This window comes from Eublepharis macularius, chromosome 7 (assembly GCF_028583425.1).
Source record: "Eublepharis macularius isolate TG4126 chromosome 7, MPM_Emac_v1.0, whole genome shotgun sequence".
NCBI lineage: Eukaryota > Metazoa > Chordata > Lepidosauria > Squamata > Eublepharidae > Eublepharis > Eublepharis macularius.
Window position 1 is genome coordinate 25,837,341 of NC_072796.1, and position 72,089 is coordinate 25,909,429.

Here is a 72,089-nt window from a genome sequence, read left to right on the forward strand (position 1 = left end):
CAAATGAATAGATTCAGGACTGACAAAAGGAAACCTTGATGAGGATGCAGTGATGGCCACAAGCACAGATGACTCTAAAAGGAGATTATACAGATTCATGGAGGAGAGATGCAACAGTGGGTATTAGCCATGGGGACTAAAGAGAACCTTCTCATTCAAAGACAGTAAACATTTAAAAATCAGTGCTAGGAGGCAACAGAGAGTAGAAATGGGCAAGGGCCACAAAAAAAACGAACCATGAGGCTCGTGGTTCGTGAGTTTTCATGAACCAGGAACCAGGAACTGGCACGAACTGGGGCAAGTTTACGAACCAGTGCGTGGTTCGTGGTTTGTGGTTCATGGGGTTTAAATGCCCCTTTCTGGCCACTTAGCAGCAGCAGGGAAAGGGGCATTTGACAGTTTAAAGGGCCCTTTCTTGCCTTGCAAGTGGCAGGTCCCTTTAAACTATCAGCTGGCAGGCGGCAGTGGGGGGATCCTCCTGCAAGTGGCAGGGCCCTTTAAACTGCCCAGCCTGGTTCATGCGGTTTTTTTGGGTCGTAATTCAATTTGTCGCCTCTCTAACAGAAAGCCAGTTTGGTGTAGTGGTTAAGAGTGGCAGGACTCTAATATGGAGAACAAGGTTTGATTCCCCACTCCTCTGCTTGAAGCCAGCTGGGTGACCTTTGGTCATTCACAGCTCTGTCAGAGCTCTCTGAGGGCCAAGCTACACATGACGAATGACACTTGAACAGCAAGTGTATTTCTCCCTGTTCACTTGCCCTCCACTCAATCCACTTGCCGTTCAAGTGAACAGCAAGTGTATTTCTCCCTGTTCACTTGCCCTCCACTCAATCCACTTGCCGTTCAAGTGTCATTCATCATGTGTAGCTTGGCCCTCAGTCCCACCTACCTCACAAAGTGATTATTGTTGTGGGGATAATAATAACACTTTGTAAACTGCTCTGAGTGGGTGTTACATTGTCCTGAAGGGTGGTATATAAATTGAATGTTATCATTACTGTAATTAACATCACAGAAGGCCTCGGCCCCTATGCCGTTTGTAGGCACTCCTGGGCAACTGGTGGTCTTGTGTGAAAGAGGTTGCTGGACTAGATGGACCACTGATTTAATCCAGCATGCTCTCTTATCTTAGCTGAGGAGAAAACAGGTACTTCCAGTGCCATCCTAAAGCAAAGTTACATTCTTCAAAAACTACTGAATTGGATAGACTTCTCTGCTTAGGATTGCACTGTTAGTGAGCTTCGAGCTGAGATAAGATTTTATTGGGAAGCATTTGGGCTCACGTCGTTAGGATCTCAAAGGGGCATTCCTTGTTGTACACAGTTGAACGAGTATGCTGGATTCCACAGCTACCATTTTATGCATTACCTTTGGGGAGTGTGCTTTGTGACACTTTCAAATGGCTTTGGCTCCACAAATGAAATTATACACACACATAACCATAACGACTGCCATGCTGACAAGGGGGACTGGAGCTGCGCAAATAAAACAGAGTTCCATAAACAGAGGAAAATGGAACCATTTGCCTAGCATTAAAAAAATGCAAATGCCACAATTGTTGGAAAAAGTGGAAACTGGGCTATATGGTATAAGTGGTTGCACTCCCGTGCTCTCGTTTCAACTATTTGCATGCAAAAGTAATAGCACATTAGCATAACTGCTTGTAACTGCCGCAGCAATGTCAACCCCTGACTCTGCACATTTCCATTTCCAGACATTACAAAATTAACATTATGGAAAGACTCTGGTGGGAAAGAGAGGTTAGGAAAATGGAAACGGAATATGCCGGTGTAGGATTCCTTATCACATCAGGGCTGATCTTTGGATTCTGAATGGCTTTGAAGAGTGTATTTTAGCCACCTGCCACTTTTTAACTCCTTTATGTTTATAAGTTGCCAAAATGTCTTTCTTCTTTATAGTGGTAAAAGATACAGTAAGCATCTTGCAGCCTCATTAGGATGAAGTGTGGTGTAATGGGATGTGACTGGGTTCTGAGAGACCCAGGTTCAAACCCTGACTCTGCCATGGAAGTTCACTGGTTGACCTTGGGCCAGTCACATACTCTCAGCACAACCTACTTCGCAGGGTTGTTGTGCGGATAAAATGGTGAAGATAAAGATGGGATATAAATGAAGCAAACAAGTAAATAAACAAATAAATGGAAGCGGAGCTTATAAATTGCTCCCATAACCATTTCACTACCATTCACCTTTTCTGTGTAGTTACTGATGGTGATGATGATAATAACAACAACATTTGATTTATATACCACCCTTCAGGAGAACTTAACACCCACTCAGAGTGGTTTACAAAGTGTGTTATTATTATATCCACAACAACAATCACCCTGTGAGGTGGGTGGGGCTGAGAGCGCTCTGGAAGACCTGTGACTGACCCAAAGTCACCAAGCTTGATTCAAGTGGAGGAGTGAAATGTCAATGGGACTTCCTTCCATGTACATGTGATTACTGATCATTCAACTGACAACCAAGTTGTTTTTTGGAAGAGTATGAAGCAATGGAGATTCTGGGAAATATTCACCATGGAATCCCCCTCTTGGAAAATTGACATAGCACTCCATCCTATGCTCCCTGGTTGATCTTGAACCTAATCAGCATAACCCAACTCACACAGGTGTGACATGAAAATGGGGAGAAGGAATCCTATATTTCTAGAAAGAAAATGCATAACAGATTATTTTCCTGATGGCTTCACATAATTTTTATCTGTTTTTGAATCCATAGAAAATATGGATATTTTCATATATATATGAGCTCTATGGATTCAAAAACAGATAAAAATCATGTGAAGCCATCAGGGAAATAATCTGTTATGCATTTTCTTTCTAGAGGTGATGAGCACGTTAACACATGCTAATGTGATGTAGTGGATAGCGTGTCAGAATAAGATCAGAGAGACCTAGGTTCTAATCCCCACTCTGCCATGGAAAGCTTGCTGGGTGACCTTCAGCCAGTCACACACTCAAAGCCTAACCTAATTCACAGGGCTGTTGTGAGGATAAAATGGAGAAGGGGAGATCATTGTAAGTCACTTTGGGTCCCCATTTTCATTTGGAGATAAGTGAAATAAATAAATTGAAGTTAATAAACAAAGTTGAGATGCGGCACTTGGAACCACAACTATGGGCCAAGCTACAAGTGACGAATGACACTTGAACAGCAAGTGTATTTCTCCCTGTTCACTTGCCCTCCACTCAGTCCAATTGCCATTCAAGTGTTATTCGTCATGTGTAGCTTGGCCCTATATCATATTATCTAACTGTATCCATTACTTCCTGGAGGAAGTACATCAGATAGCAGCACCTGGAACCTCAATAATGCCAAATTAAATGTTACTAGAGTTGCTGTCTGATTTCTTTTAAAAGGCCTACTGTTCTTATAGCTGCTTGCTCTAGAGAAATCAGCTATTATTTATTTATTTATTTTAGTCCACTTTTCTCCCTGAGACTCAAGGTGAATGACACAGGATGAGTCAATAACAAAGATATTTCAATAACGATGTAATGGGTATATACAGGCAAATCTGTGAAGATTTTAAAAAAACAGCAGGAATTCAATACAGAGTTGAAGGAATGCTGAAAGATCATAAGCAGTTCTGAAACTAACATATTAAACAACATAAGTACTACCCAGTAGGATCATACTTATAAATGCCAAAAAATTAACAAGTTATAAATCTGAGCTCCCCTTTGAGTGTGAGGCTTAAACAAATAGCCCTTCTGGCCTAGCATAAAAAGGTTTTTTTTATTATTATTGAATTCAAATCACCTGATATTGTTAGATGACCAAGTGGCTGTTAAAGGTACAGGACCAGAGGTTAGTTGAAAAAATTGGCTTTTTTAGATGTTATTCGTTCACTGGTGTCAATTCGGCTATTCCATGCGTAGGTGTTTGCAGCACGGATGCTTGGGAGGATAAGAATAAAGGGAGGGAAATACAGCTTTTGAGTGATTGTTTGAGAGGCTCACAGTGCCAGTCTAAGCAAAGTCACAGGCTTCTAAGTACATTGACTTCAACACAAGTGCACTGTCATACATCTATTTTACCATTTGCAAAGCACATCCAGTGTCCCAAATGAATCTACCTGCTGCAAGAAATATTAAAAAGATAATGGGTTGGATCCAAACTCTTTTCTGCTGGTGAAAAAGAGGTGGTTCCCTTTGACTATGAAAAAGCTATGCTTTTTTTTTTTTGGAAAACCTTTATTGTTGCTTTTTAAAAGTCCCTATTACAGAGATTGCAATAGAGAATTCAATTTACAAAAATAGCAATTCAATATAGGAATCAAATATAACAGTGTGCAAGAAGAGATTAAAACTGAATATAGAATATATTACAATAACATCAAAAGAGTTTAGCTTACCATTCATATGTAAAATTCCAACATATTTCAGAAGGAGGTGAGTGCCTGGGGGACGTAGGAGGGTGGTAGGATACCATGTTTACTGGGGTAAGTCAGCAGCAGAAACCAGATTTGTGTGAATTTGTCTTGGGAATCTTCAGTATCGAATTGTTTTAGACAGTGTGATATTTTCTCGTAAATGAAAAACTGCCATAGTTTTTTATGCTATGCTTGAATGATGGGAGAGCAGTTGTCTTTCCATTTGGCTGCAATAGCCATTTTTGCTGCTTCTACTAGAATGTAGCAATAAACAACAATCATGAAATCCTGATGAAATAAAGACTTAGAAAAATTACAAAACTATTTTTGCTGTTATTTTCTAATTCCAATTGCCCTTTAACACATCATCAATACACACATACATATACATATACCTAAAGTGCTAGTGCAAAGTCATGATGGTATCACCTATGAACAATTATTATTTCTGAAGTCCATCAGTATTCTTGGAATTTTCTCATGAAGTTCATATGGTCAGAATTCAAGTATAGGTCCAGTTGGATAAGACCATCTAACGGGCCGACCGGTTCATTTGGGGGAGGGTCCCGTTTCTGAGTCTTTTTCAAAAATGGTTATCACACTGACATAATTCTCAGTATTCAGAGCAGCACCCGAAGTTGAGCAACATCTCCCACCACCCCCACCACCCCCAACTGCTCTGATGAGTAGAGATGGGCAGGATCCAAAATAAATTAATGATCCAGCTGATTGTGGATTGGTGCCGGTGACGATCCCCAATAGATGATCCACACCGATCATCTCCCGTTCCCGATCCGTGGATCATGGATCGTGGAGGCCAAAGCAGGGCATGCTGCTATTCCCAGCTATGTGGGAAGGTGGGTGTTGGCGGCCGCCGCCAGGCCCGGCGGGCACGGGGAGATGGTGATGAGCTGCCTCCTCTCAGGGGGCGGGGGGTCTGGCCTGTGTTTGGCCACCAGAGCTGCCTATCAGGGTTTGCAGGGATGAGATTGGAGTGCCCATGGCTACAGAACACCCCCTTCCCCCTCCCTCCACTGGCTGTCTTCTCCCAACTGGTGACTACTTTGCTGCTCCGTGGTTGGAAGGAAGCCCTGCTGATCAAGGAAAGCTGGGCTTCCATTCGGGTTTCCAGGGCAACAGAAGGAGGTCAAACACAGCTCAAGCATTCCCCTGGCTCCGTTGCCAGGGGAATAGATTGCTGGTGCCTGAGTGTCTGGCTTCCCGATCCGAGCACGATCGCCCCGATACAGCCATGATCCGGGCCCCTCCTGACTGCTGCATCGTTGGCCATGGACGAGCATGATCTGCCGATTCACGATCGCGCGATCGCCATTATCGTGGGTTTTTTTCCGATCGCAATGCGGATCGTGCCCATTTCTATTCGTGATTCATGATTTGTAGAATGTGATGAAACACAAAATGCTCATTTTGTTTTTTCCCATCCCCCCCGCTCCACTCGCTGGATTGTTGGCCATGGCTGAGCACGATCCGCTGGGTCGTGCTCGGCAGATCGATCGTAATGCTGATTTCGATCGTAATGCAGATCGTGCCCATCTCTACTGATGAGCATGGGAGGCAGATGAGAGATGTTTACAAGAGTTGGCTGGCTATAAGGGAGAAAATGGCATGCCTATTCAGCAGAAACTACAATTCAAGTTTTGTAATTACATGAATAACAGTGCAACCCTGAGCAGAATTACACCCTTCTAAGTCCATTGAAGCCAGAGGGTATAATTCTGCATATGATTGCACTGCTAGCTACAGAAATCCTCAGGCTCACACATTCCCCCTTTTCTTTCCTTTCCTTTCCATCTTCACACAGCACATGGAACTCCCAATCTACCATGTTGTGAAGATCTGATCAGTGTTTTTGCCTTCTCAGAGTCTGCAGGAGAAAAAGTAAAACCTCTGGCAAGACACTAGAGTCGAGAACATAGACCTTTTCCTGCCAGGCTTAAGAACTTTTCCTGCTCACTCTACCTCAGTGGGATCAGGCACAGACAGCTTTCTTTCTGACCCACCAGCCCCAGATATTACTTTTTATCTCCCAGGTTCTATCAACTGAACCATTGACTCTGAACCCCAGGAGATGTGAAATCATGGCACGCATGGGGGGGGGGGGAAGTAGCTGTATAAGTGAAAGAAAATATAGTTTCAACAAATAGCAAAACAAGGGAAAACTGAGAGATTCTGAAACATGGAATTGCTCTCTGTAGCCTAAAATAAACTTTATTCTCAGCAGACAACAGTTTCCTGCAGTTGTAACCAGACAACTCAAAATGTGTGCTTATGCAAAAGCCTGAAAAACTCCTAGACAATGTGTGCCCTTCCCCCACTCCCTTTTGCAAGCAGAAGCAAACACGAAGAGTGAAATGATTACCAGGACATCTGCTGAACTTGTTTACAAGAACTCTCAGCCCTGATAGACAGTTTGTGCTCAAGCCCAAACCCATCACAACTTCCAAAAGATGCTATTAAAGACTATAGAGTTCAGCACTGTCACTTTAAAGTCCCGACACTATTATTAAAGTCAGTGAACTGATAGCAAACTAAGTCATACTGAGAATCTTCCAGGGAGATGCAGGAAATTTCCTATTCAAAACATGCCACTCAGATGGGCAAATAAACCTCACCATCCCTCTTAATTTTAGCTGATTTCTCTGCTGTTGCAAATCTTTTTTTAAAAAAAATATATTAAGCCTGAAAGCAATTCCGTATTCTAATAGTAATGTTTTGGCCTAATAAAACTAGCTTACTCTTTATTAATCGCTGGGAGTCAAAGATATCCTTTTATTAACCTTGACTAATATATTAATATATAGAACATTTGCTGAAAAAATATGATTGTTTTTACTCAACAAAACTTTGTAATACCTTCCTTAAGATCAACCCAAATATTACAAAGTGTGTATCACAAAACACTGCCCCTATTTTTTGAGATCTCTGGAATTCCCATACTGGATTTTTTGTACAAAAAAAAGGTGGGGGGAAATCAGCTGGTTCAGTTCATGGTAGCAAAGACCCAAACCTGCAGCTTTATTGGTAAAAAGGAATCCAGGAAGCACTGCAGGTCAAATGGGAGTATAATAGTGTTGGGAGCAGGACATGTTTTCAAGTTGCTACAATGACTACTGAAACATCGAAAGAAGAAACATAGCCCCTTTGTGAATACAAAAGGCAGGAGTCCATCAAATGTCTTTCCAATTTACATATATTCTAAAACATTTACATACTTTAAACAGTTCATTTATATACATTGTTCAGTAAGACCCAAAATTTTGTTTTGACAAGGTGGTAAAAGGCTCTAGGATTTTGGAGTGGCCTGTAATGAGTCCCTAGCATGATATAATCTGGCATGATAGAATGGCATGATAGAGTTTGACAATGACGACAACGACAATGACAACGACAATGACATTCAATTTATATAACTCCCTTCAGGGCAACTTAACATCTAATCACAGCAGTTTACAAAGTGTGTTATTATTATCATCACAACAATCACTCTGTGAGGTGGGTGGGACGAAGAGAGCTCTGAAAGAGCTGTGACTGACCCAAGGTTACTGAGCTGGCTTCTAGCCGAGGAGTGGGGAATCCAACCCAGTTCTCCAGATTAGAGTCCTGCTGCTCTTAACCACTACACCAAACTGGCTCTCTGAAGCTAAGCAGAGTTGGTACTTGGATGAGAGACCACCATGGAAGACTGAGATTACTCTGCTTCTCACTTGCTTTGGAAGCCCCTTATTGGGGTTGCTGTAAGTCGTTGTTACTTGATGGCCTGTATATACTTATTAATATGCTCACCAAATCACACACCTGATTTTTTGAAAAAAGAAGTCTCTTTCCAGCTTTCTAGCTTAGCTTTACCATTCTTAACATCCTATGTCAGAAAAAGCATAATCTCTGAGCAGCAATGGTTTGGAAGTTTTCTTCCACTTTCTGGACTTCTTCAATATCTATTGAATGCATTTTTGGCCTACCCTTCCTCCAAGGTGCTCCAAGAACCTTTCCACAACAACCCTGTGAGGTAGGTTAAACTGAGAGACAGATTAGGTTGAATCCAACTAGCTTATCCAGTGGTGAAAAAGGAGAGGACAACCCTCTTTGGTGACCAATGAGGCTATGTCGGGGATCGTCAGGGCCAGCGCCACTGTTGAGGCGGTGAGGTGGGGGCCGTGGGAACCACAGGGCCGGAGGGGGCACCAGAAGGGGTGCCGGGGGCGGAGGCGAGCGTCCTGCACCACCGCCGGCCAGCCCCAGACCGCTGCCGCCACCTGCCCCCAGGCAGGCGCAGCAGCCATGAGCCAGGGATGACAGGGAGCCGGGGTGGCATGCAGCGCGCGGGTGGCTTCCTCGCTCCATCCCAGCCGCCTGCCGGTGCCACTGCATACCAGAGCTGAGGATCATGGAACGTAAAAGGATGAAATGTATGTGCACTACGAGATGTAGTAAAGAGGGGCATTCGGTGAGATTGAATGAAAAGCTGTCTGGAATCTGGATCCAATCCATTGAATGGCCCAAGGCCACCCAGTGAACTGCATAGCAGAATAGATAAAGATCAGTGAGTGATGCTGGGCCAGTCACTTCCTTGCACAAGTGGATGTAATGAAATAAAGGGGAGATGTAGGAGCTCCATGCAGGAAGAGCAGTACAGATAGAATAAATCACAATAATCAGCATTCAGAAAGTTGTAAATAATGAATGTACAATCCTCAACAAGTTACACTCTTTTAAATCAGTTGAAGTAAGCAGGCCTAGAAGTCTGTAACTCTGTTTAGGATTGCATTGTAAGGCTGCAGTCCTATTGTTCCACACAATCATCTTCATTAAATCTACTTCCACACTATGCACATTTACTTGGGGATATGCCTATCTGAACGTAGTAGAATTTATTTCTGAACAAACATATTTTGTTCAGGCACCTGCATAAATACTAATATTGCTTCCTGGATTGTCATGCAAAGCAACAGAAGAAGCCCTGCTGGGGCCATTGTTGATGCTGTGTTAGGAAAGCTTGTTGTACAGTTCAACAGAAACGGGTATAAAATGGCTTCTTCCTATGCTAAAGTGATATAATAGACAGTCAGACTAGAATCTGGGAGATGTAGGTTTGAATCCCCACTTTGTCATGGAAGGTTGCTGGGTGACCTTGGGCCAGTTACACCCTCTCAGCATAACCTACCTCACAGGGGTGCTGAGAGGATAGAAAAGGAGGAGAGGAGAATTATATAAACTGCTTTGGGTCCTCATTGGGGAGAAAGATGAAGTCTAAATGAACGAATGAACGGATGGACGGACTGACTGACTGAAATAAATATCCCGCAAAAACATCTTCAAAAGCCCAGTCACACGGAAGAAACCTAAACTGAAGCTTCTTCCACTGGCAGAATCAGTCGTCCTGGAATTTGGAGCAGTATACTTGTAGAAGGAAGACATAGAGCGGAACTACAAGTGACAAAAGGCACAGGTTGGACACTTGTCAGCTTCCCTCAAGTTTTGATGGGAAATGTAGGCAGCTTGGCGGAATGTTGGACAAGTGACAGTTGAAAAGTCTATAGGCCAGCAGCCAGAGAGCCAAGCTGCAAGACTAGGATGCCTACATTTTCCATCAAAACTTGAGGGAAGCTGACAAGTGTCCAACCTGTGCCTTTTGTCACTTGTAGTTCTGCTCATAGACTGGGTGCTTTTGTCAGGGCCTGGAAGGCTCATTTGTTTTATTCATGGTGTAGGAATTAATGGAAGAGGGCACCCTGTTGTAACAATTCATGGTTTAGAAAACATGGCCGGTTAACAATGTGTCCAAGTGCCATGTGGACTTCAGATGATAATCTGTATAATTGCTCAGGTTTTCATGGAGACCACAACTTTTATGTGGTGTAGCTGCAAAACAAAAAAAAGGGGGGGAGGAGGGAAATCTTTATAATATTCCAGCCCACAATTACAACTGAAATAAGTATTCTGATTTCCACAATAGTAACCAATGTAATGACTCAGTCACAGGAAAGGCAATTTGGAATATCTGAGTATATCATTACCTGAAACAGCATAGTTACAGCAGTGCACATACATATGAATACAGATATTTAAAACCAAAAAAGATATCTATGAGACAATTATGAGGCCCTTATTATTTTGCAATTGGTCTGAAAATGAAAATCTAAAGATATTCGACTATGAAGGGAAAATTTAGGAATTAATCAGCTAATGTGTTCAAATAATATTATGAAAGGAAGAGCGTATGTGTTGATTTTTTCTTTCTTTCAGGAATTCCATGGGGACATTTTCTGTTAGAGAACAAATTAGGAGAATATGATTTGTAATTACCAACATTTTCAGATATATCCAATATGCTATCTTGAAATGAGTTGAGAATGTATAAGAGAGAAATTTTAGTGTATAAGAAGTGGCCATAAAGAGTTGTGGGCAAAGGGAAATCCCGTATCTCCCCCTTTTCAGTGCCGCCTTTGATTTCTCCCCTGATGTGTCTCTGACTCCAGCTTCCCGTCACCTCCTCTGGCTTCTACTCTTCACCTGTATGGCTTGCCTCACTTCTTCACCATACCAGATCCTCTTCCCATCTCTGCTGTGGTTTCTGCACCACCTCTTGCCCACCTTCTCATCTCACCCTCTCAGCATGGTGGACAAAGGGAAGCTGGGAGGTGGGAAGAGGCAAGCTGGATCGAGCTTCCTCTTCCTGACTGTCCCCACTATATTTTTGTGTACAATTTGAGTTATCATGGCAATGCCAGATGCCCCCAAAGTGTGTGTAGAGTATGTGATTATATCACTATTGATAATGGGTGTGTATTGTAGCTTAGCGTAAGTTTTAAGAAGATTTATATGCAAACCTGGCTTTGCAGAATCCTGTGTCTCCTCTTCTTCCCCAGTAGTAGCAGCTAGAGCTGTAAGCAGTCAGCCCAGCCTCTGCCATCTTTAATAGCCATTTAATATGGCTACCTGTGATATAACATCATAAGACCCCTGGATTAAAATGATAGTTTGGCCTGCAAACAGGGGAATTCCACCTAGCAGTTGCTGAGTCCTGCCCGGGAGACCCAGGCATGAATGGAATGCCACATATAATTGCAGAGAGACTAGTGGTGATTAGATTTGCAGTCTCCTCAGCTCCTAAAAGAATCCAGTGCAACAAAGGTCTCGCAGTGTCTTCCCACTTAACACATTCCTTCCTCTTCTTCCATGATGAGATCTCTTGTCCATGATTGAGGAGAAAATCAACTGGCATTCATAAGTATTTATAATTCGTTCCTGGGAAGGTGCATTCCCCAACTAAATTCATCAACTTAGCTCCAGTGGATTTCATTAACAAACTGCCCCTTTGTGTAGTACCAGAACAATTTTTACATTCTCTTCTACATGCCCCGGCAGCTACCAATCAAAGTAATCAAACTTTTTGTTACTCCCAGGAACTCACCATTGGAGTCTTTGTTCTAACAGCGAGGTGGGCTATCCCACCTCAGGGCACATTTTACCCTCTAAGAGTAGTGCCTTGGCCCCATCCAAATCGTGCACACTTAGCAGATCTGAAGTGCTGCTTCTTTGAGGTTGCCCTAAGCCTCTTGCTCTCTTGACCAAGGATGCAGGACATTTGAAACTACCCTCTTCCTCCTTGGACTACTCTTCAGGATAGGTAGATATACTTTCCCCCTCCCTCACTCTATTCCAACTTCTGACTAGCTTCCTAGGACTCTGTGTGTATGTAATCATTTTTACTATTTACTCTTGTATGTGTGTGTGCATTTTCCTTTGTAAATAAAAGATGGCTCTTTGAAACTTAAAGCACCAGCCTCGTCTGCTATCTGGGAAGGCACTTTGTAAAAATTGGTGGAAAAGATCCCATACTTATCGCCCCTCACATAGCTGCTAATTACCCCCACAATTCTCTTATCGCAAGAAGACCAATTCAGGTAACAGAGCAGCAAGGAAAAAGAAAACTTCCTTCCCTCACTCACTTCTCAGTTCTTTTATGTGTTTTGTGAGCCTTGTCACTGGGGGAGTGGAGAGGGGTGGACCAGAAAAAGCTGAGGGTTCCCACCCCACTGAGAGCATAAATGGAGAGGAGAGCAGGGAAGATGGCAACACTACACCTCTTTAAACTACATTAGGTGTGTGGGGTAGCTGAGATCTCCTGCCACCAGCAGACCTTGCCCACTGGTACTCCAACAACCAGCAGAAGAAAGGATTTTTTTTTTAAAAAAAGCTGTCAGTGACAGTGTGATATTACTTCCAGATGACTGTCTTGGGCAGGATTCCCTGTGTAGGAATCATCAAAATGGTAGAACCATGAAGTTTCTGACAATTCCTAGAGAGGACTGAATCCAACCCCACATCCTCAACCCTCCTTGGCAAACCTAGGTGAAAATAAGCTGGAATAGGCCTGTATGGAGTCCCGGCAAGAAAGTGGCCAAAGTGGCATCTTCTCCTTTAAGCCTGCTCCCCAAGAGAGACAGAACCAGTAAGAAATGTAAGGTCCTTTCACCCCTGCCCAGCAAGTGTACATACACATGCTGAAACAACCTCCTACTAAATGTGAAGGATTTTACAAAGGATTTTTTTTTAAAACCCTTTTTATGCCCAAGCCAAAAGAAATAACCTCTTCAGCTGAGTTCCTTACAATGAAAATTTCGTGTCGACATTAAGTGCTGGAAGGTGTTAAAATAATGCTCCAAAAAGTGCCCCCTCCACGTATGTATCAGGAGGCATCGGAGACACTAAGTTCAGATGTAAATGTAAACCTCGAAGGTCAGGGACATTTCGAATGATTCATATGCTCATGAAATCACACATTAATTCTCTTTCTCCCTGTAAGTCCAAACTTATCATGACTCCAGAATGATTTCGTGGTATTAGCTATGCCCTAGGAATTGCTCATATTACACTCTTTCCCCTTTCATTTTTCTTCCTATCTGCCCTGCTTGGAGGAGATATGTAAAGCAATGATGAGCGCTGAATAGCTCCCTTCAGATCTTATTGTAATGGCACTTGGTCAGGGATATTACCCAGGATGTCTAACTTTACCTTGAATTTCTCTTGTGTCAGCAGAAGTTAGACTACCCTTTTCCATTCATATTCTAAATGGCTACTTTTTTATTTTATTCTAAATGAAACAGAATGGCTATGTGAGGAAAATTCAAAATGCTTGAGGAAACATGGTGCAGCGAGCTAAATTTTTGCCGGTATTATGTGGTAGGGTAAAGACACGCAAGTGGGTAAAAGGGAAATTTCAGGAGAAAGGAGGAAAGATTCAGCAAGATCTGAAGACCTGTCCTAAATTGTGAAAAAGCAGTATATTATATTTTAAAAATGTGTTGTAACAATTCTTTGGTTTCTTTTCTGCCGAGAACAAATTTATCTGACTTATACTCGGAATGATTCCCCATTTTTAGACTGAAAAAATAAGGATGCCATCCCACCAGCTTCCCTTTTAAAAAAGACCATTAAACCTATGGCATCACTTCTGGGAAAGCCTGGAAGTGACATCATGCCTCTCTAGGAACAACTGTAAACTCTATAGTTTTTACCAATAAGTTATTGTTAATTCTTAGTGAGGTGTGATATCACTTCTGGGTTTTTCTTGGAAGTAACATCTTGCCATTGGGGATGGCCACACTCCATGTCCTTGCCCCCCAGAATCTCCTGCTGGTTGCTGTATAATCAGCTGTATAACAGTCCTGAGAAGTACATTATGGTGACAGTGTGTGTGCGCAAGACCATACAGTGAGGTTCATGACAGTGTGGAGATTTGTACTTGGGTCTCTCTCTCAGATCTTAGGCTAACCACTGGCTCACAAGACTTATGAGCAAGCAAAAAGAATTTCCTAAGATACGCAGATGTCTTTTATTACAAAGGGATGTGTGTCATTGGCATGCATACATGGGACATACATACCAAGCCATGTGGGCATTTCTTTCCAGTTGTTCAGTGGTGGTGAATTTGTGTGAATGCTGCAATTGCATGAAAATATCCAATCATATAGGGCTTTGCCATCTATCTGCTACTCTGCTTTGAGGAAGAGTGCTATGTGAGTAGAGCAGACCAACATGGTTGACTAGGACTGCCAGATCCCCCGGTGGAGTTGGGGATTCCTCGTTTCCAGCCTCTGCCCCCCTCTGCAATTCACCTGGCCAGTAGGAGGAAAAAGAAGGGGAACAAGCCTCCTGAGTTCCTGTTCCCCTTCCAGCATGGCACATCAATGTCACTCCCAGGAATGACATCCTCGAGCCACTCTGGATGTGAAACAAGGTGAGTGCCAGGTTCCTCCCCACCTACTGAAAGGGTAAGGGTACCTAGAAACCCACCTTTTCTAGGATAACCTCAGAGCGAAATTTCTCTTTTGCACAAAGATACCAATCTGCAGGTGAAGCCTGGAGATCTCCCAGAATTACAACCTGTATCCATATCAAAGAGATCAGTTCCTCTGGAAAAAAACTGGCAGCACTGCAGTATGGACTCTATGGGCCAAGCTACACATGACGAATGACACTTGAATGGCAAGTGGATTGAGTGGAGGGCAAGTGAACAGGGAGAAATACACTTGCCATTCAAGTGTCATTCGTCATGTGTAGCTTGGCCCTATGTCATTATACCCCATTAAGCTTCCTTCCCTCCCCAGCTCCTCTACCAAATCTTCAGGATTTCCCAGTCTGAAGTTCACAACCTTATGTGCATTTGTGTTAAGGATCCCAGGTGCAGGAACAGGCCTCCCAGACACGCTTCCAGGATGGCACGACAACATCACTCCCTGTGGATGATGTCACTGCGCTACCCCGTTAGCACTCCTGCACTTCACAGCCGGCTGATTTGAGCACCAAATGGGCTCAATTGGGTCTGTTTGGGGCCCAAATCAGCTTGCTGCATGAGTGCCCCTACACCTGCACAACAACAGCTCTTCCCAGAGGACTCCCAGGCTGGCACAGAGGTGAATGCCAGGTCCTCCCCTCCCACCAGGAGGGTGAGGGGACCTGGCAACCCTAATGTGTGTTGGCCAGTATCAAGAATGTACATGATTTGTAGCGGGAACATCATGTTCTGTTTCTTATCTCAGTTTAGTAAGCAAAATGAGACCTTGTCAGCTCAAGTCCAAGACTCAACATCAGTCATAAAAAAAATGGTAAAGTATAATATTGGCTCTGGTTTCAGTGATGCTAATGAAATATTCCTCCTCTGAATTGCTCCCTGAATGTCCAAGTTAGAGATTGCCTGGGGTTGTTTCTAAATTAAAACCAATGTGATATGCTATTTGCTGTGGCTCAAGAACCAGCTCCCAACCACTCACCTATTGACTGTTCTCCTACTTAAGGTAGTACACTTGCCTCAACCAGAGTCCATGCTTTTCCTTTTGTGGCTCCCACTTTGTTGAATATACTTCCTTGAGGAGGCAAGCAAGTGTTTTTTAAAAAAAATGCAGGCAGTGCTGCAAGGTCATTTTTTTCCGAGGCTTTTAAGGGGGCATAGATAGCAGATATTTTGGGGGGAGGGTTGGGGGGCATTGTCTTTTAATTTGTGATGTTGTTAAAATTGAGGCACACTGAGCCACAAGGAAAGGTAGATGGTGAAAAAATAAAATATACTTTATCTCTGAAATGACATTAAAAGACAATACCATGGTAGAAGGTACATGGTCTGGGCCTGTTCTTCCGTGTACATTCTGGCCCCAGAATACTGTGTGTACATACATAGACCATATGCTTGAGCGTTGTACACAGTTTGAAGAAGGAACCAGTTTTCTCTTTAAATTTTGTCACTGGGATATGCGTGCTGCTTTCAAAAAATTAGTAGAGTTTAGATTTAAGACTAAAATATTCCATGTGGGATTGTGTAGTAGTCTGAGGAGCTGTTTTTAGATTTTGAATATATTGCTTCACTCCAGAACTCCCTTGGTTCTCACCCCAGTATATTCTTCCCTTTTTCACTTTTACACAGATCTCCGAACTATGAATTTCATTTTGCATAAGTTAGGAAAGAATAGATTTAGTTTCCTTATAAAACTGTAATGCAGAAATATACACCTGTGATTGTTGTCATGTTTAAGTTGTTAGTCAGCCTCCGAAGACAAATTACTTTCCAGAGCACTTTCTGGAATAACAGATACTGAAGGCTGCTCATTGTATTTCTTCTTTAGTGTTGAGAAGAACAAAACAGCACAACTTAGCTGGGAGGAGGGGAGTACAGGCGGGATGGTTTGATATAGCTGGATCTCTTCAGCTCTTCGAAGCTAAGCAGGGTCACTCACTACTACTTATATTGGCAACTACAAAGAAAGAGTAGGAATGTAGGAGGGAGGGAGTAGGAGGGAGGGAGGAAGGAAGGAAGGAAAATCTCTGGGAATTTCCATGTTTTCAAGTTTTTAGTACAGATGTCATTTTTTTGAGATTCTGGTCTCAAAGCTTACTCTTCATTTCGTGCGGCTGAATGAAGGTTATACAAAAAGTTCTAGGTATTTATTTGCAGGGTGCAAGTCATCCATCAGGTACTACTCACATAGTGGCTAAAACTCCTTCATGTCATATGCTTTCAATCACTGCGACTGCACAGCAGCTGTCAAATACTGGTTGCTAAAAGTAAGCATTTTACAGTACCTGACAGTTGCTATGCTGTTGCAGCACGGCTAACAGGTCCAAGCTCTTCAGATGTGAAATGCTAATGCTGAATACTAATCACCAAATATTCAGACCATAAGCATATACGCCATCTAAGCACTCAGAAGGGAAATTTTTAGTACAGACTGAAACAAAATTAGTTCTGTAACTTAGGAATTGATACATAAATATTTTTGTCCTCAATTTATGGTCCTGGTGGACCGCCAGTGTTCCCAAAGGTGGGCCATGTAACGCAACACTAGGTCCTGCGAAGCAGGCCAGGATGCCCCGCCCCCAACCCCTCTGGCAAAGGACAGGAATCTGGACGCTGCTGCGGTGTAAGCACGGAGGGTGGATGGTGCCACCAAGCCCAGTACTCCCTGCATTATGAGTTCTCGCAAATCCTCCATAGCTCTTTCGGGAATGGGTTGGGTGTGTGGTGAGCCTCCGGTGCCAGAGCGAAGAATCTCTCCATTTGGAAGTGAGATAAGGCGTCTGCCAGGCCGTTATCCACCCCCGCTATGTGCCGGGCTGAGAAGGTGATGTTAGAGACAAGACAGCATAACACGAAACGGGGGACAAGGCGCATGACCCGCTCAGAGTGAGAGGACTGCGTTTGTCCCGCAGAAACTCCCCCTAGATGAACACCGCCACTAGAATTGGGAACAACTCCAGGAAAGTAAGGTCCCTGAGGATCCCCAACCCAGCCCAGGAGGGGGTCCAGCACCAGGGGGATCCCCAGCTCTGCTGCCAGTGCTGAGCACACCAGCGACCCTGGAAGTAGACCCTGAACCCCAGGCTGCCAGCAGTGTCCAAGTGGACTTGCAGATCCGACCCCAAATCCAGAGGGTCCTGCCAAAGAGACACTCCATTGAACTTGTCCAGGAAGCTGAGCCACACCTGCAAATCAGCCTGGAGGCCCATGGTGAGGCGGATGTGATGGTGAGGGGCAGTGACTCCCTGGCAGGCCTGGGCTAGCCGAGCACAAAAAGCCCGCCCGGGGGAAACCACCCTGCAAGCGAAATTGAGGTGGCCCACGATGGTCTGCAACTCCCTCAGGGTACATTTTTTTCAGGGCAGGACTCCATAAATAAGATTCCGTAGGCGGCACAGCTTGTCTGCGGGTAGCCAGGACACCCCTGCCACTGAGTCCAACTCAATGCCTAAGAAAGTGAGGTGAGAAGTCGGGCCCTCAGTCTTATCCTGAGCCAGGGGGATCCCCAGCTCCGCTGCCAAGGCCTGAAAGGTGCTAAGCCGGACTGCGCAACAATCACTGTTGGGCGGGGCCATGATAAAATATCTTCCAAATAATGACTGACAAATGGGGCCCCCATGCGGTCTGTCCGGGGTCTGAGTCCCAGCCCCCAGACTTGCCAGGAGGGAGCAGTGGGAGGCAACCGGGAGGCAGCAGCCCTACCATCCCAGCCAGCAACCAGGTCCAGAACCTGCCCACTCCAGGGGGAAGGGGCGAAAGGCCAAAGCCTCAGAGGGCTGGAGGGAGCAGGGCGAGACCAGCCAGTCCCACCCTCGAGGGGGCTAAGCAGGCCAGAGGAAAAGGGCCAACGCAGGGGGAATAGGGACCCAGCAGCAGCCCAAACAGAGCCCTTACCAGCCCAGGAGGAGAAGCAGCAACTACAGCCCAGAGCCACACCCCGGCTAGAGGACAGGCTCAGGAGTTGCTAGGAGCCAAGCCCCTCCAGGTGGAGCTGCCACAGGCATTCTGGGGGAGGAGATGGTAGCCCCTCCCAGCATCAATGAGCAGGCAGCCTAGAAGCTGGCCAGGGCAATTCCTCGCGAGCAAGGCCAGGGAAGCTCAGCAGCACAGAAGCCGGCTGGGGTAGCTCCTCGCGAGCAAGGCCAGGCATGCTCAGCAGCACAGAAGCTGGCTGGGGCAGCTCTTCGCGAGCAAGGCCAGGCAAGCTCAGTGTCAGACTATGGCATTCCAGACACGAGAGTCTGCCTTACTCCCTTCTGCAAGAAGACAAGGTCTTTTGATTTCAAAAGGTTTTATTTTGAAAGACAGCATTCAGGCCTAGATGTCCATATTCCAGGATTTGAAACCCTGGCTGAACAAGGCATTGTTAGAATGAGATACAAAACAGAAGTTGTTACATTTCACACTCTCAGAGCCCAGCCTCACCCCAGAGTTCACATAGCAGGAGAGTTCTCTGTGGAAACACTAGTCAAGGTCAACTCAGCTTGAAGAAAAGATAAGACAGTGTCTTCTCCCATGGAAACGGCTCCTCGCAGGTGGTGGGGCCTAGAGAGAAAAGAAGACTAAACAACTAAAGAATTAAACATGGTGTTACTCAGGTTGCTTCCTTTCAGGCAACATACAAACAGACTCTGACATTCTGCCTCCCTTAAGACCCCTCTCCCCCCGGTTTGTTGGGATATTGTTGATGGAAACGTTTGATCAGATGGGGAGCTTTGACATGAATTGACTCCACCCATTCTCTATACCCCTCCTCAAAGTCTTTCCAATGGATTAAATAGTAAAGTTTATGGCATCTGATTTTAGAGTGCAGAATTTCTTCAACTTCGTAATGTACTTGGTCATCAATCATGGTGGGAATAGGGGTTGCTGGTGATGGATGCCATTTGTCTGGCACAGGAGCTTTTTTTAACAAACTGATATGAAATGTAGGGTGGACATGGCGTAGATTCTTTGGAAGAATAATTTCTGCAGTCACGCGATTTATTATTTTCTTGTCAGGAAAAGGACCTAAATATTTTAAAGCCAGCTTTTTGCTGGTTTGTTCCAATTTGAGGTTTTTTGTAGAGATATACACTTTATCTCCTGGTTGCAATTCCCATTGTGCCGCATGGTGGCGATCGGCATATTTTTTGTAGTCTGCTTTGGCTTTGGTTAAAGCTGTTTGGATAGCCGCCCACTGTTCTGTGATGTTAGTCCACCATTGGTGCAGATCTCCAGCGGGTTGTTTTTTCATTGGCATTTCAAAGGGGAATGCTTGTCCATCGTAGCCATGTATGATTTTAAAGGAGGTTTCACCTGTTGAACTGTGGACTGCGTTGTTATAAGCGAATTCAGTGAAATGAAGAAGCTGCACCCAGTTGTCTTGCTGGAAGTTAATGTAGCAACGTAGGAACTGTTCTAAGACTTGATTTGTTTTTTCCGACTGTCCATCAGGTTGTGGATGGAAGGTGGAGCTGATCCCTTGCTCTATTCCTGTTAATTGGAGAAGCTCCTGCCAAAAGTTAGCAACGAATTGTCCTCTGCGATCCTATATCACCTTAGAGGGAAAAGAATGCAGCTTCACCTTAGAGGGAATGCAGAATGCAGCTTCACAATATGTTTCATAAATAATTCAGATAGTTTTTTGGCCGTGGGTATAGTTGTACACGGAATAAAGTGTGCTTGTTTAGAAAACAAATCCACAACTACCAGAATACAGGAGCAGTCTCTGGAGGGAGGTAAATTGGCGGCAGTGACAAGCCCTGACATGGTCCTTGGCCACCCTGAAAGGTGCTAAAGGTTTTGAAGGCTGCACAAGCGGCAGAACAGCCCATGGGCATGGCCTTGTCAATGTACCAGTGATCCTGAAACTTAAATCCCAACAGGCAATGATCCAGCGGGTGGACAGGCAGCAACCGGAAGGCCGAATGAACGTCACACTTAGCCATGAGAGCACCCTGCCCGCAGGACCTGACCAGGTGCATGGCATGATCAAATGAGGCATACCGGACTGAACACAACTCAGGAGGGATGGACTCATTAACTGAGGAACCTTTAGGGTATGGAACCAACCAACAATACAAGGAAGAGTGCTACAATTGGGACACAATGTAAATATTATTGGATTCAACAAAAAACAGTGTGAGAAAGTCACAACACCCACCATCAAAAGGGTATAATGCAACGTATATCAATAAATATCACTGTTTAAGGAAAAGTCATAAATACAATAGTGAAGACATTAGGCAAACTCCATCTAGGGAGAGGAGCTATACAACAGCTTATCTGAGAAGAAAAGGGGAAAGTCCCATTAATTCTTCTGCAGGTGTAAAAGAATCGTTGCGAAGCTTTGGGCTGCTGGTGAGTCAGCTCAATTTTCGTTGAAGATAACCGACGGAGGAAAATGCCACAAACACCGGAGGAGGGTGGAAGGCAAGGCTGATAGAGAGGCAACGAGCCAAGCTAGCCTTATCTCTCTTCACTCGTTTCAGATAATATTATCTTTCATCAGGCCATAGTCTAATATTGCTCACAGTCAAAAGCCAAAAAATTTGCTCACAGTCAAAAGCCAAAACATTCAGAGGTCCGGTTTTCCGCGGTGGTATTTCAGTTCAAGGGTATGACAGGCGGTGAATCAGCCGATATTCCCCAGGGGTTTTCTTAGGGACAACCCCCAGGGGGGACACCCTAAGGTTGGGAAGGGGTGGGCTCGTGAAGGGGCCTGCCACCCGCCCAGCCACCACCTCCTTTGCTATTTTTGCCACCACCACTCCGGGCAATTCCCTTGCAGATTTCAGGTTCCCCGAATTGGTTGCTATGCGAGGACCCGTGGATGGAATGCAGAAACCATAGGCAAAACCCTCCTGCAAGTATCTGGCTCCCTCCCTATTTGGGTAGTGTGATAGAAGTGGGAGAAGGGCCTGAAGCCTAACCGGGGTGTGAGCAAGACCCAGAGCCCCTTGGGTAGGACTAGTTGCTGGTGTTAGTGGGCTGGGCAGAGGAGAGGGCTGGTCCTCCCTCCTTATGGGCAGCATTATTGGAGGACCGGCCCCCTCAAAAGGGATGTGGCACCGCCAAGCCACGGGGGCAGGATGGGTGGGAGTGGGGCCCCCCACAACTGTCGCAATTATGTTCAAAGTGGGATTTCGACTGCTGGCACCTGCCCTGATTGTATTCCCAGCACAAACTCCGTGAGCGGTCCCGGCGTGGCAGCCAGCAACCCCCCCCCCCGCGAGGCATCACCCTTGCTCTTCATGTGCAGCCCCACCAGCCAAAGCCATAGCTTTTGGCTGATGAGGTCCCACCGAGCCCTGGGGTTATGGGAGGCCCTCTTACGGAAGGCCTCATCATAATCCAAGGTCGCGGTGTCGCCTGCAAGCGCCCGCGCACGGAGCACATTCCCCAAGTGATTGGTGAGGTGCCAGCCCCGCTCACGATAGGCAGCCTGAATGACCCCCATATACATCGTAAACCCTTCCAGCCAGTTGGCAAAACTGCGTTCAACAACCTCTTTCTTGCCCCCTCGTTTCTCCTGCCTGGCTGGAGGGGCGCACCTCCCATCCTCTGACTCTGGCCTGAGCAGTGAAAGGATATCCACGTAGTATCCATCCAGGATATGCTCCCTGACCTTGTGAGACAGGTGGATCCCGGGGGGATCCTCATCATCCGTGAAGGGGGCTGCCAGTGGGGGGGCCTCCCCCGTGCCCCACACCTCTGGCCCTAGCCCTCCTATGCTGTGCCCATCCCGGGAGACCCAGGATCCTGGCTGCTACCTCCCAATAGTCTTCCCCAGAGGACCCATCCTCCTAAGAGGAGGACTCACCTGAGGTCCCATCACTGTCTGTGTCCACATGATGGTGCTGCCACTCCCCCTTTCTGTGCGCAGTCTTTCTTCTCTTGCTCTTCCTTCAGTACTCCCTGCTGCTTGACTCATCTGAACTGGATGGGGAACGAGCCCCCCGGCGCTTGGCTGACGCTTTAACCTTCCCTCTTGGCTTCCGCTGGGGGACCTTGCTAGGCTCTGGGGACGGTTGGGCTGCCCTAGGCCTGGAGTTCCCCAAGTGCTCCACATGAGCTGTCAGGAGCTCCAGGGCCCGAGAGATGTCCTGCAATGTGCTGGGGTTAGGATCCCCTGAGGCATGCCCCCTGCTCTCCTCTGAAGACCCCCCAGCCTTACGCCCCTTTAACCTCTGCAGGTTCGAATTCCCTGAAGGCTGCCCTGCGTTTGTGCCTGCAGAGCCCCATGTCTTCCCCCCTTTTTCCCTGCCTTTGTGGGTGCAAGCTGGCTTAAGCCCTGTCCCTGCCTTGCCCCTTTGCTGGGCAACTGTGCTAGGGACTTCGCCTGCCCTCACAGGCCTTTTGGAAGAGGGGGCAGACTGGGATGCCGGAGCCCTGCCCCCAGCCAACTGTGCCCCCAAGGGACTCTCCGTTCCGGCCGCACTGCTCCCCTTCCCCCGGGGGGGGGCTTCCTGGCAGGCCCCCGAGAAAGCCTGTCCCCCCCAGCAGGACCCCCAGCTGCCCGATGGCCCACTTGGTGCTCCGCCTGACTGGAGCCATCAGCCTCGTGGCCCCTCTTGCTCGCCCTGCTATCCTGCCCATTAAGGGTGGGTACAGCCTCGGCCAATCTGCTCCTTTCCCCTCCGCTGCTCACTCCACTTAGTGCCTGGAGCACGGGCTCAGCTCAAGCCACGTACTTCCAGGGTCTTCAGGTGCCCCCCGCTGCGTCCTTCTTCTGCCGGGCTTGTTGGCCGTGCCTTTCGGAAGCTGCACATCAGCACGAGGGGCTCAGCTCAAACCCCTCTCGGCAGCCCGTTCAGCAATGCCTCTGCCCGGTCTTCCGTCGTCCTTCTTCATTCTTCGGTCTTCTCTCCCTCCGCTGTGCTCTGCTCTGTCTGCCCGACAGAGCCAGAATGAGCAGAGGCGGCTCCAACAGCCGACTAAATACCCGGCTGCTGGACCAGAGGGAAGACTGAGGCTTTTAGGTCCGCCACAGGCCCTGCCCCCTTACAGCTCCATCCCCAGGCCGTCCGTGATTGGCCAGCCCGGGGTTTGAACTGATTGGCCACGGGGACATGCCAGGCGAGCCTGCGGACATGGCCACCGCCGTTCTCTGCTCCCTCTCCCCCGCCAGCGGCAACGGAGCCCCCAGGTGAGTCTGGGGTCCTCATTTCCTACCATACCTCCCCTTTATTTACATAACAAATTATGCTTACTATATTTGCATTACCTAATGGCTAGGAAAGACACTGAAATTTCTTTTTTTTTAACAGCTAGAAAATGTATATTACTGGTATAGAGTGTTCTTCAGTATTTTCAAGCAGAGTCAAACGGTTTATTTATTTATTTATTTATTTTATTAAATTTATACCCCATCCTCCCTGCGAATGAGCTCAGGGTGGCTAACAGCATACATTATACAATTAAAACCATATACAAATCTAAAAAACCATTAAAAGAATACAAATAAACTGGCATCATGATCAATTCAGGCTACAATAAATATCTTTAAAAACCATGTACCTAGCTGTGGCACAATGAAACATTCAGACAATAATGTCAGCAGCACAGCAATTTAATGTAACTTTTTAGAGGTGGGTTCTTCTGAGACTCTAGTTTGTATGTCTGAGTTAATGTTTTCCCAGACCACCCACTAGTAACAGAAACAAATCAGAAGCAAGGAAAAATACCATGAAAAATGGCTGCTTTGTGCAATAGTACCATGGAAGCTGAAACCCAAGTGTGGGTGTGCACCTGAAAATCAATGTCTCTGACCTGTATTTATAGTACTTGTAGGATGTAGTTGCTACCAGGTATCTTGCATAGCCTGCTTCTGAGGTGACCTAATTTTGAGAGTGTTGTTCTTTATCGAGTACAATGATCAACTAACTTCTGGGTGACCAGTCATTCTACGCAGTCAGTGATTTCAGCAAAAGGAGCCTTGTGACAGTGTGACAATTTCAGAATCACCTTAAAAAGATATAGCAATATGGCCATGTCAGCTCCTGTAAATGTTTACAGCAATAGCTTCTTCACCTCACAAAATCCATTTGTAACTATCGTATTAGCAGATTTTTATAGTGAAGATCTAGCTCCCAACTAACATATATCAGGTGTGTACCAGTAGTATCTTCCTAGTACAGTGTTCAAAACAGTTTGTGTTTTCTTCTTCTTACAGGTGAGGCAAGCTATAAAAATATAAAGTGCCTTAATAAATTTTCTATATTATGTTATTTTCAGAAATACTTGCAAGTAAATAAATAACCCTCACCAAGGTATGCATATTAGGTGTCCATGCAGTCAATTATACAGTGTGTTTCCCACCATTCTCAGTGTATGTGTGTGTGTGATTAGGGTTGCCACTTGCCAGCCTCCAGTTGGTAGTTGGAGATCTCCTGGAATTACAACTGATCTCCAGGCAACAGAGACTGAGGGCCAAGCTACAAGTGACGAATGACACTTGAACGGCAAGTGGATTGAGTGGAGGGCAAGTGAACAGGGAGAAATACACTTGCTGTTCAAGTGTCATTCGTCACTTGTAGCTTGGCCCTCATTCCCCTGGTGAAAATGGCTGCTCTGAAGGATTAATTCTATGCCATTATACCCCACTGAGGTTCCTCCCATCCCCAAACCCCGCCCTCTCCAGACTCCACCTCCCAAATCTCCAGGAATTTCCCAGTTTGGATCTGGCAACCTGTGTGTGTATGAAGTGCTATCAAATTGCAGCCAATGTATGGCAACCCCATTGTGCCTTTTAACCAGACCCATTTTTACTCAACCTTATTCAAGACAAGATTTTGTAAAAACCAGAAAGTGTTAAACATGTTCTCTGAAAATAAGCAAAAGATTAACCCTGAGATTACCACAGACACATACAAGAAAAAAGAGTCACACTCTTATAAATCTATTGACTTTCAGGGGACTTAGAAGGGTGTAACTCTGCTTAGTATCATACTGCTAGTGAGTAGAAGATGGCTGCTCTGTGTTTTCTCTCTGGCTACTTCTTATCTAGCATAGCCTCTAGACATATGGTCTTCTACCCATGGATGAGGGCCATGACATGCCTCACAGAACATCATCAGATGCTTCTAACACTGTTATGGGGAAGGGTATTTCTTTTTTCCCAAAATTCACTGTATTAGACATTTATTTATTTATTTATTTTATTCTATTTATACCCCGCCCTCCCCACAAATGGGCTCAGGGTGGGTAACAACATTAAAAATACATTAAAATCACAAAAACATAAAATCAACAATATTTTTTTTAAAAAATCATTAAAATAGTCCAGGGGCAGGCTATTTAGACAAATATTGGGAGTCTGTATACGGGCATAGCAGATGGCTGAGGGCAGCCCCAGAAGAAGTGGTGGTCTTAGATGGAAGGAGGACACCCACTGGCACTCAGTCGAAGGCCCGGTGGAACATTTCCATTTTACAGGCCCTGTGAAACTGTAACAGGTCCCACAGGGCACAGATCTCCAGCGGGAGAGCATTCCACCAGGCCGGGGCCAGGGCAGAAAAATCCCTGGCCCTGGTTGAGGCCAGATGGATGTTCTTTGGGCCGGGGACCACCAGGTCCCTGGCTTGTCTGCAGAACGCAACACCCTGCAGGGGACGTAATGGAAGAGGCGGTCCCGCAGGTATGCAGGTCCCAGTCCGTGAAGGATTTTAAACACCAAGGTTAACACCTTGAACCAGATCTGGAACTCCACTGGGAGCCAGTGCAGCTGGCACAGCACAGGATGAATGTGCGCTTGGATTGGCGTTCTGGTAAGGATGCATGCTGCTGCATTCTGGACCAGCTGTAACTTCCAGGTCAGGCCCAAGGGCAGCCCAGCATAGAGTGAGTTGCAGTAGTCTAGCCTGGAGGTGACCGTTGCATGGATTACTGTGGCCAGGTCCCGGGGTGAACGATAGGGCGCCAGTTGCCTGGCCTGTCGAAGATGAAAAAAGGCAGAGCTGGCAATGCTCATGACCTGGGCCTCCATTGGAAGTGTGGCATCCAAAGTCACACTCAGGCTCCTCACTGTCGGCGAAGGTTTCAATTGTACCCCGTCGAGGGCTGGGAGCCGGGTCCCCAGCTCAATTGCCCCACAACCCAGACACAGAACCTCCATCTTCAGGGGATTCATTTTCTGGCAACTCTGATGTAACCATACCGTCACAGCCTCAAGACCCTTGGCCAAGGAATGCAGAGCGAGATTAGACTGGCCATCCATCAGCAGATACAGCTGAGTGTCATCTGCATATTTGTGACAACCCAGCCCAACCTGGTTAGCCCAAAGCTGCGGGCTAACCGGGCAAGGGGGCACATATAGATGTTAAATAGCATCGGGGAAAGAATCACCCCCTGAGGGATGCTGCATACCAAAGAATGGCGAGCAGACATCTGTTCCCCGAGTGCCACCCTCTGTCCCCGATTGCAAAGGAAGGAGTTCAGCCATTGCAGGGCTGTTCCACAAATCCCCACATCGGCAAGGCAGTGAGTCAGAAGATTATGATCAACCATGTCGAACACTGCTGTAAGATCTAAAAGTATCAGCAGTGCCAACCCGCCCTGGTCCAGGTGTTGCCGTAGATCATCTGTGAGGGTGACCAGAGCTGTCTCTGTACCATGGCCAGGCCTGAAGCCGGACTGGAATGGATCCAGGACATAACCATTGATCTCTCTCCTTCTCTTTCAAAAGAAGAATTTCTCTTTTATGTCTTTTTCTATGCACCCTTTGTAACTTCAGCCCTCGCAGGGTTTTTTTGATGTTACACACCTCAGTATGGTGTTCTAGGAAAAGGATAAGAAGGTTTGAGAAGACACCACCTGCCTCCGAGAATCCACACAATGAAATTCTGAAAGTTTGCAAAACCTCCCTTTCTGCCCCTCCTCTCTTACTCTTCTGTGTTCAGATTTATGCTTGTTTCCAAATTTCTGCAACTCATAAACTATTGTATTTGTTCATTGAACATCCTAGCTGTTGATCGTATCGAATTTTTATTATTTATTAGATTTGTAATCCGCTCTCCCCACTAAGCAGTCTCAGAGCAGCTAACATACATAAAATCAATTCAATATATAAATATCTACAGTTCAAATAGCCTTATATAAAACAGCATCTAAGACTGGTACCAGAAATGGATCAATGGATTGAAGGTTTTTTGGACTTAGATGAGGGACTAATGATTGGTAATGAATTTTTGGGTTTTGGTTAAGCACGAATAAAGCCTTATTTCCCCAACACCCCCCCCCCCAAATGTGTATTTGTGTGGATCTGCCCAATGCTTGCCTTGATGCCTTTCCCAAAACATTCTTCGGGGTCCATAAATGTTTAAGCCCATTGTTGTGTGCGTGCACTCAAACTTGGTGGATTGTTGATCTGCAGGAAGGACTGTGTTCTGTGCAATTTTGGTGCTAAGTGCAAAAATCAGCTGTCTCCGAGCCTCATTTCCCCAATTCCTCTTGAAAAGATCAGCTTGCACATGGACATATACAGCTGCCACCTGCCTTGGGCCCAAACCCATGATAATAACAAAAAACCCAAACAGATTAGATCCAAACCAGCACCAACCTATCCAGAACAAACTAATAATAGAATGGAGTTTGTTCACAAGGTCTGGATCTAAAACTGAAATGGAAGTGCACACCTTTATTAATGATGTCAATTCAATCCCACCAGAAGCCTCTGGGTAGCTAACATTTGAAAAGCTGTAAAATCCTTTCAATGCAATTTAACAAAAATTACAGTATAAGTAACAATGACAAATCCAAAATAGCAGGATTTTCCTTTTTAAAAAATCAAAACCACAAATCTGGAATAAAATTCACATGTGTCTGAACGCTCACCAAAACAATACAGGCTTAACAGACCTGTAAACCAAGCTTGAGCAGACCTGCCTAACCTTTCTATCAGCGAGTTTCATAACTGAGGGCACCACTACAAAAAATGGCCCTACTTATACTGCAGCATATTTCAAGTCATTGTGGGAGATGATAGGGTGTGCAGATGTACCAGTGGACCAAAGGGACGGCTGTTATGTCACATATTGAGTCACAATCCAGTTTGTGATTTAATCTCCAGTAACACATGCTTCTTCTTTAGTTCTTGGCTAGTGGCTATGAACAACATTGACTATAATTTTAGGAACTTCTGCATGATCAGTTCTGGATCTTCTCTAGACTATGTTTTAAGCTGCTCAAATGGTCCTTCCACTAAGAAAATCCTGAAATGATAAAGAGACCATTTTTTAAAAAAGCAGTCCTCCAGAAAAGCTGTTCCCTACACTTAATTATCTTTTTTATTGTAGTTCCAAGATTGTTCCAAAACACTTACCATTCGTTTTATTTTAATTTTTTTGTCAGTCACTTAGATAAACCAATTATGTGCCATCAAAAGTCAATTCCGTTTCTAATTTACTTAATGAATAACGCTTTCCAAGTGAACAATAAGTACATCAACTGCATTAACAGTTGCTTTTGAGCTCTTACAAACTAATGGGATCTAATCAATGAACAATTAGAATACTTCCATCTCAATTATATTTCATACTGGAATTTCACAACAGGTATGTTCAGAGGTTTTTTTTTTTTTTTTTTAATTTGGACCAATAAATGGTTATCAGCCCCTGCTATTTTGTGATAAAAGGGTCGGAAGCAACTACAATTCAATAAACTGATTTGCATAATAATGAGCAGGTTAAACAGCTGTTCATTCAACAGCCACATTTCTAAATTATGACACTTGGAAATGTCAGAAGGATCCGCAAATCGAAAGGACCCTCTCTCTCTATCTGTTCCTATGCACCAAATATGGTTTTTAGGCTGCAACCTATTGCCTATTGCTCCTGCTTAAGGTAGCCAGCATGGCATGTACCAGAGCCCTGTGCTATGGAACAGGCTGCCTGAGGAGGTTCACATGGCACCATTATTAGATGCTTTTAGGAAATGTTGGAAGGGGATTTTAGTCACTTGGACATTTAATGTGGTATAAGCTATAGGCATTTTATCTATATTTTGGGTTGGATCCAGTCAGATGTCCTGCTTGCAAAAAAGAGAGGAAGGGATTAGGGCTGCCATCTCTCACCTAATAGCAGACCCCAACACCCTGCTGGCAGCCCCCACCCCCATATACACACTGTTTGTAGCGGGGAATGTTGTTAAAATCAATGTCTGTCCAATGGTGTAATATCACTTCCATCATGAACCCAGAAGTAACATCGTCACATCAGGGTGATGCTTTAGCATCATCCCAACATAATGATGCCACTTCTGGGTTCATCCCGGAAGTGACATCACACCATCAGAACACTGAGGATTTGCATTTCTCCACTCCCTGAGCCTCCTGCTGGTTGCCAGCACTCAGCTGTGATGCTACTTGTGGAACGAATCTGGAATTTTTCCACTGTAAAAATAATCTTTTCATTTGTGCCAAAAAGTAAACAGGAAACCACAAAGTTGGATGTTGTACCAGAGTGTTTAGAAATCCAGGACACTAACAAATTAGGTTGAGGTTCAGACTACTAGATAATAACTCACATTGAACAGACACTACAACGTTACCCCAACAAAGTGGTAATCCTCTGATGCCTTGTTTTGGGTGTCCCATCTTCTGAAATAAGGGAGATGGCTGGTAACCCTAGAGAAGACCTTCTTGCCATGGCACCACATCTATGGAATGGTCTTTTCCCCCAGGGTTATTGGTTTGTCCTCTTCTGTCACTGTCTTCCATCAGCAGGTGAAGACCTTTTTGTTTCATCTGATATTTCTTCAATGTCCCCTCCTTCTTGCCCTGTTTTAATTACTGTTTTGTATTTTAAATATGTAATTTAACTTTTTGTTTTAATTGCTTTTGTGACTTGTTTCTATAATGTTTCATTTTAGCTGTTAACTGCCTTGGTGGCCCTGATTGGGCAGAAATGGAGCATAGAAATTTTGCAAATAAATAAATAAATAAATATAAGACATTACTTTTCAGAGGAATTTGCTTAAATCTACCCTCCAACAAAGCTGATGGCAGGGCAGTAATAAGATCCAGTGATAAGTGGATCCTACCTTAATGCAGGCGTTTGACTAGAGATGGGCACGGACTGGAAAAAAACCGAACCATGCAGTTCATGGTTCGTAAAATTTCACGAACCATGAACCACGAACTTTCATGAACCTGCCCCTGGTTTGCAAACTAGTTTGTTTGGTTCATGAAAACATCACATCTGGGTCAGAAAACCATCACTTCCTGGTCAGCAGAAGATCCGCAGGAAGTCCATCCCCTGTTGCCTAGGAAACTGATTGATTGGCACCAGGCTGTCTGCAGTCACAAACCAAAAAATGAACCAAACGAATCAGCCTAAAGTTCGTGGCAGTTAGTCAGAAATGGGATCTTATGAACCGCAGTTCACAAACCACAAAACGGCCTAGTTCATGCTTAATTTTGGTTCGTATTTTGGTTCATGCCCATCTCTACCTGTGACCCACCAATGTGGCCTATCTGATGCATTCTCTTTTGCAGTCTGAAGCAAACAGCAAGTGTAAGAGTACTGGGGAACTTTTTCCTATCTCCCCATTTTATCCATTAAAATGAACACATTTGTTTCCAACATTATATGTGATTGATAAACAATTGACAAAAAAAGGTAAAAATGGTTTAAATGGCAGGTGCATAAAAGTGCCATAATTTTATATATATATATATATATATATATATATATATATATATATATATATATATATATATATATATATATATATAAAGAAACAATGAAAAACAGAATTAATGATGGCCATGAAAATGAGGTGAACAAAAAATGATGACAACAACACACAAAATCAAAAACAAGTACCTAGTGATATCTTTGGTATGTAAGATAAGGCTGTTGTATGCTCCATCTCTCACAATCTCCCCATTTCCTGTATTAGTGGAGTGCTACAGGAAACACACATACAGAAAGGAAATGGTCACTATTGTATCATAGCAAATAGTCCATATGTAAGTCCCCTTCATACACATCAACAGTCACAAGGAAATGCTTCCTGGTGGTTCAGTTTGAGAGTTATAATATGCATGCAACTATGTAGGCTGAGCTGATCCCATGGGTCTTTCTCATGGGAATCACTAGCAGGATGGTGATCAGATAAGAAAGACCCACTTGACTGACATAGACCAGCTGATTGTGGTATTCACATGTATACTACAGCCATGTGGAACTGAAAGATGTGAAAGCAGCTGCCACATGCTTTGGGGCATGGTTGTGATATCTACTTCCAGCTAAGTTTTGACCGTAAGTTTCATTGCATACAGTCTTTACCTGCTGGGCATCCTCTTCTACGGTCTCTTGGTCTTCAGGAGCTGGGTGTCATATCTTTTCATTCAGAGCTGAAGTTTATAATCTAGAAGGTTTGACAGCAAAAGCTCACTAAGAAATGTTGGACACAAAACATTTTAAAAAAAGAAAAAAAATGGCCTTAAGCACCAACCTACTATCTGATTAGCTCTAACAGGAAGTATTGGAACAGTATGGCCACTTGCTGCAAATTTGCATGGATGACAGAATTTTGAATTCCATGCCCTGGTTTCTACAGATGTGCTGGGAAAAGATTTAAACCAGAAGGGATACCACACAGATTTCATTTTGTCTGAGACTATTACTTATTCCAGAAAGAAGGTTACATTCTCATTACAGTATTTGCCAAGGGCATCATATATTTTTAAAAAATGTTTGGACTTCATCATTAACTTTATTGAGTTTAATATATACACCTCTGCTAGTTTTTTCCCCTGCACCCAGCTAAAGGTACGCATCAACCAGCTCTTAGTCTTTACAACTATTAGCCGATGTGAAACTCAGCTGTTAAGTTTATATATAATCATGAACACTACTATGAACACAGGATTAATACATCCTGACATTCTTCAAATCCATTTTTAAAGAGATCTAGGTTTTCAGGAAAGCTCGCATGGACAGGTTGATGGATTTTTTTAAAAAAAACAGCTATCAGTAGGTAGTACTCAATTAAGCCATATTCCAGCAGAAATGTTATGATTGAAGGGGCGTGGAAAGCTGAATGCCTGGTGCAAGGAGCCGTAAATCAATTAGAAACAGCACAAAAACTTAAATAAAAACATAATCCATTGTTGATTCTTTACTTATCCGTGCTGTGATGAAATCTAAAAAATGAACTGCATCTAAATAAAAGCAGTCATAACAATAAGACAGTAGCAGCAGAAACAAAGGAGCCCGATATAGTTTAGGGATATAATGTAATAATCTGAAGGTTAGTATTTTGCAAGTTTCCTAATACTTGTCGGTCATTTCAGTGTCTTTGCGTTTATCAGCCAGGATACTGAACTGGAAGCAGGTTGATTTGTTTCTCAGCAATTAGGTAGTACTTCCAGAAAGTTTTCTCTTAGTAAAAGAACAAGAGCTGCAGGGTGGAAGGGAGGGAGGGTGGAATTTTGAGAACTTGTCGGTATTACCATAAAATGACTGCCATGGGAGTTGCTACGAAGGCTGAGGCTAGTCACAGAATTTTGAAAGATTCCATACCATGCATCCTCCTATGATAGAGGCAGCTATTTTCAAATGGGAACTCCTTGCTATTCTGACATACATCCTTCTCCAGGAAGGTAGAGGAAAGACAGGATTGGCGCTTTTCTTTGGAAAAGGACATGGGTGCCAGGGAACACATCTGAAGGCACTGCCTTGGGGATCAGTGAGATGTACATATTAAAAATAATATAATAAAACTGAAAATTCAGAGAAGAGTCTTGAAATATCCTTAAGAGAACCTTCAAAGCTCCCTCTATGGCTAAGTCCCTCAGTCATTTTTTAAAGACAGTGACGTTTAATATAGAACATATTTGGTCATTTTTCTTCATTCTTATGCACTTCCATGTGAATGTAATAACAACAACAACAATAACCGCACAACCTTTTGACACTTAATCAGGGCTGAGCTCCATACAGAGCCCTCAAGGATAAGTTGCAATATCTCTCCCTGGCTTTGGGAATCTCATAGACTCGGATACTTCTCTGAAGACCCAACTAAAAGACTGACGGCTAGCTTGTACAGTTGCAACTCTATTTTACTCTAGATAAAATAAGGCCCAAGTGTCTATCCCTCATGCTTAAAAGATGCTTGAAAGCAGGTGGCCAATATCTACTGAAATATCAGAAGTTAGGTGGGTGGGTGGATGTGATACCCAGTTGTCTAGTTCCCAGACCCTCCCATATTACTAATGTGAAAGGGCAGTATGGGGACAATGCTGTGGCTCCTCGCTATTGTTGGTCCTACAAGGATCTAGCTCCCTCCCAAAAGTGGTCTTAATCAATGGGCAACCAGGCTAGCAGCCCTGAGCCCCCTGCTGGAGGGACGCCCAATTGCCCCCAGCCACCTGACCAAGGGAAGGAGGGAGAAAAGACTCCCATCACTGCTTGTGCCAGTCACATTTGGGAATTCAACAGCTGGCTCAGTGCTGATGGCTGCTGCTCACACTCATCTGGTCCAGCCGGCTTCCAGTGGTGGTAATGACGAGACATGTGCCCAAACAGAAAAAAACAAACATATTCATTGTCCGTTGCCATCCACGAACAACGAACAATGAACATTGACCTGAACATGACCTGTTCATGAACATGTTCGTTGTTCAATGGGGCCAGCAGGCTCTCCTCCAGCCATCAAGATCCCTACCATACCACTCCCGGAAACCCTACCTGAGCAGGCAATAGGTACAGTACCAATAAGAAATAATAGCTTGGCCCCAGAGCCTGGCAGCAGCCCTGGAACCCGAAGGGGTAGATCCCTACCTCACCACACACAGAGAAAGTTCAAGCTCCAATGCACTCTCCCTGTCTCTCTCTCAAAATGCCAACAGCAACTGTTTCTCCCTCACTGTCTGCAAAACCAGAGCTGGGAGCCCCCCTTCCCCCTGCTCTTTGCTTCCTTGTAACAAATTTGGAGCTCCACACTTGAAAGGAAGACCTGCCTATCAAGCTAAATTGGACTTAGATTGGGGTTTCCAGGGCAACAACAGGAGTTCAGACAGAGCTCAGGCAATCCCTGTCTCCGGTTGTCAAAGGGAATTGATTGCAGATGCCAGATTGTCTGGCTTGACGAACAGCAACAAACAAGGCTTGCAATGACCACCTGTTCGTTTAGAATGGGGCCTCACAAACAGCTTGTTCGCGAACAGCTGATTGGGGTATTTGTGGCTTTTTTCAATTCGTATTGCTGTTTGTGCCCATCTCTAGTGATGACCCCTGTCCATGTTACACAGGAGGAGGGGATCATGGCTTCACATCAGAATACCAGTTTTCCACACAGAAACTCCAGAAGACTCTCAGCAAAGGTTGAAAAAGACAGGGCTGGCCTTAGACCAAAGGGTGCTCAGATTGAAATTACCAATATGGGCATCGGTAATGATAAATGAAGTCCAAAAACTAATGCATCAACTGAGATCTAGCAAGGGCCCAGGAAATGATATGACATCTCAAGAAATTATAAAATGCAGTATTGACTGGTGGGCCCAAATGCTTGCTGCACTTTTTACTCATATCAATTTGTTGGCCTATATTCCTTCAGATTGGTTCCTTGCAATTATCATCCCAATATATAAGAAAGAAGAAAAAGGAAATATCGCCAGCTACAGGCCAATCAGTCTCCTTAGCATTGTTGATAAGCTATATTCTGGATATTTATATTGGAAATTTCTTGACTGGCTAGATCAAGAAAATATACTGATGGACAAGCAAGCAGGCTTCAGAGGTAGCCATTCCACCATAAACCAGTGCCTGATTTTGCACCGCCTTGAGGAGAAATACACCTCTAAGGCAAATGGAGCACTTTATGCTTGCACCAAAGAGAACAAGCACAGCCGCCGTGTTATGGGCTTTCAAGAGTGTTGGTGATGAAATAACGTTGGATTGTGCTCTGTCCTGACCTGATGGAGTGAACTGCACGCTCCTGATGAAGGAATCACGAAATCTGCAGTGTGAAGCCGGCCCCAGATTGGGCGTGGTTTGGAACTTTGCTTTTCATTTCCAACTGTGTCGCTCCTCATTGATATGGAAGGACTCAGGACTGTTAGTCTTTGCACAATACCTTGTATAAGAATTCATGAAAAGACCTATGGAGTTATAGCCCTACTGTTCAATGTATATGGATGTATCTTCCCTTACAAATCTGTGATGACTATGGAATGAATGTATGGGTATGAATTCACAATGTGTATGAATTTTCACTATTTATAGCACTTGCACTTTGAATATACCTTTTGTAAATTTACTGTTGAGTATTGCATTTTACTTCCCGTGGACTTGGTCCTTTGTTGTACCTGTGACTGGAGGGGAGTAGCCATCTGTTTTTCCTTTGTAGATTTCAAAGCAACATTTGATAGCATCCCTAGAAATAGGCGCTGGGCAAAACTTGAGAAATCCTCAATAGAGCAAAGACTTTACATACTTATGTACTCGCTACATGAAAGAAACTTCCTAAAAGTAAGAAGCAGTCCTCAAGATTACTTCTCCAATAAAATCCCACTTGAGAAAGGAGTTAAGTAGGGTTGTATCTTGACCCCTCTACTTTTCAACTACTATATCAACTCCTCAGTGCAACACCAAGGAAATCCAAATTTCCCTTTGCCAAAGCTTGCTGACTAAGTGATACCAGCTTTACTATACACAGATGATACTGTCATCTTATCCCTCTCACAAGTGGGCCTCAGGAGAGTACTCCATGTCTTTACTACATGCTGAAAAGAGGAAAAGCTTGCAATAAACTACCAAAAAACCCTCCTCATTTTTACCGAAAAACATCAAATCCAGATGGAAGATACAGGGCCATAACATCAAACAAACAAACAACTTTAAATATCTGTGAATAGTCTTCCAGTTGTGTGGACATTGGAGAGCTCAGGCTTTGCATGCTGCAGAAACTGCCTATAGAGCATCTTCCACTATTTTAAAGTTGCATTTTAACCAAAAAACCTTCTTGCCACAATCAAGGTCTTTCAAGGAAAGATTGTATCTCAGCTCTCATACGGTTCCCAGCTCTGTATATACAAAAAAAGGCATCTATTAGAAGCATTACAATCCAAGTTCCTATGTAAGATACATGGAGTCCCTTGGTGCATTCCAAATGCTCTCCTTAGATTGGAGACAGGGCTGATCCTCTTGGAGACTTATATATGACTATGCACATCCATCTACTGGTTAAAACTCATTTTTAATCTGGTGGGCCCTTATCCTTGCTGATAGTCACTACTAGACATGGGCACGAACAGCTTTACGAACAAAAAAAAAAACCATGAACAGCCCGTTCGTCTGTTCACAAACAAGTCGTTTGTGAGGCTTCATTCTAAACGAACAAGTGGTCGTTGCAAGCCTCTTGTTGCCTTCATCAGCTATTCAGCAAGCCAGACATTCTGGGGCCTTTCAATCAATTCCCCTGGCAATGGTAGGGACTGAACTCTGAACTCCTTCTGACTTTCTTTCTGGCTTTAACCCTTCAAAGTACTTCCAGCAGAGAGTCCCGTTTTTGCCACTGTGAAGAGAAAATGACAACAAATGGGGAGATCCATACATCATGCCTTTCCCAGGGTGCAATCTCTCTGAAACTTGGGGGGGGGTCTTTGGAGGACAGTGAGGAATACGTCCCCTGCAAATTTGGTGGGTATTGGACATTGGGAAGGTCAGTTTGTGGGGTGTTTAAAGGGCCCTGCCCCTCGCACATGGCAGAAAAGGGCCCTTTAAACTATCAGCTGGCACGCGGCACGGGGCATTCCCCCTGCCACCTGCCAGCTGATAGTTTAAAGGGATCTTTAAGGGGCCATGAACAACAAACAACGAACATGTTTGTGAACAGGGTCATGTTCGTTACTGTTCGTTGTTTGTTGTTCATTGTTCGTGGATGGCAATGAACAATGAACAGCTTGTTCATTTTTTTTTCCATTCATGCCCATGTCTAGTCACCACTCATCCCGGCAAAGAGCAAATGAGGGAAAATTCCAGGAGTATGGCTTCTCCCACCAAGTCTTACTCCATCTAGGGTACCAAAAAGCAAAAGAAACACTTAAACAGCACCTTTGGGATCGTGCTCACCAATCAGATAGGGCACAGATACAGATATATCCAATTATTCTGCAGTATGCTAAATATTTTCATAGATGGTAGATTGTCATAGATCCCCTAAAATCTCCAAATATCAGATAATTTTTTTCCCTTGCACGCTTCAACATTCTACCTTCAGCCCTCCTGGAAGGCAGATATCATCTTTTCCCACTCCCCCAGTGGTTTTGTCCATGTTATACAGGGAAAGTCAAGATCTGCTGTACTACACTTTCTATAACAACATCCGATCTCAATATATAGCCCAATCCTGTCAACTTTACCAGAAACATCTGAACAACTTTATGTCTCCCTCGTTCTTGCAGATTCTTCCTAGGAGATAACTAATAAAGTTGCTAATTTTTGCCTTCAGGCATATGGGATATGTAAATGGCTGACTGAGCTTCAATAATTTAACTTCTTTGTCAGAGGATTGTACTTTGCCACCCCAGGTGGAAAGAAGAGACAGACATCAATGTTGGGAACTAAATGGGCCATATTTATTTTGACAACAACATATAACTGAACATATGTACATTGCAAAGGCCTAAATAGTGGTACAAAACAGGCCATGGGATTGCCCCTGGACCTCTACCCTGACTTGTTTGGGTGAGCCATCAATACACATCATGAGATCCAGCTGGCCAGGCAAATGGTTCCCCTCTCCAAGCTTATAGCACCTCACCATACAGATGGCAGCCATCAAGCAGTATCAAAGATCCTGACTGACCCCAACCCCCCCCCCCATGGAGATGTGCCAAGGATGCTCACCAGCCCACTCATTTCCCCCATCCTAATCCTGCCAGAGAACCTCCTATTTATGGCTCCATCCTAGCCAATTACCACAACCCATGGAAGCAGTACAAAGTAGGTGAAAAAACTCAACTTTCCAGTAGCCAATATGGAAAATGGATTAAAAGTTCCTGGCCCCGTGCACAACTACCAACTAAACCCGTACTACTGCAGGGCAGATGAGTGGGCCAAGCTAAAGCCAACTGCAGAAGAACAGGGGTGGAGCTGCCTTATATGCTCTTAGCTCAACCCCTCCTCAGTTTTTATACACCGGGAGAGCAGCTGTTGCTCATCTTCTGGCAGGGTGGCAAAAAGCAGCCTCCAGCCTCAGAGTGGTGAACAAAGTCCATTTCATTATTATTCCTATGATACAACAGGGGAGCTGGGGCTGAGTGGCTTACCCAAGGCCACCTGCTGTAGTGGGATTTGAAACAGCAGAGACTGATGGGATTTTAGCTGTGCCAAAAGTATTCTGATTCCAATATCTGCTTTGACAGCACTGCATTTGACACAGGTGAATAAATTACTGGAAGAAATATTCAGTCTGCTTAACATTCATATTGTTTAAATGCTAATACTTGCCTTTTTTGTCCCATTCTGTTCAATCTGCCATTTAATCAGTGACACAACCGTCACATCAATGATAGCATTGTGTGACGTCATTGACAGAGGCATGGGAACCACCATGGACCCCCGGAAAAAGATCTCCACTGTGCCCCACCTTCCAGTGCACATTTAAAAGAAAGACACAATACGTACATGAGGCATGGAGGGAACGCCTCTAATTCATACTCACTAAACCAAACCCTTTGCTTAACTGGAAAACACCTCTTGCTGTGGAGAACTATTGCTATGATTTCAAGTCAAGCAAAGGGATAGAGTGAGTACTTATGGATAGAGGTGGGTACGATCCAAAAAAAATTACCGATCAAGCTGATCGTGGATCGGTGCCGGCGACGATCCCGAACTAGCAATCCACACTGATCATCTCCCATTTCCGATCCATGGATCGGGGATCTGGGAGGCCAAAGCGGAGGGGCACCCTGCTGTTCCCAGCTATGTGGGAAGGTGGGTGGTGGCAGTGGCCGACTCTCTCAGTCTCTCTCTCTCTCTCTCTCCAAAGGCTAGCAAGTAGCAAGCAAGAGCTCTGTCCCACTCCACTGCTTGCAGAAAGTGAAACCCAGCCTGGGAGCCCATGGCATGAGTTCCATTCAGCAAAACAGGAGGTCTGTGTTTGGCCGTCAGAGCTGCCTATCAGGGTTTGCAGAGATGTGATTGGAGTGTCCATGGCTACAGCACACACCCCTCCACCTCCCTCCCCTGGGTGTCTTCTCCCAACTGGTGAGTGCTTTGCTGCTCCGTGGTTGGAAGGAAGCCCTGCTGATCAAGGCAAGCTGGGCTTCCATTCGGGTTTCCAGGGCGACAGAAGGAGGGCAAACACAGCTCAGGCATTCCCCTGGCTCCGTTGCCAGGGGAATAGATTGATGGCATCTGTGTGTCTGGATTCCCGATCCGAGCCCGATTACCCCAATCAAGCCCCTATCAAGCACCCTCCCCCGAACGCTGGATCAGTTGCCGTGGACGGCACTGATCCGCTGGGTCCCAATCATGCTATCGCCATTATCGTGGGTATTTTTTGATCATAATATGGATACCTAGACATGTGTTTAGTTGTTCCTAAAGTTCCCAGATTACAGGCACTGTGCTGGGGGAAGACATGAGAGCAAAATGGGACAGGTAGACTGCCTGGCTTTTGAGGCCTTCCAGAATAACCCCAGCTTCGGAAACTTAATATCCCAACCAGCATCCCTGTTGACAAAGCTACAATGTTATAGCCAATCAGATTCAATGGGCAAATGAGGTCAATATTAATTAATTAATGGTAACATTGAGACAATGGGAATGTATTCGCAAGGAGCAGAAAACGTCACTAAAATGGGAGGTGCTTAGCGACCCTCACAAAAATGAATAAAAAACGAGGCAAGTACTTTTGACTTAGCTCAGTGGAGTTCTTTCTTCTTCTTTTTTTTGTACTGGCTGGTGTCAATTGTGAGGAAACACGCTGCATAATGGCCCCGATTCATGCAGTGAGTGCCATTAAACTTCCGTTGCTCCAGGTGGAAAACTTATCATGGGAATGCTTATCACCATGGCAACCACAAATCTATAGCTCAGCTCTAAAGTTTTTTTTAAAAAACCCTTTGTCTTGAATGCTCTGTTCTTTCCCTTTCCCTTAATACTATTGTATTGTTTTGAAATAGGTTTCCGGCACCCTGCAACTTGACTGATTCATGGGAATATGAAATATGCCAAACTTTTGAGAAATAACTGCACCACATCTGATACACACCTGAATACAGCAGCTCTTGCTACCCTTTTGTTTCTGTTGTCTATCATCATTAATCCTTCTTTTCTTTTAATTACAGTTGGCACCTTTACCATTGAATAAAAGGCAGGCTGCACAGACAAAAGTAACAATTCCCTTTCGATAGCATAATTTTTAAAATGCCTGCTGTTTCCTGCTGTGCTTTGACATTTTAATTTCAATTCTGTTTCCCCAACCTGTTTGCAATAAAGCATTTGATCCAACGTGGTGATAATGGGGTACACATTCATATGGATAAATCTGTACAAATATCTGTTGGGATAATTACTGTAGCAGGCACATTCTGAAAAGGATACTCACCTCTCTTAGGGCTGGCTCCAACAGTCCATTTGGTCTCCAATCTATGCCTCCAGCTGACCTGTTTATGCAGAGACTGTGCCGGTGACTGGGTTGAGAATTATCATTCTCTGGGGGAGGAAACATTTACTCTTCCTTTATCAGTGCATCAGATGGGTGTTCAATGCACAGAGATGCACAAAACTTGAAACTCGACTAACTTCATTCAACTGCCTTAATGAGAGGGAAAGATAATTTAATTAGGTCTCTACACTTGGTCCTAATTTCCCTTTGTCTGTGTAGTGATAAGCAGAATGGCAACCCTCAATCAGGTTTGCGTATGAATGAATCCAATGTTCCAATGAAGCGGGCAGGCCTTTCTATTTCCTGGGAATGACTTCCACGATCACAGGAATTGCAGTTGTCAAAATGCCAGCAGCTGTATCTGAGACAATCCAAGTTCATACAATACATTCACAATGTCCATAGTATTGACAGTATTGTCTGGAGACAAATTTGCATGCCAGAACCAAAATTCGTTTAACAAGCTGAAGTTAATTGTGATGTCCACAGAACATAACTCCTCCGTCTTCTCAGCTGTCATTGATAAAAAAAGCATCAGTTGCAAAGATGCTCAGACTCTCTTTTCCATATTTCTAATAGAAGGTAGGAGAGGCAGTCTGATGAAGCACACATGCAGAGGAGAGTAAGAAGTTTCTGGCAGATTGGTTGGAAAGAGTGGCCAAGCACTTTTTCAAGCAATAAAAGTGTCTGTCAGTTAAGATGACAAGCATTTTCCTCATGGATTAAGGCAGCTTCCAAGTAATACCCCAAACATTACCAATTAAAACCAAATTAAAATACCTTCTCAAATGCCTCTCTTCCCCAGCAAATGATGCCTGTTCTTCAAGTGTTCTGGCAAACAAACAATGGGGATCTTTATGGACTAAAGAAATTAAATTTATGGATTGTCAAATGTTAAGGGAGAATGGGTACAAAATGTTTTTAGATGTTATGTTACTCTGAAGGAAATTGCAAAAACTAATAAGGACTATAGTGGAAAGTACTGGAAATATCAATGTATGGGTGCAACATGTGGTGGACATGCAAGAAAGTGAGAAGATATTGGATAAAAAATTCATGAAGAGATGCAAAAGATATTAAAGCTCTGCTTTGTGTTAGACCTCCAAAAATGTGTTATTAAATATTTTACCAAGTAATATTGCAAAAGAACACAGTGAACTCTTTAAATATATGGTGATGGTGGTGAGAATAGTATATGCAACAAAATGGAAGGCAGAATTTTGTCCAGACATGACTGAATGGATGAATAAATTGTATGTTTATGTGTCAATGGCTAAACTAACTTCTTATATGCATAACAGGCCAATTTCCAAATTTCAGGGAAAATGGAAAAGTTTTTTGACTATGTGGCTGAAAGATAAGTTTTTTTTTTAAATGTCGAATATAAAATGGTGAGTATAATGTATTTTAACATAAATAAGTGGGGGGATGGAGAGGAGAAATATTATGTAGTTTTAATAATCAGATATATATATTGTTTTTGATATTATGTCTATTCTCTAATGTTACCTTTTGTTATACTATTATGTAGTTTTAACACTTTGTTACATACTTTGTTTTCGATACTATGTTTACTGTCTAATGTCACTTCCTGTTATATAATCTGCTTTGGGTATTTTTTCCACAGTTCAATGCTATTTTATGTTTTAATTATATATATATATATATATATATATATATATATATTTAAAAATGTTCTTGCAAACAGATAAGTCTTGCAAAACTACCTGAAAAATCTGCAGAGTGGAGACCGTGATAGAATAGGCCTGGGCTCTGGTAGATTCCAGGCAAGCTACCCTAAGTGGAGTAACACTCCAGCAAGTGACGGCCTGAAGAATGTAGTTGGTGCACAAGAACACAAGAAATGTGTGAGTTCCAGGCCATCAAGGGCTTTAAAGGTCATAACAGCAGTACCTTGAATTGAACACAGAAATAAATGGGCAGCTATTTGGGCTGTTTTAAGACAGGAGGGTTATGTTCACATTGCCCAGCCCCTAACAATAATACAGCCACCTCATTATTCACCCGCTCCAATTACCGAGTCATCTTCAACAGCAGCCCAACACAGAGCATGTGACAGAAATCCAACCATTTGGTTACAAAAGCATGGATGTGTGTGGCCAGATCAGCTAAGAAAGGAAACAGTTGACAGCTGATAAAAGTTTGTGAATGGTACTTAATGTTTGTTTAAGTGCATTCCTGAGATTGCCTTTGTCTCCCTGGCTTTAATCCTAACACTTCCTTTTAATATGTATATCTAAAGGTGCCAAACCCCTGGTGGGCAGGAGATGCCCCACCCCGAGCTCCTATTGCCCTCTGCCATTCCAAGTGGCAGTGAGAGATTTTTTCAAAAAAATGGTGCTGTCATGTGCATGATGACGTCACTTCTAGGGAAAACTTGGAAGTGATGTCATCACACTCATGATAAAACACCCTCCGAGGTCCTGACACCTAGCCATCCTGCCAGTTGCCAGGAAGGAAGGGCTCAATTTTTTAATCTTCAGTGAACATTTCCTATGTTAACTTGTTTGATGTAGAAAAAATTAACATTGTGATGGCTACTGCGGTACAGTGTAAGGTGTATACTCAATTCTGATGGGCCACTGTGCTTTATATAACCATTCACAGGAGATGCAGACTGTAAGAAGAATGAGCCCTGGGCAAAAGAAGCTCACTTATCTTGGCTATAACTGCTTTAAGCTGTCAAGAAAAAAAAAGAATTCTTTAAATATATTAGAAGTAGGAAACCAGCTAGGGAGGCAGTGGGGCCCTTGGATGACCAAGGCGTAAAAGGATTACTAAAGGGTGATAGGGAAATGGCCGAGAAGCTGAATGCGTTCTTTGCTTCTGTCTTCACTGTGGAAGATAAGAAGTGCATGCCCACTCCGGAAGCACTGACTTTGGGAGGGGTTTTGAAAGACCTGAGTCACATTGAGGTGACGAGAGAGGAGGTTATGCGACTGCTAGATAATTTAAAAACTGATAAATCACCGGGCCCAGATGGCATACATCCAAGAGTTCTGAAAGAACTCAAGTGTGAACTTGTAGATCTCCTCACAAAAATATGTAATCTGTCATTAAACTCTGCATCTGTTCCTGAGGACTGGAAGGTAGCTAATGTTGTCCCCATCTTTAAAAAAGGTTCCAGGGGAGATCCGGGAAATTACAGGCCAGTCAGCCTGACGTCAATACCGGGTAAGTTGGTGGAAACTATTATCAAAAATAAAATTAGTGGGCACATTGATGACCAAAAGCTGATGAGGAAAACTCAGCATGGGTTCTGTAAGGGAAGATCTTGTCTCACCAATCTGTTAGAGTTCTTTGAGGGAGTGAACAAACAAGTGGACAAGGGAGACCCGATAGATATTGTTTATCTTGACTTCCAGAAAGCTTTTGACAAAGTTCCTCATCAAAGGCTCCTAAGTAAGCTCAGTAGCTATGGGATAAAGGGCCAAGTCCTCTTGTGGATCGAAAACTGGCTAATTAATAGGAAACAGAGAGTGAGTATAAACGGGCACTTCTCACAGTGGAGGGTGGTGAGCAGTGGGGTGCCACAGGGGTCGGTATTGGGTCCAATGCTTTTTAACTTGTTTATTAATGATTTGGAATTGGGATTAAGCAGTGAAGTGGCTAAATTTGCAGATGACACGAAATTGTTCAGGGTGGTGAAAGCCAGAGAGGATTGTGAGGCACTCCAAAGGGATCTGTCGAGGCTAGAAGAGTGGGCATCCATGTGGCAAATGAGGCTTAATGTAGCCAAGTGCAAAGTAATGCACATTGGAACCAAAAATCCAAAATATAAATACAAGTTGATGGGGTCTGAACTGGCGGAGACTGACCAAGAGAGAGATCTTGGAGTCATGATAGATAACTCACTAAAAACGTCAGCACAGTGTGCGACTGCCATAAAAAAAGCTAATGCTATGCTAGGGGTTATTAGGAAAGGGATTGAAAACAAATCAGCCGGTATCATAATGCCTCTGTATAAATCGATGGTGAGGCCTCATTTGGAGTACTGTGTACAGTTCTGGTCGCCACACCTTAAAAAAGATATCATAGCACTGGAAAAAGTACAGAGAAGGGCAACTAAAATGATTAAAGGGTTGGAACACTTTCCCTATGAGGAAAGATTGAGGCGCTTGGGGCTCTTTAGCCTGGAGAAAAGACGACTGAGGGGAGACATGATAGAGGTTTACAAGATAATGCACGGGTTAGAGAAGGTAGAGAAAGATGTGTTTTTCTCCCTTTCTCACAATACAAGAACTCGTGGGCACTCTATGAAATTATTGAGCAGTCGGGTTAGAACAGATAGAAGAAAATACTACTTTACACAAAGGGTGATAAACACATGGAATTCGTTGCCACAGGAGGTGGTGGCAGCTACAAGCATTGCCAGTTTCAAGAGGGGACTGGACAAATATATGGAGCAGAGGTCCATCAGTGGCTATTAGCCACAGGAGATAGATGGTATTCTCTTTGTGGGGAGGTGGTGCTCTGTTGTCTTGGTGCTGGAAGGAAGGCAGTGGGAGGGCTTCTGGTGTCCTGGCCTCACTGACAGTCCTTTAGATGGCACTGGATTTCTAGCCACTGTGTGTGACAGAATGTTGGACTGGATGGGCCACTGGCCTGATCCAACATGGCTTTGCTTATGTTCTTATGTTCTTAAGAATAATTCCAACTGGAATGCTTGTTCCAGTGTAAAAATGTTTGGGTTTGATAGACATGTCTACTCTGGCCGACTTCACATGAGCCCCCTCCCCCCAATGGTGATTGTATTTCCAGAGTGATTGTTGCTCAACTTGTACTTGCAGCAGAGATTCCTTACAGCACAGGGTAACCTGGTTTTTTTTCACTCTTATTAGCTATGATTTCTCTTTCAAACCAGATGCAAATTGTATCCCCCCCCCCTTGTATAATGCTGCTGCCATTTTTCTCTGACCGTCTTGGAAAAAAATGGTGCAGGCATAGCATTACTCCAGAATAATGCAATACTACACTTAACCCCCCCCCCAAAAAACTGCATTTCCATAGTATTGCCCCAGAATAATGCAATACGCAAATCCTATGATAATGCTAATTGCTGGAAGGAAGTGGGTGTCCCATTGTAGTCATCTACACTGAGAAGAATAACTGGCATCTTACTGCTTGGAGAAGGGGAGAAAGCACTTCAGCAACATTTCAAATGCTGATTGATAGAGCACAGAAAGATACTTTCCGGTTGTCTTACTATATAATTGAGTAAGTGTGTTTTAGACAACTCACATTATACCCTGGTGCACCACCAGAGGGTGCTGCCACAGAGGAAAGCCCAGATAACTCACCATACCGCTCCAGAAAATATGCTGTAGTGTGAGGCCCAGGTAGGAAACGAGCGGAGCAGGTGGCAATACCCTCCCCATGACAACCCATCTGATATTATGTGCGGAGCAGGTGCAATGTCCACCCCTACCTTAACCAATCGGATATTAGGAGCGGAGAAGGGGGCAATGCCTGCCCCCTTCATCCAGCTGGTATCAGGAGTGGAGCAGGTGGCAATGCCCGCCCCCCGCCTTAACCAAGCTAGTATTAGGAGCAGATCAGCTGGCAATGCCCACTCTCTGCCTTAACCCAGCTGTTATTAGGAGCAGAGCTGGTGGCAATGCCATCCCCCTTCATCCAGCTGGTATGAGGAGCGAAGCAGGTGGCAATGCCCTCCCCCCTTCACCTAGCTGGGATCAGGAGCAGAGCAGGTAGATATGCCCACACTCTGCCTTAACCCAACTGGTATTAGGAGAGGAGCAGGTGGCAATACCCACGTTCCACCTTAACCCAGCTGGTATTAGGAGTGGAGAAGGTGGCAATGCCCATTTCCCACTTTAACACATCGGGTATTAGGAGTGTAACAGGTGGCAATGCTCACCCTTGCCTTAACCCAGCTGGTGTTAGGAGAAGAGGAAGTGGCAATGTCTACCCCGTCTTTAACCCAGCTGGTATTAGGAGCGAAGCAGTTGGCAATGTCCACCCCCACTTTAACCCAGCTGGTATTAGGAGTAGAGCAAGTGGCAATGCATACCCCCTCACCTTAACTCAACTGGTAATAGGAGTGGAACAGGTGGCAATGCCTACCCCCCACCTTAACCCAGCTGGTATTTGGATCGAAGCATGTGGCAATGACCACCCTCTCCTTATCACAACTGGCATTAGGAGCAGAGCAGGTTGCAATGCCTACCCCCCACCTTAACCCAGATGATATTAGGAGCAAAACTGGTGGCAGTGCCCACCCCCCTTCACCCTGTCGGAATCAGACAGGGTGAAACAGCAATCGAGCCAAGCAGGCAGCAATCTGCACTCCCCTTCAACCTGCTAGAATCAGGAGCAGAGAAGATGGCAATGCCTGCACTCCCTTCTCCCAGTTGGGATCACGAGCAGAGCACGTAGTAAAGCCCCCCACCTGCCTTCGCCTGTCAGGATCGAGGAGCATGAGGTAGTGCTCACTCTTCCCTTCACCCAGCAGGGAACAGGTGGCAATGCCCACTCCCCTTCACCCTGCTGGAATCAGGCTTGGAGGAGGCAGCAGTGCCTGCCCCCCATCACCCAGCCGTAATAAGGATCAGAGCAGAAGGCAATGCCCGTTTTTCCTTCACCCAGCTGGGATCAGGAGTGGGCCAGGTGGCGATGCCTGACCCCCTTTACCCAGACTGTATCAGACATGTAGCAGGTAGCAAAGTGCACCACCCCTTCATGTTGCTGAGATCAGGTGTGGAGCAGGTGGGAATGCCCACCCCCCTCCTTCAAACTTAAGAGTTTGTCGGGCAAGTTTGAAACCGTTACCTCTCCACAAATACTGTTTTGCTGGAAGATTGAATTATGGTGCCTTGAATCACCACCCAGGTATACTGGACCATTGGGAGCACAACGGGCAAGTGCAATTCATAGTAATTGATTGAAACTCTTTATGGACTTTACTACATATGGACTTTCAGACCTTTCTCAATTGTATGAATTATGCGTACTGTTGATTCTTGAGATGGAATATTACTGATATAAGGATATGAAAAATATGAAATATTGTTGATATAGTATCATTGTTTAGATAATTTTGTATGTACATATATATTATAGCACTGAGCACTTTAGAATGTTTCATGTTTATTAGAGTTTAGTGCATTTGTGAGAGCTTTTTTCTGTAGCAACAGCACCAAGACAGTTTGGTGTGAAAATGCATAGGAAAGGGGTGTTTCCTTTCATTCAGATACATCTTTCCTTCCAGAAACATGAAAAATGTTGTCGCAATAAAGCCACATCAGGATAAACCTTTTTCAGATTTTTTTTTTTTAGCAAGGGGGAAAAAAGTCTTTTCACAATTTGTGCAGGAATGGAGGATGACAACTTGAGTTGCCGAAATAGAGAAAAAACTCCAGAAGGAATCAGCCATTATTTATTTTCAAAAATGTGAATACATATTACAGCTTTTGATTGTTAGCTTCTCTCCCTCTTTCATGATTTCTCTGAACCTATGATCACTTCACGAACACCCTTCATATAAGAAGCTTATCTCAATTTCTTTTTTGTGGCCTCCCATAACAACTGGACATGTCTAGACTTGACTGTGAAGAGAAAAATTCACAAGAAAAGGCATCTTGGTAACACAAAGAGACAAAACATCATGACCAGTTTAGAACTATCAAATACAAAAGTCATCAGACATCAGTCATATAAAACCCAAAAGTAATTAGTTCACCATGTGTTGTTACAACTGGACAGATCTTTTGGCTTCATAGTTGTCCCATATCAACTTTAAAAAGACTCTAAAGCAAACCAAACATACACTTGGTTTTGTATATAGCAGTTGTTATTTACTACTGATCAGGGCCAGGTCGACGTGGGGGCAGGGGTGTAGTCTGCCCCCAGCGTTGCCAAAGAGGGGGCGCCGGGCACAGCTACCAGCATCTGGGAGTGTGCCATTGGCAGCACTCCCTCTTTCCATTCGCCTGCCCTGCAGGGCAGGGAACGTGAGGCAAGCTGGCCGCCCCCTCAGCGGGGCAGGCAAATGGTACGGGCAGCCTCCCAGCCACCCATGCTGCTGCTGCCCATGCTGCCGCCACACTCCGCCCCATGTGATGACATCACGGAAGTGATGTCATCACGCAGCAGCAGGAGCACACGCATGCTGTGTGCGCACACAGGGGAGCAGACTCGGGGTCCCCTGGGTGCTGGCAACCCTAGATCCGGCCCTGCTACTGATAAGCAAGTAGTCCTTCAGAGAAACTTGTCTGCCATTGCTGGACTTTTCATTGAGGATTCCTGAGAAACTTCTGAGGTCTCCCTGTTTTCCTTGGACCATTGGAAATATGAAGTTATTGCAAGGTTTGTGGTAAGGAGCTCTGTGCTCTCTTTTTCCATGCTCTATGCTCTTACTTAACTTGATTTCTTCCTTTACAGTATAACCCTATACAAAGATACTCTCGTCTAACCTCATTGAGAGGAGGAGTTCATTGATTTCAAAGGGATTAGACTGGAATAACTTTGTGTAGCATGGCACTGTTAAGAAATGAAATCAGATCTCATCAGATATTCGAAACTAAGCAGGGTCAGCCCTAGTCCGTATTTGGATGGGAGACCACCAAGGAAGTCCGGGGTCGCTATGCAGAGGCAGACCATGTCTGTTCATCTCTTACCTTGAAAACCCTACAGGGGTCACCACAAGTGACTGTGACTTGATGGCAATTACCACTACCAGAGTGTAGTCTTTCTGCACAGGATTGCATTGTCTTATATATTGTCTGATGGCATTCAGGGGATGGATGTGCTCAAAATGATTGACATTGAACCCAACAAGCCCAGCGCAGTAGTGCTTCAGGTAGCTCATATTGATGATACGTACTAAAATCAATGGGGCTTACTTCCCAATAAACATTGTTGGGAATGCACTGCAAGGTTGCAAGGACTTTCTCCATGCTATCTTAAGACAGAAACCATCTGCAAGCAAAGATAAGAAACACTTAACACCATTTCAACACCACAAAAAAACTTTGTTTCAGCCTGAGGAAGAATTCAGTATGGTTTAAAAGCTCACTTGCTAGACTGTGAACACTGATTGGTCCTGATAACAATTGGTTATCAATACTGATTGGTCTTGATAACAATAATGAAGTATCATGCATACCCCACCAATGCTTTCATTTTCTAACTTCAGATCAATGAGTGAGGATCGTGTTTAAGCTTTCAGAGTACATCCTTCTGCCCCAATGAACTGAACACACAACATTTTCCACATTATGAAAAAAAAGCCGTAATGCAGACAGACTTTTACACTGTCTGTAAAACAAGGAGAACCTTTTTAATTAACTACCACTGACTGCAGGAAGGGGGAAAAAGATACGCTGGTCACAAACAGCAACAGCAATTATTTGTGATTGCCAGAGACAAAGGCACTAATTGCTAACAAGAGCAATGTCTTTGGCTTCGAAAAACATCGCCATGTTTTTCAGCAAAAAGGGTCACCTATACAAGTCACAAACTGCAAACTAAAGAGGTGTAATCTGTCTTCAGAACTGGTTTCTGGCATTAAGCAGAGAATCAGTGGCCAGTGTTTTTATTTGTACAGTCAGTTGGTATTTAGGATAGTTCTCTCGCACATATCCCCCAGGATCATGTTTCTTTGTAGTTCCTTTCATGTCTTCTTCCAAACCTTCCAAGATTCCCCCTACCCCCCCCCCCCACACACAGTGTTTGAAAATGTGTAATTAACTTGTACAATTTGCTAAACATGAGATATGGTGATCGCTTCTCCAGATTCATGCTTTTAGATGTGGTACTTTCCTCTGAGTCTTGCACTGAGATGTCTTTTGCTGATGGAAGATCTCCTTCTACTGGGGGAAGGCTCCTTGCAGCAGAGGAAAGCACCAATAGGAGCAGAATAGATATGTGACAGATCCAACCCAACTAGCTTAGATCGTCTTTGTAGCTGCTCTCCTAAGTTCTGAGTACAACTTCTTGACATCACCTGCAAGTGACAAGCCTCTCCAAAACAGGTGATACTTTTGTTCAATGTACATAAGTATTTACTAGTACCCAGAAGAGTGCCCACCTTCCCCCCAATATTTGGGCTCATCACCATTCAACTCCATTTCAAATGGCTTCCTGGAACACTACCAGGTGGTGTTTAAGAAGGGAACATTGGAAAAACAAGCTGAGCTTTTGGAATCAGCTGTTAGCATTTATCAGTCTTAACTTGCCTCTGTTGTCCACTTTTTTTTCCAGGTTGTCCACCACTGTTTTCCATCTGTACAGAAGGAAGGTAAGTGTGGGTGGGTGGGCACTGAAGTTGAAAGGAAGAACACAGGATATGCATGCAGAATATCCTAGGCTTGATCCCAACATCTCCTGCCAAAACAATTGAGGTACCGGAGTGCTCGAAGACGCGTCAGGAACAGATTGCAATGGTAAGTAGTCCACAGTCCAAAGATGGAACAACGTAGCCAAATTGCATATTGCCGATGGGCTTGTGCGTGCAATTCTCAAGTCCCGTTTTGTTCTATAACTTCTTCCTGGGCAATATTACACTGGACTGGAAAGAAATTACATACATAGTAGGGCGCAATTTCAAAAAATACAATATTTATACTAGCCTTTTTATTATATCCAAAATAATAGCGCAAGTTAAAAGTCTACTCACTCACTAGTCCTTAACGCTCAGATTCCCATAGCACCCGACTGGACATTCCAATTAACCACCTGATGCAGGTTCCCACTCTCTATCCTCGTTATTAACATTGCTAGCTAATCACCTGCTAATCTAATCACCTACACAATCATCTTCTCATTGTTAAAGGAGAAACCCCCTATATTCCAATATCTCACGGTCTCACTGCATTCTGTAGGTTCTAGCAGCAGAAAGACAGCCTAAGTCCCTGTATCTTATATCTTTATCCTATAAAACAAGCTAAATTTAGCTCATTATTAAGTCCTAAGGGATCAAGAGACTTCAATTTAAAGATCCATTGTGCCTCTAGCTATAACAGTCTCCTCGAGCAGTCTGAAATACATGGGTCCGTAATAACTTCTAATACAGAGATTCTAAGGTTTTTTAAATCTTTAAGGTCTCCGTGTTTCTCCCAGTAGTGGCTGACCAAAGGGGCCTCCTCTACTGTGTTCCTAACACGGGAGATGTGTTCCTGTATTCTTGTTTTCAGGGAGCGCAAAGTGCTACCAACATAGTACAACTGCCAACTGCACTTGATTACATATACCACACACGAGGTCTTGCATGTGGTAAAATTTCTCTGATTGCCCATTGGTCCATCTACTAAGTTATTCAATTTTACCATCATGCAACAAACGTTGCATTCCCCACATGGGAAGTGGCCCTGTGGCATAGTTCCCACTTGGTTGGTGGCTTTGAACTCCGAACGCGTCAATATGTCTTTAAGAGAACGCGTACGGCGATAGCCTATCTCTGGGGGTTGTTCACATCCCAGAATTTCAGCTACTAGATGCCAATGTGTTTTTATTATATTCCAGATATGGGTAGTTAAATTGGTATATCCCATGGCCCATTTCAACGAACCACTTCTGAAACGGTTTTTAGGTTTTAAAAGGTCCGTTCGGGGCGTAGCCATCGCCCTAGAGTGCGCCGATTCAATGGCTGGCCATGGATAACCCCTACTGGGGGGTTATCCATGGGTGGGGCTGATGAGCCGTTAGAGATCTGATGGACTATGCAAATTCGAAAAGTTCAGATTAAAATAATGTTTAGGTGTGAGTTGCCACCAGAGTGTTGGTTTTATTCTCTCCTTTCTGTTTCCTAGAATATATTTTTAAAGATGACCCCACTTCTCTGCACTTGAGCTTCCTGAATATGTGTGGCTCCACCTCCCAGAGCAGCCCACCACCCTTTCTCAGAATGTCAAAAGGCTGAAAATGGTTGGGGACTCATGGAGTAGATAATATTGAGCTCAATGGACCAGTGAGCTGACATTTATTATAGTCACTTTTTTACATTCTTATGGCAATGCTGTGCTTTGCAAAAGTTATACATCACTTTGTCATCATCTACATTTCTGCCAAAGTGGGAAGATTAGAGAAAGGCACATGAAAAGTATGTTGGGTGCTAAGTTACCTTTGATCTACTAGGGAGCTGAATCTCATGATTCATGGGAAGATTTCTTATTTGCTTATCACCCTGACATTGATGTGCAATGGCTTAGCAAAGATAATCATAATCCCCAAAGCACTGCTCAGCCAGGTTGGAAGGCTATCTCGGATAGCATGCTCCACACACTTGTTGGTAGGATTTTATTTTTTCTCTTTAATTTGCAGGGCTATATCCAGGTCAGAAACAAACTGGATAGACAAGCACAATACTTTCTGCTTTAAAACACATCTTCAGTGATTTTAAAGTGGTGGAGAAAATAATTTACTTCTGTTTTATAGCCCATCTGCTAAGACTAAAAGCAAAGTGAGTTTTTTAACGTAAAATGCCTCCTAATGATTGTAAAGTCATCAGTGAAGGCTTAATTCCATATCTCCAACATGCATCACCTATAGGCCAGTATAATATTAATGCATTGGTCTATAGAATAATAATAATAACAACATTCGATTTATATACCGCCCTTCAGGGAGGTTTACAGCATATGTCATTATCCCCACAACAAAACACCCTGTGAGGTGGGTGGGGCTGAGAGAGCTCCAGAGAACTGTGACTAGCCCAAGGTCACCCAGCTGGCTTCAAGTGGATGAGTGGGGAATCAAACCCAGCTCTCCAGATTAGAGTCCCGCGCTCTTAACCACTACACCAAACTGGCTCTCTAAAAGGCATTAATGAAGAGGTTTTAGGAATATTGAACTCTTTGGTGTTCTGAGAACTCCTGGTCAAGTGACAGATTAGTATATGTAAGCACTAAAGATAGAAAAGCAAGTTAAGAACACATACAGGCAAAAGTTTCACTAGCTTGTATATGATACAGGAAGGAAATGATAGTTTCTTTGCAAAGAGATGAAGATAAAATCTGTACCTCTTACTGATCATGCCCCAGTTTATAGGATGCCTTCAGTGGTGTTTCTCTTTTCATGAAGGAGGGGTTCTCTCCCCCTTCCCAATACAGATCACTTCATCCACTAAGTGGAAGTTCCATGTGGAAACTTTGTGTACATTTCTCCTCTCACCTCCAGATATGTGGCCAGAATGTGAAATCTGTGAAAAGCATCACCATATTAAGAAGTAGCATCCATGTTCAGATGAGCCTTGGGAGGTCTATTTGAACAAGCATTAGATGGGTGTGCATGGTGCCTGAGCCAAAAAGTGATATACATGCGAAGAAGATGTGGAGTCAGGAGCAGAGATGGGCATGAACAGAAAAAAAACCCGAACATGATGTTCATTGTTCATTGCCATCCACAAACAGGGACTCACAAACAACCATGAACATGGCCTTGTTCACGAACATGTTCGTGGTTGGCTGTTCGTGGGGGCCAGCAAGCTCTCCTCCAGCCAACATCCAAATCAAGATCCCTACTGCACCACTCCCAGAAACCTGACCTGAGCAGGCACCAGGAAAGGTACCAATAATAAATAATAGCTTGGCCCCAGAGCCTGGCAGCAGCCCTGGAACTTGAAGGGGTAGATCACTACTGCACCACTCCCAGAAATCTTACCTGAGCAGGCACCAGAAAAGGTACCAATAATAAATAATAGCTTGGCCCAGAGCCTGGCAGCAGCCCTGGAACTTGAAGGGGGAGATCCCTATCCCACCACACACAAAGAAAATTCAAGCTCCAATGCACTCTCTCTATCAAAATGCCAACAGCAACTGTTTCTCTACTGTCTGTGAAGTCAGAGCTGGGAGCCCCTCTGCCCCCTGGTCTTTGCTCCCTTGTTGTAACAAATTTGGAGCTCCACACTTGAAAGGAAGACCTGCCTATCAAGCTAAATTGGGCTTAGATTGGGGTTTCCAGGGCAACAGCAGGCATTCAGACAATCCCTGCCTAAATTGCCAAGGGAATTGATTGCAGTTGCCAGATTGTCTTAACAAACAGCAATGAACAGCAATGAACAAGGCTTACAACGACCACCTGTTCATTTAGAATGGGGCCTCATGGACAGCTTGTTTGCGTACAGCAGATTGGGCTGTTCATGGCTTTTTTTGTGTTCGTATTGCTGTTCGTGCCCATCTCTAGTCAGGAGTCAGGGTGCAAAGATAAAATATTGTGAAAACAGAAATCCAGTAATTTTGCTGGTATCATTTATTTTTTGCCTTGTGAACAGGATACGTTTTGGAGAGAGAAATTCCAGAGTGGCAAGGAAAACCTGCTATAGCTTTGGCTAAAAATATCTTCAACAAACGGCAGAGGTAAGAGGCTCTCATTGCCATTTAAGACACCATCACTGGAGGACACTTAAAGCACTCAGTGTTAAAAGCTTGTGGGCTAAAGGACTACCTCTGGTAAGATGGCTTAGGTGTCTGCCTTTCTGAAAGAAACAAATATTAGAAGGTTTGCAATGGCCACTCTTCAACAGCAGGATGGGCGACATGCAGAAGAAAAATGACACGTAGCCTGTACCTTTCCCTCAAGATCTTCTGCCACGATCAGCACTTACAGCATCTCTGTAGCTCTAATGAGACAGAAACAGAAACACCCCATTCCCCAAGAATTGTCATCAGTTGCATTTTGAAGGATCTTGCAATTTTGCCTCGCATTTCACTTTAGGCAAACTTCTGTGGTCACTTGCATATTCAGGAAGGTTTCCAGGGAACTGTAGACACACAGTCCACCAACTTTTCAGGACTAATACAGAGTATTCGGCCCCTTCCTGGCAAGCAGCGACGCTGCTCAGCCAGGGGCCGTTTATTGCTGCACCGGAGGGATGGACGGCACCACCCCCTCCCTCCATATAAGGAGTTGCTGGGAGGGCTGAGCGAGCGTTGGTGACGCAGCTCTGCCCTCCCAGCCCAGTGCAGCTCAGTCGCTCGGAGGAGACAGACGTCTCCAGCGAGCGATTGGGGGCCTGGAGCACAGGCGTTGCTGGTCTCTGGGCGGGACGGGCGAGGCACGGCGCAGCAGCGGCTTCTGGGCAGCATCGGAGGCGTTGGTGTCGTCCCGCGGCGTCGGAGTGCGCTGGACGGCTGAGACGCGGCGCGGCTGCGCGGCCTCCTCTTTCTCCGTCGGCAGCATTAGGCCGGCGAGGAGCAGCGGAGCAGTAGGGGGTTTTTGTGGCCCGTGTGCCGCGGCCCGCGGCTGGGCGGCCTCTTACTTGCCGTTCAAGGCACAGGGAGGCAGGCTACCTGGGAGGGGTGGTTATTGGGGTGTGGGTTGGAAGTTGGCCCAGCCCCCCCCCTTCCTTTTTGCAGTGCAGTTTTGGGGCAGGTGGTAAGCCCTGGTGTGGGCCTCCCTGTGCGGGCGTCGCCCTCGTGGAACGAGCCTAGAGGGCCACGTATTGGCTAGCCCCTGGGGCCGGCCGCCATTTTGTTATCAAGGTCCGGCGGCCATTTTGTGTGGGCCTTGTGGAGTCAGCCATTTTGACCGCTCCTGTTAAGCAGCGGGCAGTGTGACCTAGTGGGAAGGGCTGTGCTGCACGTTGGCTGGGTCTGCCGAGTGGGTGTTCAGAGGGGTTGGTGCTCATTCATGTTTGGGCCCCCCCCTTTTTTAGAATAAGGTGCGGCCAAGGCAGTCTTGCCTAGTAATTACTGCGGCCCGGTGAGGGAAATTTTTTCCTGGTTACCCTTTGGTGGCTCGTCCATATTCATCAGATCTTGGAAGCTAAGCAAGGTTAGCCTTGTTTGGTGTTGGGGGGGCCTGATTCAGCCTAAGGCCTAAGGAAGTGACGCCAGAGGTTGTGGTACCGTACTATAGGTGGGACTCACTATGGCTCCCAAGAAAGGTAAAGGAGCTTCTAAAGGGAAGCAGCCTGCTAGGAGGGCGCCATCTAAACGGCCCCCTCCCCCGGCTATTTCGTCTTCTGATGAAGATGAATCCTTGGGGGACCAACTGAGTATCTTAAGGCGCCTGGAGGCGCTTGAACAGGCTAAAGGGGACATGGGCTCTGCACAACAAGGGGTGCGAGCAATACGGCCTGTGCGGCGCGCAGCTAGGGACGCTACTAATCGTGACATTTTGCGTCGTTTAGCAGTTTTGGAGGGCGCTTCTGGATCCCCGGCGGCTGGAACCAGCAGTGGCCGTGCAGTGACGGTGTCGGATGTCCAGGAACCGGCGGCTGAAGTGGTTGACTTGCCCGAGGAGTTACCGCCTGTGGCAGTGGCTGTGGACCCAGTGGAGCCGGCTGGTAAGGACACTGCACCACATTACACTTATCCGTGGCCTTGGGGCCCGTGGGCGCAGGGCACAGCCAGTGGGTCGGTTAGTAGTGCGCTGGATGCCCCCTCCAACACGACGGCTGCTCTTGCAGGCCCGGTGCAGCCCGTCCTTAATCAGGGCATTCCAACTGGCGCTCAGCAGCAGGCGGTTCCTTTTCAGGCTTGGGGGTGTTCCCCCTTTGGTTGGCCTGGATTGTCAGCCGGCCCCTGGGGTTATTATCCCTATCAAGCATTGAACTATGGCCAGGTCCCTTTCCATGCTCTGCCGTTTGGTGACACGGCCCTTCCTTTAGGTGATCACTTGGCGCAGGCCACGAGGGATAAAATCCTTCATGGGGAGTATGTAGACGTCTTTTCCCTTCTCTACCGTGAGTTAGAGAAGAAGGATAAAGACGAGATGGACGACAGGGACAAGGAGCGTTTGAAACGGAGACGGGTCGATAGGACCTGGAACAATTGGCTGCCTGGTTTTTTGATTTATGCCGGGGTGATTGCCAGGGCACAGCCCGGTCGGGCTGCATCACTGTTTCAGTATTTGGACATCATACTGAAAGGTTATACGGGCTTCTCAGGGGCTGCATGGATGCAGTACGATGAGGAGTTCCGTATGCGGGCAGCTATGAACCCTGGCCTTCCGTGGGACCGCATTCACCAACAGCTGTGGTTGTCGGTGATGTCCCCTGCTAAGCCGAACTTAGGGGATCGTTCGGATAGCGGTCATGTAGTTTCACGCAGCGCCCAAGCAACCAATACCCGCGGTGGGGCGGGGCAGCAGGTTCAACCCCGGCTGCTCTGCTGGGAGTATGCATATAAAGGTACCTGCCCTAGAAAACCTTGCCGTTTCCGGCATGAATGCCCATCTTGTGCGGGCCAGCACCCCTACAATGCCTGTGGGAAAGCCCGGCAGGGTTGGGGAGGCAAAAAGCAGGGAGGTGGTGGTCCCAGTGGCCAGCAGCCTCCTGGAAAAGGGCCCCAGCCCGGTAAGGCTGAGGGTCCTTGAGCGCCTGTTACGTTCTTATCCTCTCAAGGAGGATGCAGTTTATTTGTTGGCAGGTTTCAGGGATGGTTTCAGAATCCCCGTTCAAGGTTCTAGGGCCCCGTTCATGGCCGAGAATTTACGTTCTGTTCAAGGCAGGGAGGATATAGTTAGACAAAAAATCCGGAAAGAATGTGCAGAAGGCAGAGTTTTGGGGCCGTTTGCGACCCCTCCAACCCCCAATTTTCGGGTGTCTCCTTTGGGGGTGGTGCCGAAGAAGGCGGCGGGCGAGTATCGCCTTATCCATCACCTTTCCTATCCGAAAGGGGGTTCAGTTAACGATGCCATTCCAGACCACTTATGTTCAGTGCGGTACACCTCTTTCGACCAGGCTGTGCAGGTGGTGCGCCGGTGTGGGGTGGGCGCGGAGATGGCGAAATGCGACATCAAGTCTGCATTTCGTCTTCTTCCGGTCCACCCACTGGATTTTGAGCTCTTGGGGTTTGCCTTCGAAGGTGAGTATTACATGGACCGTGCCCTGCCAATGGGTTGCTCCGTGTCTTGTGCAGCCTTTGAGCGCTTCAGCTCATTCCTGGAGTGGGAATTGAGGAGGCGTGCCGCTTGCAGTGACTCCGCCCACTATTTAGATGATTTTTTATTCGTTGGGCGGGCACAGTCGTCTCAATGTGCCAGGCTATTGGCTACCTTTAAGGAGATGGCAGCGGAGCTGGGGGTTCCATTGGCTCACGAGAAGACGGAGGGTCCATCTACGGTACTCACCTTCTTGGGTATTGAGTTGGACACTGTTCAGCAATCCTTGCGATTGCCTTGGGATAAAATTGAGGAGCTCAGGGCCCGTTTGCGGGACTTCAAGGGTAAGCACAAGGCTTCCTTGGTCGAGCTGCAACAGCTCGTGGGGCACCTTAATTTTGCATGCAAAGCTATTGCCCCTGGGAGGCCGTTTTTGCGTCGTTTTTGTGACGCTATGGCTCGCCTGCGTGCACCCCATCACAGGTTGCGAGTTACGGGTGGCATGCACGCTGATTTGGAGGTGTGGATGGAATTCTTGAGTGACTTTAATGGCGTTACCTTTTGGCGGGAGGACTTGTTGCTCGAGGCGGAGCTGCAAGTCACATCTGACGCCTCGGGTTCCACTGGCTTCGGAGTTTGTTTCCGGAGGCACTGGTGTGCTGAACAGTGGCCCGCTGATTGGCTGGCATCAGACGTGGTTAAGGACTTAACCTTTTTAGAGTTTTTTCCTATTCTGGTAGCAGTTCATCTGTGGGGGGAGGAGCTGGCGAACCACACTGTCCACTTTTGGTGTGACAATTTGGCTGTGGTTCATGTTGTCAACTCCTTGACCTCTAAGTCCCCCAGGGTTATGCGATTGGTGAGGGCATTTACATTATTGTGCCTGCGGCACAATATATTGTTTAAAGCTAGACACGTTCCTGGTGTGTGCAATGGTGTGGCGGACGCTTTGTCTCGCCAACAGATGGAGCGTTTCTGGCAGCTTGCCCCGGAGGCGGATTATCGTCCAGCAGCGATGCCTCCAGAGCTTTGGCTGCTTGGGAGGTCGAGGCGTGCCGCGCCATCCAGCTAGCCATCGCACCCAGTACACGGAGGGCGTATTTTAGAGCGGTAGGCCAGTTGGAGGGGTTCAGACGGGATGCTGGGATTGGTAACACCTGGCCCATTCCGGTCGAGCACATTATTCAGTTTTGTGTCCACCAGAAGGTTCGGGGGCTGGCGGTGAAGTCCATTAAGGGGCAACTGGCCGCCCTGGCCTTCATTAGCAAAGCTCGGGGATTTCCTGAGGCCACGGGCGATTTCCGGGTGCGGAAGATGCTCGAAGGTTGGTCCAGGGAGTGTGCGGTCCGCAAGGATCCGCGTCAGCCCATTTCCCCGTCCGTTCTTAAGGGTCTTGGTGCGGTATGGAAGAAGGTTTGTGCATCAGGCTATGAGGCACGGCTCTTTCACGCGGCTGCGTTGACAGCCTTTTTTGGGGCCCTCCGGGTTGGGGAGCTGGTGGTTTCCTCCTGTAAGGATAGGTCTGGCCGCGCTCTTATGGCAAGTGACCTGGCTTTTGAGGGTGATACGGTTTCCCTGACGATACGCTGGTCCAAGACGGACCAGATGCATAAAGGGGCTTGTATTCGGTTGGGCTCTTGTTCTGAGGTGGAGCTATGCCCAGTCCGTGCATTGAAGAGGTATTGGCATGTGCGGGGAAGTGAGCAGGGGTACCTTTTTCGGCACCTGGATGGTTTTCCCTTAACCCGATACCAGTTCTGGGCAGTGACTAAGCGTGCTCTGGCGACGCTGGGGCTGCAAGGTGTGAGTTTTGGAACTCATTCTTTTCGGATTGGAGCGGCTTCGACGGCCGCTGCTATGGGTTATTCAGGTCAGGCTATTCAAAAGGTGGGTAGGTGGCGGTCAGCTGCCTACCAGTCCTATGTGCGTCCGCTTAAGCATGTTTGAATGTTACTAATTGTTGTTTTTCTTAGGTCCTGCGTCACGGGTTGGACGTCAACGCATCTTGATTTGTGGGCACAGTTTTGTCTTCTGGGCTGCCCATCAAGCACGTAGGACGCCGGTTGGGTCCCAGCTCGGGCTAAGCGACCGGGCTACGGTTGAATGGCGGGGCCGTCGAGGTCTTCGGTGGCCGGGCCTGTTGCCATTGCTGTTTGGAGTTGGGTATGACCCGCCACCCCACATCCTTGTTGTGCATTTAGGGGGAAACGATTTGGGTTTGATGTGGGGTAAGGCGTTATCTTCCCAGGCGCTATCTGATATGCGCCTTATTGCGGCACGGTGGCCAGGAGTGCTGATCATGTGGTCGGCTATGATTCCTCGGCGAGTCTGGAGGGAGGCGGAAGATCGCCAGGCCATTGAGCGGGCCAGGATGAAGGCCAATAGGGCCATCCAGAAGGGTTTGGGGGAGGGGTTAGGCGTTTATTTGCCTCACCCCAGGATCAGGGCCGAATTCCCCGACCTCTACAGGGGCGATGGGGTGCACTTGTCCGTGACAGGCAACCGGATCTTCCTTGATGATTTGCGGCAAGGACTGCAGTTGGCTTTAGGCTACCAGTGGGGCGCCAGGGCCTAAGCAGAGGCTTGGCCCTGGCGTTGGCTGGTTTGTAGGAGTAGGGTGCGGGACGGTGAGCACCCTTGGCGCTTCCCTATGTGGGAAGAGGGGCCTGCCTAAAGGGCTGGTACTGCTGTGACGGCTGCCAGGCCCACAGGCAGGCTGCCTTCGGGAACCCCAGCCTGCGAGTCCTTTCCCTCACTGCTATACGGCTGAGGTGTCAGGAGCTTAAAGGGGGGGTGACCAAATTTGCCTGGCCGGCTGGGTCCGCCCCATCTACTGGATGGGTCCCACCTGGGGCTTCGGGGCTCGCCCAGACAGGTCAAGGCGGTGGTCCAGTGGGGACACCGTGGCTTGACCTGTACCGCTTTAGGTCCTTGCCGCTGTTTGGCTTGTGTTGTTTGTATATAGTTAATAAAGTGGCCCTTAGATCCAACATGGTGTCCGTCTCTTTTCTGACTGGTGTGGCAATTCGGCCCCTTCCTGGCAAGCAGCGACGCTGCTCAGCCAGGGGCCGTTTATTGCTGCACCGGAGGGATGGACGGCACCACCCCCTCCCTCCATATAAGGAGTTGCTGGGAGGGCTGAGCGAGCGTTGGTGACGCAGCTCTGCCCTCCCAGCCCAGTGCAGCTCAGTCGCTCGGCCCACCCGCCTCTCCCTAATTTTATTGGTGTAGGATTAGCCGGCTGCCGTTAAGGGGCCAGGTAGGAATTTTTTCCCCCTTTCCGAATTGGCTTGGGTAAAGGGGTTTTTTCGCCTACCTTGCACCGATAGTTGGGGATTGAGGAATTTGGTGTGAGGTGGTGCCGTTTAGGTGAGTCATGGCTGGTTTGTAGGAGTAGGGTGCGGGACGGTGAGCACCCTTGGCGCTTCCCTATGTGGGAAGAGGGGCCTGCCTAAAGGGCTGGTACTGCTGTGACGGCTGCCAGGCCCACAGGCAGGCTGCCTTCGGGAACCCCAGCCTGCGAGTCCTTTCCCTCACTGCTATACGGCTGAGGTGTCAGGAGCTTAAAGGGGGGGTGACCAAATTTGCCTGGCCGGCTGGGTCCGCCCCATCTACTGGATGGGTCCCACCTGGGGCTTCGGGGCTCGCCCAGACAGGTCAAGGCGGTGGTCCAGTGGGGACACCGTGGCTTGACCTGTACCGCTTTAGGTCCTTGCCGCTGTTTGGCTTGTGTTGTTTGTATATAGTTAATAAAGTGGCCCTTAGATCCAACATGGTGTCCGTCTCTTTTCTGACTGGTGTGGCAATTCGGCCCCTTCCTGGCAAGCAGCGACGCTGCTCAGCCAGGGGCCGTTTATTGCTGCACCGGAGGGATGGACGGCACCACCCCCTCCCTCCATATAAGGAGTTGCTGGGAGGGCTGAGCGAGCGTTGGTGACGCAGCTCTGCCCTCCCAGCCCAGTGCAGCTCAGTCGCTCGGCCCACCCGCCTCTCCCTAATTTTATTGGTGTAGGATTAGCCGGCTGCCGTTAAGGGGCCAGGTAGGAATTTTTTCCCCCTTTCCGAATTGGCTTGGGTAAAGGGGTTTTTTCGCCTACCTTGCACCGATAGTTGGGGATTGAGGAATTTGGTGTGAGGTGGTGCCGTTTAGGTGAGTCATGGCTGGTTTGTAGGAGTAGGGTGCGGGACGGTGAGCACCCTTGGCGCTTCCCTATGTGGGAAGAGGGGCCTGCCTAAAGGGCTGGTACTGCTGTGACGGCTGCCAGGCCCACAGGCAGGCTGCCTTCGGGAACCCCAGCCTGCGAGTCCTTTCCCTCACTGCTATACGGCTGAGGTGTCAGGAGCTTAAAGGGGGGGTGACCAAATTTGCCTGGCCGGCTGGGTCCGCCCCATCTACTGGATGGGTCCCACCTGGGGCTTCGGGGCTCGCCCAGACAGGTCAAGGCGGTGGTCCAGTGGGGACACCGTGGCTTGACCTGTACCGCTTTAGGTCCTTGCCGCTGTTTGGCTTGTGTTGTTTGTATATAGTTAATAAAGTGGCCCTTAGATCCAACATGGTGTCCGTCTCTTTTCTGACTGGTGTGGCAATTACCTAGTATGTCAAATGTTGGGAGACCTGTGCAAAAATTCTTCCTCAGCCTTGTTGCTGACCTTTCATCTATTCATGACATAATATACTCCACAAGTTTATTATGAAATAGAGAACATCACACAGACGAACTTTGGAGGAAGGATAAGAATGTAAATAAATTAATCCCTACCTAACTTAATAATAATAATAATAATAATAATAATAATAATAATAATAATAATAATAATAATAATTGTGCTTATAGCCCGGCCTGGCAAGATTTGCTTGCATTTCGCCGGGCCTGTAAGACAGAGCTATTTCGCCAGGCATATGGCTGACGCCGGGCGATGCCCCCCCGTGAAGGGGGGGTTAAACCATCGCCCCTATGCAAACACAGAGGCGTGTATGAACCACTATGCAGTATGAACTGTAATATTTAATGCTTTTAAATGTTTTTAATGTATTATTTAATGTTTATAAATGTTTTTAATGGTTAGGTGATGTTTGTATTTGTTATCCGCCCTGAGCCTGTGAAAGCGGGGAGGGCGGAATATAAATATAATAAATTAAATTAAATTATTATATACCGTTCTTCTAGGCAGATTAGTGCCTCACCCAGAGTGGTGAACAAGTTAGTGCTATTATTATCCCCACAATACAGCTGGGGAGCTGGGATTGAGAGGAGTGGCTTACCCAAGACCACCTACTGAACTTATGGCAGTCATGGGATTCATACCAGTAGAGTGCTGATTCACAGTCGAACCATTTAACCATTGACTAACTAACTAATACTAACTCACTAACAAACTACTGGACAAATTTGGCATTTAAACTGGAAGACAGTAGACTGGACTCTAGGATGGGTAGATGGATAGGCAACTGGCTGAATAACCCACCCAAATAGTAGCTGTCAATGGCATCATGTCTGATTGGACTCAGTTCTGGGCCCAGTGCTTTTCAATATTTTCATAAAAGATCTGGATGAAGGTGTGAAGGGATTTTTCATTAAATTTGTAGATGGCACCAAACTGGGAGGAATAGCCAACACCCTTGAAATATAGAGATAGAATTCAATGAGATCTGAACATACTGGGGAAATGGGGAGATTTGAATAACATGCGATTTAACATGGACAAGTGCTGGGTTCTCCACCTGGGCAACACAAATGCACAGCACGCATACTAGATGAGAGATATACTTTTGAACAGCAATGTGTGTGGACAACATTTTGGGATATGGGTGTATAAGAAGTGAAATATGAGCAGTCAGTGTGATGCAGCTGCAAAGACGGTGACTGCAGTCTTGGGGTGTATTAACAAAGGCATAACATCCAAATCACAGGATGTTCTTATTCCACTATATACCACCTGGGTATTTTATGCAGTTTTGGAGGCCTCATCTCAAAACAAATGTGGACAAATTGGAATGGGTGCAGAGGATGATCAGAGGGCTGGAGACAAAGTACTATGAGGAAAGACTAAGGAACTCAGGAATGTTCAGTTTGGAGAAGGCAGCATCCCCAGCCACGGTACAGCCATTAAGGCTGGGCGCTGCATTTTGCTGCCCTGGAAGGAGAGAGGGCAATGCTCCCCTTCCAGGACCTGGGTGGGGGGAGTGGAGCTAGCTAGTTAAGGCGCGCTCTGCCTGTATCCCTCCCTCATTCGGTGCCTCGAGCTTGGCCCACCCTCCGCACCCTGTATCAGGACAGGATTAGCCAGTCGCCTCATTTGGGGCCAGGTAGGATTTTTTTCCCTTTTTGCTAATTGGCCTGGGCAAAAGGGTTTTTTTGCCTACCTTGTTCTGTTGCAGTGGTAGTGGGAATTGGCTTAGTGGTGCTGCAGCCTGTTAGGTTAGTGGCAGGTTAGAGTTGGGAATTGAGAGCGGGCCGGTGAGTACCCTTGGCATATCCTCATTGGTGGGGAAATGGGGTCTGTCAGGCGCGCCTGCGGATCCACGGCCCAGCTGCGAGGGCAGACTGCCTGGTGGGACCTCCCGGACAAGTCCTTCCCTCAGGCTGTACGGCTTGGGGTGTTTGGAGCTTTATGGGGGGAACCATTTGCCTGGCCGGCCGGGCCCAAACCATCTCTGTTGGATGGCTCGCTCCCGGGGCAGTGGGTCTCGCCCAGACAGGTTTAAGGAGGAGGTCCCATGGCGACCGCTGGCTTGACCTGTACCGCTAGTTAGCTCTCCTTGTTGCCGCTGTTGAATGTTATGTTTTTGCTTTAATAAAGTAGCCCTTAGTACCCAAGCCTGTGTCTGCCTCTTACTTCCGACTAGGGTAGCAAATGGAGGTTGAAGAGAGACAGGATTGTTTTCTTTCAGTACTTAAAAGGCTGTCACTTAGGGGAGGGAAGAGAGCTATTCCTGTTTGCAACAGGATAGCACTCGAAAGAACAGCTTTAAATTACAGGAAGTAAGTACTGTCTGGACATTAGGAAAAACTTCTTCACATTAAGAGTAATTCAACAGTGGAATCACCTACCGAGGGATATGCTGGGTTTCCCCTCATTGGCAATCTTCAAGGAGTAGCTGGACGAATATTTGTTGGGGATGCTTTAGGCTGTTCGTGAACTGGGCATAGTGTGTGTGTGTGTATTATCTCCAGAACTTGGGAGCTAAGCAAGGTTGGCCCTGGAGATTATTTGGATGGGAGACAACCAAGTATACGTTTGCAGGAAACAGCAAACTACCTCTGAACACCTCTTGCCTTGAAAACCCTATGTGGGGGTCACCATAAGTCTGCTGTGACTTGACAGCTAGAAAGAGAGGGGCTATAACAGGGGTTCGGCCACTTCTTTATTCTTGACTAGAAACAAAGCCCACCATGACCGTTCCTGTACGTGCGCTGAAATGTATGCATAAGAGTTTGCTTTGTTGACAGTCGGATAAGTTATTTGTTGAGATGGATTGTGTGCCATCCCCTGAGGAAGTGGATTGCATGAAACAAGCCGAATTACCGGTTGCTTAAAGGGGGGGGGCACTCCGGGTCCTCCGTTTTTCTCTGCACTCCACCTGCAATTGAAATTACAACACCAGGAGTTACACCCTTTGGGGGCTTCATTACCTTCTCTCTCCTCCATCTGGACCCTTTTCCAGTCCCGCCTCCCTGGCGGGGGTCTTCAGTTTGTGGGATATAACTACACTTGAAATACACTTTTGAAGAGCAGGACTTGACCACATGACTGAGAGACTTGGTTGAGGGAATACGGTCCATGTGAATACTCCGACATACACACCTTTTATTGTATGAAATAGTTCATTGTTGCATTTATAGATTGTAATTGATTGTACTTATAGATTGTAACTGAAACTTTGGTATTCATGATATATAAATTTAGAATGTTTACACATTAAGATTACATGATTTGAATAATTTTTTATTCATGTTGGTTCCCTTGCTGGCTCAGCTCCTTTTGTCTTTTGTGATTGTTGGGGACCGCCTCTTTTGGGTTGCTATTCTGCTCCTAATACCAGCTGGGTTAACGCAGCGGCGGGCATTACCATCTGCTCCGCTCTTGGTCCCAGCTGGCTGGGGGGGGGCAGGAATTGCCACGTGCTCCACCCCTAATGCCACCTGGGTTAAGGTGCGGATGGGCATTACAACCTCCTCTGCTCCTAATACCAGCTGTGTTAGGGTGGGGGTGGGCATTGCCAGCTGCTCCACTCATAACGCCAGCTGTGTTAAGATGGGGGGGGGCATTGCCACCCACTCTGTTCCTAATACCAGCTGGCTGAAGGGGAGTGCGCATTGTCACCTACTCCACTCCTAATACCAGCTGGGTTAAGTTGTAGAGTGAGCATATCTACCTGTTCTGCTCCTGATCCCAGCTTGGTGAAAAGGGAGGGGTTGGCATTGCTACCTGCTTTCCTCATGATCCCAGCTGGCTGAAGGGAGGTGGGTATTTCCACCTGCTCCACTCCTAATATCAATTGGGTTAATGCAGGGGGTAGACATCGCTACCTGCTCCGCTCATAACACCAGCTGGGTTAAGGCAGGGGGTGGGCTTTGTCACCTGCTTCATTCCTAATACCAGCTGTCTGATGGGGCGGCCATTGCCACATTCTCTGGCACTAATACCAACTCAGTTAAGGTGGTGGTGGGCATTGCCACCTGTTCCACTCCTAATACCAGCTGGCTGAAGGGGAAGTGGGCATTGTCCCCTGTTCAGCTCCTAATATTAGCTGGGTTAAGGTGGGGGTGGGCATTGCCACCTCAGCCACAACCATTGACTACATGAGAAATACATTATGGATGATAATTAGTGTACTCTAAGAGAATCTATGGTAAATTGTGGTAGGTTTGCAACTGCCCCGGAGGAGGTCTTTGGATGAAACAGCAGGCAGTGTCTTGCCAGTCCTGGTGTTGGGCGAATGGGATACTCCTTTGTTGGGCATTTGAACTTGGCATACACCACCTGAAAGAAAGAGAAACGAAGAGGTTACTTAAGAATTCACTGGAATACTTACCTTGGACTTATCTATGGGATGGTTCTGACTATTTGAATGGACTTATATAGACTGAGAGATTATTTCATGAGAGTGGTCTGAGCTTGGATGGTTTGCTGTTTAATTAATTGAATACATTTGGTTGATTATTCTTGTTCACTGAGTAAAGTAATGCTTGTTGATTCTTTATAGAAGAAACATATTCATTCAGCTCTACAATAATTTTTGATTGGGTTTTCCTTCACTTGTAGAGGTTTCTACTCTTGAGAATTCAGTATTGTTGTGGGGGTTCCTCTGCTTTGTGTAATACTGTCACTAATACCAGCTGGGTTAAGGTGGTGGTGGGCATTGCCACCTGTTCCACTCCTAATACCAGCTGGCTGAAGGGGGACGGGCATTGCCTCCTGCTCTGCTCCTAATATCAGCTGAGTTAAGGTGGGGGTGGGCATTGCCACCTGCTCTGCACCTAATACCAGCTGGGTTAAGGTGTGGGGAGGGCATTGTCACCTGCTCCACTCCTGTTCCCTGCCTGGGCTTCCCACCACAGCATGTTTTCCGGAGTGATATGGTGAGTTACCTGGGCTTTCCTCTTCAGCAGTGCCCTCTGCTGGTCCACCAGGGTATAAAGTGAGTTGTCTGAGACATGCTTACTCAATTATATAGTAAGATTTGACATCAGTATGTCCCACTAATGAATCAGGGTCCCAATATAGTCCTTTGTTGTCACAAAAACTGACTACTTGATGTGTGCTAGATTCATATGTGTGTAGTGGCCAGAGTGTTGGATTAGGTTCTAGGAGACTTTGGTCCCCACCACTCTGCTATGGAAGCTTGCTGGGGAAGTTTGGGTCAATCTCTTTTATCCTAACCTATCTGACCGGGTGGTGGTTGTGAGAATAAAACTGAGGAGATGAGAAAGATGTTGTAAACTGTTTTGGGTTCCCGAAACCCAAAAGTGGGGAACAACAATGCAATCCCAAACAGAGTTACACCCTTCTAAATTCATTGACTTCAAGGGATTTAGGGGGAGTAACTCTAGTTAGGATTGCATTCTAAATGTCTAAATAAAAAGAGTTAAGAAAAATGTATTAGAAGGTAAGGCATTATGCTGAAAACTCAATTAGAAATGAGTTGTTAATATGAGAAATGTCTCTAGTCTCTCGCCTTATTTAATTACTATTTTCTATACTTCAGAAATAGAACTGTAGGATTTTTTAGACTGCTACAATTAGATTAAAATGTGGTGGACTCACCAAGGGAAGGATGAAATGGCTTGGTGGACCTCATCTGGCTTGAGGGCTGCCAGGTAGTCATCCCTGCTCTACAGAAAAAGCACTCCACAAGTATTTCATTAAGTCATTGGAAACTTCTTGAGAAGAGAACTTAAGTACCTACTGTCAAAATTACAAACACTTTCCCCAAACTACAAATCATTATAATCTATTATCTTCACCTTATCTTATTATCGTCTTTACCGTTACCAACCTATTTTCAATTGCACTTGTCGAGTTTCTCTAATAGTAATTTTAGGAGGGGAGGGAATCTAATAATGAACAAGATTTGGTTCGATTATTTAAGTCACATGAATACATGACTGCATTCTCAAAGTCAATTATTAGCACTGCCAACGTCTGTTCTCCAGATTAATTCAGGCTTCAGATAAAACTCCAGTTCAGTGTCCCATTTCAGTGTATGCTTAACCCAGTTCGTTATTCTGTTGTTCCTTGGCCGCATCCAGTGCCTTCTTGTAGAGGGGCACGGTTGCAATGCCTTTGTGAGACAGACTTAGCCCTGTGACGATTTGCTTCCCACGGTGGGTCGCGTAAATATTTATGCAGAACAAGCCTAACAATCTAAATAATTCATTTAATGGTGCCAGATTGCTTCATTTGGTTGGTCCCATCATATTCACAAAACTGGCACTGCCGGATTACGATTTGCTTGCAGCCTGAACCTGTAAACACTCAGAGATAAGCAGCAATAAAAAGGAATGTCTCAGAAGTGGCATGAAAGAGCACTACGATTCCTCTGGTTGCAATTAGCCCGGATGGGAGGAGAGAGAGAAAAAAAACTTGAGGATAATGAAATCAAGGTTTTTTTCCCCAAAGCTCAAATTTCATTTCACCACCTGCAGCTATTAAAGTAGCCCACCCACCAATATAATTCACACCTTCATGCATTGTTAAAATAACCAAATGTGTTCCACTCCCTCTTTTAGATTGGAAGCACATTTTTAAATCGTAATCATTGTCTTTTTCTTCTTGACAATGTATGCAATATGCATGTAAGTAGTCACATATGTGATAGGAATGAAATCCTGGTGATCAGTTAGGGAGAACAATCTGATGAACGACACAGAGCTAAAACAGATGAGCAGAAACTCGATGTGATTTTTATGTACCATTTCAGACTGTTGGTGGAGGAATCAAAACATTTGAACAATACAAACATGAATATAGTCCCCGCCATGTATAAACAATTGCATTTTGGGGAGAAAGCTCCAGGTCAACCTTTTTCTTGGCATGTTTGTTTTATATGAGTAAGGACTAGAGATGGGCACAAACAGGGAAAAAATGAACATGGTGTTCATTGTTCATTGGTATCCACAAACAGGGACTCATGAACAACCATGAACATGGCCCTGTTCACAAACATGTTCATGGTTGGCTGTTTGTGGGGGCCAGCAGGCTCTCCTCCAGCCATCATTCAAGGCAAGATCCCTACCACACCAATCCCAGAAACCTTACCTGAGCAGGCAGCAGGAAAGGTACTAATTATAAATAATAGCTTGGCCCAGAGCCTGGCAGCAGCCCTGGAACTTGAAGGGGTAGATCCCTATCCCACCACACATAAAGAAAATTCAAGCTCCAATTCACTCCCTCTATCAAAATGCCAACAGCAACTGTCTCTCCACTGTCTGCAAAGTCAGAGCTAGGAGCCACCCTCTCCACTGGTCTTTGCTCCCTTGTTGTAACAAATTTTGAGCTCCACACTTGAAAGAAAGACCTGCCTATCAAGCTAAACTGGGCTTAGTTTGAGTTTCCAGGGCAACAGCAGGAGTTCAGACAGAGTTCGGACAATCCTTACCTAAGTTGCCAAGGGAATTTATTGCAGGTGCAAGACTGTCTGGCTTGATGAACAGCAATGAATGAGGCTTGCAACGGCCACCTGTTGCAAGAATGGGGCCTCATTAATAGCTTGTTCACGAACAGCAGATTGGGCTGTTTGTGGCTTTTTTTTTTTTGAGGTTCAAAACTAGTTGGGGAGCTAGTTCCCAGCTCAAACCCATCCAACATATCATCAGTGATCTACAACCCATCCTGGAAAATGATGCCTCTCTCTCACAAGCCCTGGGTGGAAGACCTCTCCTTGCCTACAGACATCCCCCCAACCTTAAATTACTTCTCACTTACAACCATGAATCGGGTAGCAGAGTCACCAACACAAGTACCAGACCCTGCAATAAACCTAGATCCCAGCTCTGCCCTCATATCTACCCAGGAAATACAATTACAGGACCCAATAGCATCAACTACACTATTTCTGGCTCTTACAGCTGCTCTTCCTCCAACGTGATATACACCCTCATGTGCCAACAATGTCCATCTGCTCTGTACGTTAGATAAACCAGCCAACCTCTGCGCAAAAGAATAAATAATCTGACATTAAAAATGGCAACATCCAGAAACCAGTGGGAGAACACTTCAATGTATCAGGACATTCCATCAAGGACTTAAAGGTCACTGTAGTTCAACAGAAACCTTTCAAAAACAGAATCCAACGGGAAACTGCTGAATTGGAATTCATATGTAAATTTGACTCAGTCAGGCTTGGATTGAACAGAGACTATGAATGGTTATTTCATTTTCAGAAGTATCTGATTTCATTATCAGAAGCAAACTTATCCCATTATCAGAAGCTACTGAATGCATCTACTCCCCCCTCCCCTCTCCT